Raw genomic sequence first — 72,089 nt, forward strand, 5'->3', positions numbered from 1 at the left:
AAATACTGAAGGTAATATGAAGTAAAATTTTATGCAATAAAGATTTTGAGATCAACAACTATTTTGATAACAAATTGGCCAAATATTCTTGGAATCCTTGGTAAAAGAAATCGCTTGAGGTCTAAATGATATATCCGGGGCTAGATTCTCCTCTCCTTTCCTCAAAGGAGAGACTCAGGCTTGACCCTTACCTGAACGGGTAATAAAAGATACTCCTCTCTTTCCTGAAGAGGAGGTGTTTGCAAAATGAGTTTTCGAATAGAAATAAAGTTTTTGTCAAAACTTTCTATCTCTAGGTTTCTCTTATGAAAATGTGGCCGATGACAAAGGTCGAGAAAGATATCATAGAGGAGCGAATCTGTGAACACCCCAAATTTTTCAAAAATCTTTTAAATATTCCCTTCTTGCCCCTAAATTCATTTTTTGAGCAAATGTGTCATTTTTAAATATTCCAGTTCATTTCTCAAGTTTTACTGAAATCAAATTCATTTTATATTTTTAAATTAATTTCGGATCTGGATCCATTGTCCAGATCCAAATCTAAATCTCCTTGTTTAAATTTTAAATTTAAATTATAGAAAATACCAAAAATAGTCTTTAAATAGCTCAGACAGTCCATTCAACATTCGTTTGGATCCATCACATGTATTTCTCAATTCGAGCTTTAAAAACTCAAACATTTTCTCAAAACTCGGGTCCGAACCCATTTTCTGAAGAAATTTCCTCAAAATAGCCTTGAAAACCTTCTTTTTGTAAATATTTCTCAAAAATACAAAAAAAATAGTTTAAATCCTTGTTTTGCCGTACATTTTAGGATTTTGTATTTCCCAAAATACAAAAAAATAAAAATACTCGAAAAAGAACCAAAAAAATCAAAAATAAATGAAGAAAATTGCAAAATAGTTTTTAGAAACCCGTTTTAGAGAAAACTTTTCAAAGAGGCCTTTTTTTTGGAAAATCTGATTCTCGGTGTTTAAAAAAATCGAGTTAGGGTTTTGAAAACCCTAACTCTCGCTTCTCTCTCCCTCAGCCCCCATCAGCTGCCTCTCTCTCGACCTCTCACCCTTGAACCTCCATGGCCGATGGCCCCTCTCCATAGCCTTCTGGAGGCACCCATGTGCCTCCAACCACTTCTCGAGGCCTCCAGCCACCCATCGCCAACAAACTTCTTTTCCAGCCTCTCATCCCCCAACCGAAATCCTCTCCTCCTCTTTAAAAGGGCATGCAGGACGCCCCATTCCGGACCGCTTCTTCACCCCAGCATCTTCTTCACCCGTTATCACCCCTCCACCTTCTTCTCTTTCACGGACCGCGCCTCGCTCCTGTACCCCTCTTCTATGTATATGGCCCCTTCTTCTCTGCTGGTTCTGAGAGGAATTTCACATCGGAACCCATCCTCCTTCACGATCTCAATAGAGGAAGGTAAGGAACTCTCCCTTTTTATGAGATGATCGTAAATTTCTTTGGTTTCTTTTTAGAGCTTCATAGCTTGAATTCTTCCATTCTTTCTTTTTATTGCCTGTTCATCTACAAATTTCCTCATCTACATTCTGATTTCTCATGCTTAGCTCTGTTTTGAATTCACTGTGGATTCTTTATTTTTGTTCAATACATTTTTTTTTCCTACCTGTGGTGACCGGCGATACCTCGCAATGGCATCGCCGATTCACTTAGATTTTTAAATAATAATTTTCGTCTAAGTTTACCTCATTTAATTTTGCTTTTTTTTTTGTTTTGTTTTTGTTTCCTTCTTTTTCAGTTTCAATTTCCCTTATGATTACCTGTTTCATCTTCGTGATTTCCGATTTCTTTACTTTCTTTCTCTGTTTAATTTTCATTATTCAAATTTCTCTGTCGAAGCATCCTTATAATGTCGGTTCACTTACAGTAGAACCGACTTATACAATGCAAGATTAATGGAATATTTGCATTCCCATATTTGATTTTTCCTTTTCTTTGATTTTTTTATCCCTTTGGTTGTGGTTTTATCTGTTTTCATCATCTTTTGATTTTTGCTTCCGGTTGGTATTATCAATCCTTTACGTCCCTCTCCCCTTTATGATTTATCTTTAATTTTTTTTTTTTTAGTGTTTCAATGAACACCCAACTGTTTTTCATATCCATATATCCTACATTCTTCTCGGAGACTTGTTTGTGGTGCTCACAAATTACCCACAGCTCGTCAGCATGAGGTTGGCTTAGAAAGGTCAACTACTGTTGTAAAGGAAGAAGGGAACTATGTGACCCAGTAGGGACCTCCTTGAATTCATATTCGATGATTTCTGAAGGAGAAGTGTCTAAACCTCATCTGGATTTCTCCTTTAGCCTCTAGAATCATTGCAAAACTTTACTTGTGGTTAAGAATAACAATTATTGATGCTCTTGTTTCTTGCATCTGAAGAAAAACAATATCGCTATTATGGAAATCCTCATGTCTTCTTAATGTATCTCGTTTGAGACCCAAAAGGTGGGTGAAATCCATACCAGGAAATCAATTCTGCTATATCGTGGCGTTAACTATAATAAAGACTGTCTGAGTACAAACACATGAGATTTTCCTTCACTCTACCAGGTAAGATTTTGTATTTGATTCCCCTTTTGAATGTCAGCAACATGTTCTCTCAGTGCTTATGCTCTCTGAAATCCTTTGCTCAAAGGTTACAGTAAAATATGAGTTGCTCTGTTCAAAGTTTAGATATATGCTTGGTATTAGTTTGCTGAGTAAACTCTTCTGTCTCTATGATTTATAGCTGTATGATTCAAGTACTCGTCATATTTATCATCTGGGGTGCTTTCATTAGTATGTATCTTGACCATATCAGGTGTTTCGTCCTCTTGCATCTTTTGAACTTTCCTGATTTCCCATTTCCCACCATCTGTGGATTTAATGTTTGGATGTGTTTACAGTTCAATCATGAGCAGCCTTTTTCCGCCCACTCGACTTTTCCAGGAAGGATACACCCTGACCTCTGCAAAGGTCACACACACGTGTATACTGGAGAAAGTAAAGCAATGATCACTTAGTTTGCCCTACTTGGAAATTCTCTCACAGCTGTGTTATATTTTTTTTTTTTTTGGAAAGAGGGGGGCGGGTTGGTTGAAATATTGCTAACAGCTTTGCTACTGTTCTCAGTTGAGTATCTAGATAGCTATCATGCTGACTATGAATCTTGGATCATGTCACTATGTATTTCGCAAATGGAATTTTGGGTTTTCGGTGCCTGGAGAAGCCTCTCACAAAGCCTTATTCCATTTTTATGCTGCTTTATGCTTGATGGTGACAATGCAAGTATTGTAGTATGACTGTTCTCCTCTAGCTATATTTGTTGCAGAAAAAGAGTGAGATTCGTTTGGTTTTGGCCTGAAGCTCTAAATAATAAGAAATCACCTGTCTGCTGCAATTAGCAGTAGTGTTACATTCCTTGTGTACCGCCTGTAATGTGTCTACTCTGTAGCATTTTATCATAAGCCTGACAAACACTTGCAGCATCTGGCCAGATTTATACTCACTGAATAACCACTTTCACTGGTATTTCTGCCCCAACACATTGCGTTTATGCGTTCCTTCTCTTCAACACTGATGCATGCCCTGCATAGCAATTTTTTTTTCTCTTCTTCTAAAAAGGATGATCTAGATCTCACAGAATGACTGAACTTGGATGTGAAGCTGATCTTCCTATTTCAAAATTATGATAAAAGGAAGGTGATCATCTATAACCTCTTGAAGGCCACCAGCGATCTTGATCAAATCAACATCATTGGACATGAAAGGTTTTGTTTGGGCCTTCATCATTTGGCAGCGAGCACCCGAAGAGCTTGACATTTCTTCACCACTTCCCAGCTAGAACAAACAGTGCAATCTAATATTCACAGGATGGAGGTGGCATTACCAGCCATCTGATCATCGGTCACCACTTCCCAGCCAGGTCTTTGCTGCCTCCTTCCACCTACATTACTGTTGCTGATAAGGCTGGAGCAACACATGTGGACACAGCTTGTGATCCAGAACTAGTGCAGTTTGCACAGAGCCTTACTTCTCTTCCAAACTGGGCAAAAGGATATTTTCAAAAGAAAGTGCCTCATTAGCCGACCTAAGCAAATCTCACCAATCGGCTCCAAAAAGTTGCTGCAAAGTCACTTTCAAGGGTTAAGTTGGCAATCAAGTTGTTATGATTGGGGGGGGGGGGGGGGGGGCAACCCACATATCTGTTTCAGGTATTGTTTTAAACTCATTCTCTGAATAATGTCTCTGTTAATACCCGCATATCAAGGTAAATCATGGCATTAGTGTGTTAAATAAATATACTTGTTATGTCAAGACATTCCATAGCATATCGATGGATGTTACACATTATGCCCATCTCACATTCATATCTTTTTATTTTTTTTTCTTGGTATCACTTGCTGTGCAACATATGTCACCATATCCACTCTCAATCCCTGTGCATTACAAATAGCACCTGTATATTCACAAAATGCACATTCCACCTGCTATGTCTACAATGGCCTTTGCATAATGTAAATACCAAATAGCATGTCTCCTATACATTTGAATATCATGATTAGCATCTCACTTATTACAGTAGCTTCACTCTATTTTGACATGTTCATATGATTTAGCTTATCACAGTATAACATATGCTTCATATTCTTTTATGTTTTATATTTTACTTATGTTTACTTGGAATTTTGCAGAAATCAGGTAGAGATATCATTAGTTTAGAATTCAAAATTATAATAGGTAGATATCAACGAAAAACTTTACATTTCCCAGCTTTTAGATAGAATGAATGAGCATTTAAATATCATAAATTATCTGTTTTCATATTTTTTTCTTTTATTTCTCAAAATCTCACATTGGTGAAACACGAATGGCACGTGACCATTTCGTAAGAGATAAATTAATACTAAGTTGATGATTTATATCAATGGTGTGATCATCGCAAAATTTTTCCTCTCTTGTGGTTTCTCTCTCTTCCTTCTCTTTCCCTTTTCTAACCTCTATTTTCCTCCTTTTTGAAGGGAGAAGAATAGAAGAAAGAAAAAGAGAAAAAGAGAGAAGAGGAACTATTTTGCGTGGTCTCACTTGACCTTAATTTGAAAAATATTTAGAAAATTACTCGCCTCCGTTTTGAAATATATTGCGGGAAAATGGAGAGACGGGATTCGCTCGTCGGTACGAGGTTCGACCGTTCCTGGCGCCTTTACCAGGGGTAATCGAACCAAGGATCGAATCTATGCCTTTTGCTTTGCCTAAATATAATCTAAGAGTCTATTCTAAAACCTAAATGCACAAAGAATCATGCTTGTGCAATGCAAGGATGTATGCTCTTTTTGAAAGATGTTTTGGAAATTTCCAAGTATTCTGAGATGAACTTGATAAGGGAGTGAAGAAATGATTTAATCTAACTTTAGAACTTGAGATAGATCAGAGGAGTTCTAAGTTTTTGAAGTAAATCAGGAATGGAAGAATAAATGAGAAAGAATGACTTGAAGCTTTGAAATGAAAGGAAATGAAGTTTCAAAGTAAAAAATGGACTTTGAATTTGAATTTGAATTTAGGAAAGGAAATGAATACTTGAGATGGAATTGAATTTGGATTTTTAAGTTTGGAATGGATCTGAGATAATCAAATGGTATTTAAGAATAGAAATGGATTTAGGGAGTTTGAGATTGGATTTGAAATCTAGAATTGGGAATGGAATTGGATCTAGAGATGGATTTAAAATCTGAAATCGGAGATCCGATATAAAATTGGGTTCTGGATCCTAAGATGGATTTGGATATGAAGTCTGAGATCCAAATGTAGAATTGGGCTCTGGATCCTAAGATGGATTTGGATCTGAAGTCTGAGATCCAAGGTGAAATTGGAGTCTAGATCCTAAAGGAGAATTGGATCTGAAGTCTGAGATCCAAAAGTGGAATTGGACTCTGGATCTTTAAAGAGGAATTGGATCTGAAGTCTGGGATCCAAGGTGAAATTGGAGCCTGGATCCTAAAGACAAATCGGATCTGAAGTCTGAGATCCAATATGAGTGTTGAATCCTGGATCCTAAAATGGATTTGGAGTTAAATTCAGAAGATGAATCAAGAACTTCCAAGTTTAAATTGAACTTTGAAAAATGAAATTTAGAATTTGAATATACAAACGAATTTCAAAGTCAAATTAGACCTTGAATTTTTTAATTTGAAATTTAGAAGATGAATCAAGAGTCTCAAAGCTAAAATTTGAACTTTGAGTTTGATTAGAGTTTTGAATATAAAATAAATTTGGAATTTCAAAGTCAATTTGAACTTTGAAATCTGATTTGAATTTGAATATAAAAATGACTTTGAAATCTCAAAGTTTAAATTGAACTTTGAGATTGAAAAATGAAGTTAAATTTGAAAATAAAAAGGATGAATTGGATTTTATAAGAATTGAAGATAGATTTGAGGAAGATATTTACATCACTTGGAGTTTTGAAAGAGGGATTTTTGAAGATATGATGCAGTTCTATCCTAAATGATGAATGAATTTGAATTTTTGAAATTTGGATTTTTAAAAGCTATTTCATTCTTTGGATGAATTGAAATAAGATTGAAGATATAATACATCCATGACTCTGGTCATTGGATGTATTATATAATAATCTATATTTAAATTCAGGTGAAGAATAAAACACATTTGGTGCTTTTATATGATTTAAAATGAAATTAACTCTCAATATACCCTGACTATGGCCATTGGTATATATTTTGAATTAATTTTAAGTTAAATTCTGATAAAAGAAGAAGATATTTAAGGAAAATATGCTGAATTTTTGAAAATGGATCCAGTGTGGATCCAGTGTTATTTCGTAAAAGATAAAAATACTAAATTTTGTCCACACCCTGACTATGGCCATTGATGTGGATCATCAACTTAGGATTAATTTACCTCTTACGAAATGGTGCACGTGCCATTCGTGTTTCACCAATGTGAGATTTAAAAAAAAAATAAAGGAAAAAGCATGAAACACAAGCAATTTATGATATTTACAATGTTCATTCATTCTATCTAGAACAGAAAATGTAAATTCTCATTTAAGATCTAACTATTACAACACATGAAATTTTTACAACTCCACATAGTGATATCCTTCACATATTCCCTGCAAAACACTTGATTAATAGAAGAAATAGAAAGAAATTACATATAAATGTCAAAAATATTCATTCATGATGGAAAGATGGGAAATGATATATATATATATATATATCTATACACATGCATATATATGTATATAGATATATATGTATGTATATATATAGAGTATATACAATAGCTTATGAGACATCAAAACTGGGTATTGATGATGTACAGGAAATAGGGTAGGAAGATGAGTGGGAAGTGCACAAGGCTGTTATGAATATGAATTAGGCATATATTATGAGGAAGGTCGGACGACATAGGGGCTATTGACTGCAGTAGGCAGGGAAAGTAGTTGGGGCACTGCTGCAACTATAGTGATAATGAAATCTCACCTCAATACAGTACATCAACCATTATGCTGGACATGAAATGGGTAATAAACTTGGAAATATATGTTGAGGGTAACAGATGGTGAGTGTGTGCTACGTGAGGATGTGTGCTGGGGGATTCAACACTTGTGACAGGGTACTGTTGAGACACCTACGACAAGTGGCATTAAGGGAATGGTGTAGTGTAAGGAGGTAACATAATGCCATGAGGTGGAAGCTGCTGCGTTTGCAGCAACTAGGTGAAGTTGGATGAAGAAAAACTGGGGCTGAGCTAGACAAATGCTGTGGCCAGCAGAGTCAATGTGTGGACATGTCGGGCTGTAACATACATCAACCAGGTGGGTGAGAGTTGGATATGCTATCAAGGTAGAGGGATGTGATTTACAGATGGAATATGGCATGCTGATAGGTGAATGATAGGTAAATGGAAAGTGTGAATGTGAAGATGGTGTTATAACAAGTGACAGTGTGATGAAACAGTGGTGAGATGTTGCAAAAAAAAAAGAAGAAAAAAATAAATCCTACAAGAATTATCAGTTTGATGTGAGTTGAGCAAATCATAATGGAAAAAGTCCATGGTCTTCAGACTTTTGAAAATGGGAATCTGGTTTCTTGAGCTGGAGAATTCTCTAGTGAAGAATCTTTTCACCCCAGTGAAGCCTGATAGTTTTGGACCCGGGTCATATGGATTAGAATTGAGCTTTAATTTACCAGAAGACATTGATGCCACGCCATTCATCCGGCTTCTCCCACTGATCCGTTGCCCACCATAAATGCCTATATATTTTTTTTAGCTCCTGTAATGCCACTCCAGACAGTTCTTCTAAACCAGTTTTGTCTCTTTTCACTCTTGCAACCCATTTTGTCATTCTAGAATAGAGCATTAGTGATTTTGAGAGATATCACAGAATATCTCATTTGAAATGTGTATAATCCTGGAGCTCTAGATGATTCATATTATTTCTGAGGCGATTCAATCGACATTTATTATGCCTCCAGTCTTGTTTTCAATAGATCTAGCAAGACCATGCTCAAAGGCATTGGCACATGACACTCCAGGAACTTCTTCATAACATACCCCTTTCTTTAGATGGAATAAGCAATCCATAGTTAAAAGAACGAAAGTATTGGATGACCAAGTAGCATGAAATGGAAGGTAAAAGTAATGTGCATGCTCACAATACAAGATGAAATGTAATGGAAATACAGTACGTGGATATACTCCTGTTATTGTAATGTATATATTAGCAACATCATAATGAAACATAACACATACATGAACTGCAGATATGCTTTCCTTGTTGGAACATATGAATTCACAATACCTTGCAGGCTTTGGTTTCTTGTTATTTCCTCAATGATTCTGGAATCAAAGCATATATTAGCACTAACCTTCCTTTCGCGATTCTCCACAGAGGGCAGGCAGGCCTCAACCATGGATGTGCATCTAGATACAGTTTCAAGCCGTGGGAGAGGTGCTTGTAGGGAAGGTGATAAAACTATACATGAATTTATCCAGAGATGAAGATCTGTATGGTGTAAATGACATATCAATTCTCTGATTGCAGAGGTTGATCTCAAAGGAATGAATCCCCTATATCACCGCTGACAGATTGCTCTTTAAGTTGATGGGAGAAGATCAGAACGAGATATAATAAGAGGGAAAAAAAGGGAAAAGGGGAAGAATGATGCGGGGTGGAAAATAGATCGTCGAATGGAATGGAGGAAGGAGAAGAATCATGAAAGAGGGGTGGTGTTGCTGAAGGAGGAAGGAGAAGGAGAGGCAGGAGATGGATTGAGAAGTTTGAAGAAGGTGCGGGGGTGAGGAAGCGATCCAGAATGGGGCGTTCTGCATGCCCTTTTAAGGAGGAGGAGAGGGTTTCGGTTGGGGGATGAGAGGCTGGAGAAGAAGTTTGTTGGCGATGGGTGGCTGGAGGCCTCGAGAAGTGGTTGGAGGCACATGGGTGCCTCCAGAAGGCTATGGAGAGGGGCCATCGGCCATGGAGGTTCAAGGGTGAGAGGTCGAGAGAGAGGCGGCTGATGGGGGCTGAGGGAGAGAGAAGCGAGAGTTAGGGTTTTCAAAAACCCTAACTCAAAATTTTTAAACATCGAGAATCCGATTTTCCAAAAAAAGGCCTCTTTGAAAAGTTTTCTCTAAAACGGGTTTCTAAAAACTATTTTGCAATTTTCTTCATTTATTTTTGATTTTTTTGGTTCTTTTCCGAGTATTTTTATTTTTTTGTATTTTGGGAAATACAAAATCCTAAAATGTACGGCAAAACAAGGATTTAAACTAAATTTTTTTTTATTTTTGAGAAATATTTACAAAAAGAAGGTTTTCAAGGCTATTTTGAGGAAATTTCTTCCGAAAAATGGGTTCGGACCCGAGTTTTGAGAAAATGTTTGAGTTTTTGAAGCTCGAATTGAGAAATACATGTGATGGATCCAAACGGATGTCGAATGGACTGTCCGAGCTATTTAAAGACTATTTTTGGTATTTTCTATAATTTAAATTTAAAATTTGAACAAGGAGATTTAGATTTGGATCTGGACAATGGATCCAGATCCGAAATCAATTTAAATATATAAAATGAATTTGATTTCAGTAAAACTTGAGAAATGAACTGGAATTTATATTTAAAAATGACACATTTGCTCAAAAAATGAATTTAGGGGCAAGAAGGGAATATTTAAAAGATTTTGAAAAATTTGGGGTGTTCACAGATGCCCCTCTTTGCTACTAAGCCGGTTGAAAGCCGAGCTTAGTGGCAAAGAAACACTCCAAATTTTGAAAAAATGCCCCAGTCAATAGATCTGAACTGGGTGTGGAAGAATTATGGCTTTTCAGGCTTAAAGCCTTGTCCTGAATGGCTTTGAGGGACGAAATCCTCGACAATGATATGACTGAATGATAGAGATGAAAAAATCGTGATGGGACTTTGGGTAAGGATCCCAGAATGATGAAAGATAAGAATTTGGATCAAGTCTCATGAATGAAGCGAGATCAGCTTTTCGGAATGACTCAGGCTTAGCCCTTAACCTGGACGGAACGAAGATATATCAAGATAACCTGAATGGGGAAAGGGATATATGAGGACCTTGATGGGACATTTATGAGAGAAGGCCTTATGAGATGAAGCTCAAGCAAGATCTTGTCCTGGATGGATATACAAAGCATGGATTCCTCGATGGGAAGAACCGTGATGGGACTTGGAAGGAAACACCTCGTCGAAACATGGGAGACTCGTTGAAACGAGATTCAGGTTTAACCAAAACCTGAAGAAGGAAGATACCTCGTGATATGAGGTTCAGGCTTAACCCTTAACCTGAAGGGGCCGACCATATGGAATCTTCGAGTGAAGAGACCATGATGGGACCTTCGGAATTTGGACGAACAAATCTGAAGGGGGTTGCGAAAGGAGAAAGGAAATGGGATTCCCTAAAGCTCGAAAAAGGGATGAACTTGGGCGTCTCATTGCTGAGACTGAATCGGCTTTTGAATTTAATGACCTCTCGCAGGGAGTACAGGTTTTGACCCTTAACCTGAGTGGGAAAAACCACACGGATTTCTCGAAGCCGTGATGGGACAGGAGAGATACTTCAACTGAATGGGGTAACTCTTCCGGAAAATGTGAGAAATGGAAAGTAAGGAGACGTGAGACAAAATGAAGGATGAATAAGGTAACAGGAGGTGAAATTTTTGATAGGGTGAAAGATGAATAAGGCGAGCTTTTTATCAAGAAGATGAATCTATTGACAAGGCAAAAGATGGAATAGGGCAAATCCTTTGGATAGGAGAAGGTGAAAGCGAAATATGAAGATGACAATAAAGATGGCAATCCTGTTAGCAAGGAGAAGGTAGAATATTAAGATATGAAGATGGCAATCCTTTTAGCAAGGAGAAGGCAAGAATGTGAGATATGAAGAAGGCAATGCTTTTAACAAGGAGAAGGTAACAGTGAAACATGAAGATGACAATCCTTTTGGTAAGGAGAAGGCAAGATGTAAAATATGAAGAAGGCAATCCTTTTAACAAGGAGAAGGCAAGATGTAAAATATGAAGAAGGCAATCCTTGTAACAAGGAGAAGGCAAAATGTAAGATATGAAGAAGGCAATCCTCTTGGTAAGGAGAAGAAAAAATGTAAGATATGAAGAAGGCAATCCTTTTGGCAAGGAGAAGGCAAGTCTCTTGACAAAGCGAAAGACGAGGAAGGTGATCATTTAGTCAAGGAGAAAGGCAAATCTTTTGACAATGCAAAAAGACAGGGAAGGCGATCCTTTTATCAAGGAGAAGGCGAGTCTTTCGACAAAGCGAAAGACGGAGAAGACAATCCTTTCATCAAAGAGAAGGTAAGTCTTTCGACAAAGCGAAAGACGGAGAAGGCAATCCTTTCATCAAGGAGAAGGCGAGTCTCTCGACAAAGCGAAAGACAGAGAAGGCAATCCTTTCATCAAGGAGAAGGCGAGTCTCTCGACAGAGCGAAAGACGGAGAAAGCAATCCTTTTATCAAGGAGAAGGCGAGTCTCTCGATAGAGCGAAAGACGGAGAAGGCAATCCTTTTATCAAGGAGAAGGCGAGTCTCTCGACAGAGCGAAAGACGGGGAAGGCAATCCTTTTATCAAGGAGAAGGCGAGTCTCTCGATAGAGCGAAAGACGGAGAAGGCAATCCTTTTATCAAGGAGAAGGTGAGTCTCTCGATAGAGCGAAAGACGGAGAAGGCAATCCTTTTATCAGCACGAGCACTGGGTTTCGAAAAGGTACCAGCACGAACACTGGGTTTTGGAAACAAAGTACCAACACGAGCACTGGGTTTTGAAAATAAAGTATCAGCACAAGCACTGGGTTGTGAAAACAAAGTACTAGTACAAGCACTGGGTTTTGAAAACAAAGTACCAGCATGAGCACTAGGTTGTGAAAACAAAGTACCAGCATGAGCACTGAGTTATGAAAACAAAGTACCAGCACAAGCACTGAGTTTTAAAAACAAAGTACCAGCACAAGCACTGGGTTTTGAAAACAAAGTACCAGCACAAGCACTGGGTTTTGAAAACAAAGTACCAACACAAATACTGGAGTTGGTGAAAGGACCGATGCGAGGTTAGATTTGGTAAAAGGGCAATTTGGAAATTGGATTTGGTCGGACCCGTGTAAAACTGGATTCGGCAGGAAGATTCAAATAAAAATTCAAATCTTCAAGGGAAAACTAGATGAATTGGATTTTGAAAGAAAATTCGAGTCGAAACTTGGATCTTCTAGACCAATTACTAAATTTGCAAGAAAATTCGAGTAGAAGTTTGAATCTTTAAGGGAAAGCTAGATGAATTGGATTTGGAAGAAAATTTGAATCGGAACTCTGATTTTCTAGACCAATTCTGGCATTTGAGTTGGATTTGAAAGAAAATTCAAGTCAAAACTCGAATTTTCTAAACCAATTCTTGAATTTAAAAGGAGGTTCGAGTAGAGACTCCAATTTTTAAAGGAAAACTAGATGAATTGGACTTAGAAGAAATTTTAAGTCAGAACTCAGATTTTCTAGACCAATTCTGGAATTTAAAAGAAGGAAAATTAGATAAATTGGATTTGGAAGAAAATTAGAGTCGAAACTCGAAGTTTCTAGACCAATTCTTGAATTTGAATGAATTGGATTTGAAAGAAAATTTGAATTGAAACTGGTATCTTCTAGACCAATTCTGGGAATCTGAAGAAAAACAAATTAGATCAATGTAAATTGGGTTTGGAAACATTGATTAGGAAGAGAAACAAAATCGGGTTTAAGAGTTTTAACCAATAAAACTGGATTTTAGAAAAGTATCAGCACGAGCACTGGATTTTGGAAAATCAGCACGAACGTTGGATTTTGAAAAATTACCAGCACGAACACGAAATTTTGAAAGATTACCAGCACGAAGACTGGATTTTGAAAGATTACCAGCATGAACACCGGATTTTAAAAAATTACCAGCACGAACACCGGATTTTGAAAAATTACCAACACGAACAGTAGATTTTGAAAAATTACCAGCACGAACACTGGATTTTAAAAAATTACCAGCACGAACACTGAATTTTGAAAAATTACCCGCTGGGGTGTTAGGATTTATCCCTTATCCTGAATAAATTTGATGCAAATGCAAAATAGATGTAAGCGAATGCCAACAAATGCAAATGAATGTGACTGCATGCAAGTGAGTGAAAATGAGTGCAAATAAGTGAATGGTAAAAGATTTTGTTTGATCCTGCCTGCATACAGGGTATTCCAAATAAAAGACAATGTTTCATAACAAAAGATGCCCCAGTGTAGTCTGGGGGAAAAAGATGTTCAGATAAAAGAATAATTAATCATTATTTGAAGGAAATATATTGAAGAATACAAAGGATAGAATAAAAATTCTCTAAGTGTAGAATTTCTTTGAATGTCGGGCATTGATAGGATTGGGTAATTATACCCCGTTCGCGTTAATTAGACGATATGAATTACATGGTAATGCTTCTTTGACCACGTAGGGCCCCTCCAAGTTTGGCGACCATTTGCCACATGGGCAGTGCTTAAGATGAGCCGTTGATCTAAGGACCAAATCATTAACTCAAAATCTTTTTTCGATGATCGACTTGGAATATTGCCTAGCTATCCTCTAACGATAAGACTGAGCATGCTCTGCTGCTTTGAGTCTTCTCTTATCGAGCAGATCAAGTTGTATCAATCTCTGCTGCTGATATCGGTCAAGTGGTAGTTCTAGTAATGATGCGAACTTAAGGGTGGGTTTCTGAACATGGAGAGGTAGTACCACATCGGTTCCGTAAACAAGCTCTGAAGGAGTTGCATTGGTCGAGGTCCGAATGGTGGTTTGATATGCCCATAGTGCATCATGGATTTTCTTGTGCCAATCACGACCTGTTTCAACGGTTCTTTCCAAGATGCGAATCAGAATTTTGTTCGTAGCTTCTGCCTGGCCATTCCCCTAGAGATAGTAAGGAGCTGAGAAATGATGATGAATTCTAAATTTTGAACAAAAGGTCTTCATTCCCTTATTCTTGAAATGAGTACCATTATCTGAGACAATATCGTGCGGTATGCCAAAACTACAAAGAATATTCTTGTGAATGAATGAGACCACATGTCGGCCTTCCACTGTACGCAAAGTGACAACCTCAACCCACTTGGTGAAGTACTCTATTGTGGCAAGGAAGTACTTATGACCATTAGAAGCAGGAGTAATTGGGCCTACAACATAGAAAGCCCACATAGAAAATGGCCATGGAGATACAACTGGTTGCAAATACATGACCGACACATGAATGGAAGGTGCGTGCATCTGACATTGAACGTATTTCTTCATGAAATGATAGCAGTCTTGCTGCATGGTTTTCCAATAATATCCTGCCCGAATGATCTGCTTAACAAGAGTTTGGTAACCGACGTGGCCACCACAAATGCCCTTGTGCGCTTCTCGAACAACCTCCTCAGCTTCTTTTTCGTCCAGGCATCTGAAATACTTGGCACTGAATCCTCAACGATAAAGTACGTTGGCAAAAATAAAATATCGGGCGGACATACGCTGAATTGCTTTCTGCTCCCTTTTTGACAATTCAGGTGGAAGCTCACTGGTCTCGATGAAATTTTTAATATCCTGATACCAAGGCTTCTTCTTCTGCTCAGCCTGGTTGATTTGCATAACTGGAATGAAGGCAGGCTGATCGAGTCTGCCAATTTTAAAAGAGCAACAATATTTGCCATTTCTGAAAGACATAATGAAGCCTAGGCTAGCTAAGCCGCCAGCTATTTGATTAAATTCTTTTTTGATATGAAAGAGCTGGAATTCATCGAAGCTATCGATGAGAACTAGAACAATTTTCTGACAAGGAAGTAGCTTCTGATCTTTTACTTGCCATTTGGATTTGACTTGGCTAACAACGAGTAGCGAATCACCGAAAGCATGCACCCTTTTGACATTGAAATCTTGCAGAATTCTCAGACCTTGTATTAAGGCTTCATACTCGGCCATGTTATGAGTGCATTGGAAATCAAGTTTGGGGAAGAAAGGGATCATCTCCTTCTCAGGTGTGATCAATAAGATCCCGATCCCTATGCCAGCCATGTTCTTGGAATCATCGAAGAATAGACTCCAAACAGGAGATTGCTGAACATTATGAATGCGCTCATCAGAGAAATCATCATCGACTTTCACATCTTTTGACAAAGGAAAATCGACTAGCTGGTCGGCGATGGCCTGGCCTTTAATTGACTTTTGAAAAACATACTCTAGGTCATATTGCATCAACAAAACTTTGCACTTGACGATCCGTCCACTGAAAAATGGTTGTTCAAGAATATACTTGAGAGGATTGAGCTTTGAGAGAACCTTGACTTCTGATGCTAACAAGTAATGCCTCAATTTTTGACACATCCAGACCAGTTCTAGGCATGTCTTCTCTATCTGAGAATACTTCTTTTCATAGTCAATGAAGGTCTTGCTCACATAATAGATGGCATGCTCCACCCGACTGCCTTCTTCATATTGCGCCAAGAATCCGCCACAAGCGGTTTGATTGATCGAGACATATAATAAAAGAGGTTTTCCCAATTCTGGCAGCTTTAGAATGGGAGGATTGAGGAGCTATTTCTTAATGCACTTGAACGACTGCTGACATTTTAATCCCTATTCGAATTTTACTCCTTTTTTGAGTAGATGATTGAAAGGTTCATACCTCATGGCCAAATTGGATATGAATCATTGGATTGACTACATGCGTCCATGAAGATTACACAGCTCTTTAAGATTGGTCAGAGGTGGCATATCGATGATGGCCTTTGACTTGGCGGAATCTACTTCTATTCCCTTTTTGCTGACCATAAAAACAAGTAGCTTGTCTGACTCTACTCTGAAAATACAATTTTGAGGATTGAGTCTCAACTTGAATAAAATGAGTCGCTTAAAGACTTGACTAAGAGCATTAATTTGGTCTTCTTCCTCCTTGGATTTGATCAGGATATCATTGACATACACATCCATAATCTTATGCATCTGATCATAGAAAATGATGGTCATTGCACATTGATAGGTTGCCCCAGCATTCTTGAGTCCAAATGGCATAATCGTGTAACAAAAAGTACCCCATGGCATGGTGAAGGATGTTTTGGATTGGTTACGAGCGACCAACTTGATCTGATTATATCTGGAATATCCATCCATAGAGGAGAACATGGCATGACCAGCCTGTGATCATCGCAAAATTTTTCCTCTTGGTTTCTCTCTCTTCTTTCTCTTTTCCTTTCTAACCTCTATTTCCCTTTTTGAAGGGAAAAATAAAAGACAAAAAAGAAGAGAGAAGAGAAAAGATAGAAAAGATAGAAGAATTCTTTTGCGAAGGTCTCACTTGACCTTGAATTATGAAAGGATTTTAAAAATTTACTCGCCTCCATTTTTGAAATATTTGCGGGAAAAATTGGGAGATGGGGCTCGCTCATCGGTACGAGGTTCGATCGTTCCTGGCACCTTTACCAGGTGTAATCGAACCAAGGATCGAATTTATGCCTTTTTGCTTTGCCTTAATATTGTCTAAGAATTTATTCTAAGTTTAGAATGTACAAAGAATCATGCTTGTGTAAATGCAAAAGATGGATGCTCTTTTGAGAAGAATTTAGAAATTTTATCCAAGTGATTTTAAAATTATGAAGAATATGATGAAGGAATGATTTTTGAAAGTTGAAGACAGACTTGAAGAATTTAGATTTTCTAACTTAAGATTTAGAATAGATCTTGAGTTTTGAAAATAATCAAAGATTGAGATAAACCTGAATTTGAAGAAGGGTGTTTAGAAAATAAGAATTGAAAAATTGAATATGAATTTCAAAAATGTAGTTTAGAATTGAAAGTCAAGATGGAATTTGAAAATAGAGTGGAATTCTAGATTTAAAGTTTGAAATCAGAATGGAAATTAGATGAGATTCTAAGAAATCTAGATGGGATCTGGAATTGGATTTTGAAATATGGAACTCAAAAAAAAGAAAACATGGATTTGGACTTAAAGTTTGAAATTTGAGATAGTATTTGAAATTTGGACTGGAAATTGGATTGGAAATCCATATGGAATTTAGAAATGGAATTGGACTTGAGAAATCCAAGAGGATTTTGAGAATGGAATTGAATTTGAAATCTGGTTTTCAAGATGGCATTGGATTTGGAGTTGGACTTGAGAAATCCAAATGGAAATTGAAAATGAGATTGGATTTGAGGAATCCAGATGGGATTTTAGAATTAGATTTTGGAGATCTTGGACCGATTCCTAAATTTGGAAAGAAGGATAGAGAATGAAACTTGAATTTCGAAATCAGGTGATGAACCTGGAAATTTCAAAGTTGAATTGAACTTTGAAATTAAATTAAATTTGAACTTGAATCTGGAAATAAATTTGGAATTTTCAAAGTTGAATTGAACTCTGAAATTTGATTTGAGTTGGAAATTGAATTTTGAATATAAAAAATGAATTTGAAATTTCAAAGTCAAATTGGACTTTGAAATTGAAGTTTGAATTTTTGAAATAAGATAGAATTTGAGAATATAAAGATGAATTTGAATTTATAAATAAGATTTGAGAAATGAAGGAGATATTTGAAGAATTATCTCAAAATCCCTTGGATTTTGAAATAATATGAAAAGAATTTTAAAAATATGATGTAATTCTATCCTAAATGATGAATGAATTAAAAGAATTTAAAATTTGGTTTTTGAAAAGCATGTTTCATTCTTTAAGCGAATTGAAATAAGATTGAATATATAATACATTTCTGACTATGGTCATAAAATGTATTATATAATAATCATATTTAAATTCAAGTGAAGAATAAAACACATTTTTGGTACCTTTATAGAGTTTAAAATGAAATTAACTCTCAATATATCCTGACTATGGCCATTGATATATATCGTGAGTTAATTTTAAGTTAAACTCTGATAAAGGAAGAAAATATTTAGAGAAATATGATGATTTTTTAAAGAGATTCAGTGTGGATCTAGTGTTATTCCATAAAAGATAAAAATCCTAAGCATTGTCCACATTTTGACTATGGCCATCAATGTGGATCATTTGCTTAGAATTAAATACCTTTTATTAGAATGGTGCATGTGCCATTTGTGTTTCACCATGGTGGGTTTTTGAAATAGAAGAGAAGAATGATATGAAAACAGACAATTCAAGATAAATGCATGCTCATACATTCTATTCTAATACTGAAAATATGAATTTTTCATTAATATATGATTATTACAACTTCGAATTGAAATTGAAAATGTTAAAATCTCTGATATAGGAGGGGAGATCAACATTCTTCATGTATTTCCTGCAAAATTAGTTAGAACGAAAACAAGAATACAAGAGATAATGGGGAATATCATGTCATAAGCCTACTTGCATATGGTTAAGCATAATGATGGGTATGTACATATATGCATGCACAGGATCACATTCTAATTACCTACTAGGTTGGAGATGGGTGTCAGAAGCGATAATTTCTGTAGAACTAAATGTCTAAGTAAGGTTATGCTACATGAGAGATATTTAGGGATGAAGTAGATGTGATTTGAAGCAATGTAGAAGATGAGGCTGGATATTATATTAGGCAGATATATGGATGAGTGTATAGCTGAAGTTTTGCTAAAAAGAAGGGGAGGTAGCTGGTGGCAGTAGGTAGTAGGCGGCTCAGTAAAGAAATAACAACAAGTGATGTGGCATATGCAGGGAAACAGTGCAGAGAAGTGAATGGTGGATGCTGAAGAAGGTATTATATATTAATGATGCAAAAAATCACATCATAAGCAATGAAGGAAGCAGGAGAATGTGCTGATGCAGGAGGGTAAGTGGAATGCTATAAGTGTAAGGGGAACTAGTGTGGTGAAAGGACAGTGGAGAGTATATACCTATAGCTTCCTTCCCTGGACTCATAAAAATTTCTGCTTGGCTGCTAAGCAGAATATTCATCAATTGTCATACTTCAATCAAACAGTCCCTCAAACTCTCCTCTATGTTTTATCTCACCCAAGCTGGAGCTCTCAAACCTCTCATCCCATACGATGCTTCCATAAGCAAGATTTCTTGGACTGTGGACAATATCCTATCAAGGCGAGTGATGACTTTATGTGCATGCCCATTCTGCAGGACTTCCTCGGAAGTCCAAACGAAGTTCTCTGTTAGACCCATAAACCCTTCTACTCTCGAGTAAATCAGCTTCAATAATGCATCATAAGTAGCATCCTGTGATATCTTGAAGAACAGTTCTAGCCATTAGAGAGACATAAACTTCTTCTGCTATATGTACCAACAGGCCACATGGTTGGGTAGCCTACTTAAATAAAAGATCACATGCCTGTTCTAAAACAATTAAACTTGCTGCAATTTGCATTGCCTGGGATACAATTAAGGTGTGAGGAACGGCCAACGAAGGAGTAGAAAGATGAGGAGCAACAGGTGCAACTGATGACATTAGATGTTGTGTATGAGTTGTAGCAAAAAAATGAAAGTGCGTAATGTGCTGATATTATGTTGAGAGTGCATACAAGTGCTGAGTGAGGTGGAGTGTGGCAGCAAAAAGATGAATGTGCATCAAGTGAGTGGCACAGTGTTGGTACCTGGGATGCAAGAAGCTAGAGTACTATCAGTGAAGATATACAGATATACAATTTTGACAGATATGGGTTGTAAAGGGGGTAGTGTAATGTAATGCTGTGAGTGATGAGATGAATTTGTGGGAACTATAACAGTATAAGTAGTGAGGGTATATGTGGCTGTGACAGGGAGTAAGTAGGTGTTGTTGTAACAGTGCATCTACAATCACTAGAATTCTCTGTAAAGTGCAGGTGATGTGCTTTAGGTGATAGGGTGTGAAAATGGCAACAGGTTGATGTGCAGTGGAAGTGAAGAGGAATGTGAAGACGATTGGTGAGTGTGGGTGTGAAGGGTATATTGGATGCAATTGCAGCAATAAGAGATGTATTGTAATGAAATGGTAATGAATATTATGCTGGGGCTGGAAGCTACAGTGCTAAAGTAACAGGTGAGACATAAAGAGTGTTGTGATTGTGAAAGTGTAGGTAGAAGAAACTAACTACCACGCATGTAAGGCAAGTCAATGATGCTAAGCAGGCTATCAAAATTGAGAATGAATATCAATCAAATGTGAGGCACACAATGGTATCTTACAAATTTATAGAAAATATATATATTGGACTCAATGTGCACACAAACCTGGCACCACGCCCCCATCACTGATCTACGTTACTTTATTTAAATGATACAAAGTGGACTAGATCCAAGGAACCCCACTCAAACTACGCCTGCAATTGATCATAGGCAATCTTATATTCATGATGATTTAAAATTATTACGGATGGAAGATTGGGGCATGTAGGTGAGTGTTGCAACATGAAATGAGGGTGTATCAACAATATGCAGAGAAGATGGCGCATATGCAATAGATGGGGGTGTGTGTGACATGTATGGAATGAGAAAAAGTGACTGTAGAGTGAGTGCAGATATAGGTTGCAAGACATAAACAAAGGGTGAATATGGTAAGGTGGATGGCTGGTAATGGGGAAAGAAGGTGGGAAGGTGTGTATAGAATGCAGCAGGGTACTACTAGTGATGTGAATAGGTTTTGTGAGGCTGGAGGCAGCAAGCAGGCTACAACAGTGGGTAGCACTGCTGTGAGTATTAAAAAAAAATGCAGCAAGGATATTGCTGTGTAGGGGAATGAATAGTGGGTTTTGTAGGTAGTTGCTGTACCTAAAAAAAAATGTATCTACACAACTATTCATTAGAGGATAAAATTACCCAGGATCATGATGAGTGGCAGAGGATCAACCAGTGGCGATTCCAGAAACAGTAACAGAGGTCAAAGGGCCTCGATGTGTTAAGCTTTTACAGATTGGGATTCATGTCAACAGGACCGTTTCATAACTGTCAATAGTTAACTCTCAACGAATCGAATCCACACGATATTACTAGTTGTAATTCATGCTCTCATTACAGAAATTCCAATGTATGCTCCAACAGATGGTGATAACAAAGAATATCATTCTAACAATGCAGAATCAGTAATTACCTACCTGCTTATGTCGTACTGTCGCACCAAAATATGATAAAACTAAAGCTAAAATGTAAGATCCAAAGCTACCACGGTCAGAAAACAAGAGACACCCAAATGATGGGAATTGCTATGGTGATAATGAGGATCTGTTTGAGGCTTCCTGTTCTGGGTCCTGGATTAGAGTTGCTTATCTCCTTGACTGATATCTTGATATGTGCGCAATAAATTTTACCATCACCTTCCAGGCTCCCTAACTTGCTGTGTTGGAAACATGAATCCAAATTGTCATTGTAGTTCTGCAAAAGCTGGAATGAGAGTGGCTTCCTCTCGGGGTAACACTGCTGCAGGGTCGGATCTCTTTACACGATAGGAAGAGAAGATTGGGAAAATGGGGAAAGAGGAAGGAAAGAAGAAATGTCGAGATGGAGGGGTGAAGAAGCGGTGTCGGGGAAGGACCTCTGTGGTTGGTTTTTATAAGCCGAGAAGAAGTATCGAGAGGAGCTTCTGCGGTTAACGGAAATCCGTTGAGAAAATTTCAAAAAGGATCCTTTTAGTTTTAATTTTTTTTCAAAAGATTGTTTATTTATAAAAAGGGGTAAGAAAATGGTTTTTTAGCTAAAGAGAGGTTTTAAAAATTGTCTTTTTCCAAGTATTTGAAAGAAAAACTCTGAAAGCATAAGGAAAACATGAGAATTTTTAAAAGATGAGGTATTTGAAGTATTTTTTCAAAAACTTTTATTTTAAGATATAAGAATTTTCAAAATGAGGTTTTTGAGAAAAGAATTTCAGAAATGGCTCTGGGTCCAGAAATTTTGATAAAATATTGGAATTTGGATTTCGAATTGAGTTCGGACCCTGAATTGAGAAAACCTCGAGAAAACATGAAGAAATTGATTTTTTTTTATTTTTTTGAGCAATAAGAGATCCGGGATCAGAATTGGATCTAGATATCCGATTTAGATCAAAAATTGGGTTAAAAATAAAAATTGAGTTTGGATTCCAGCGAATCCGAGAAATAAATGGAAATTTGATCAGAAATTGGACCAGTTTATTCAGAAGATGGAGCCAGGGGTGAAAAGGGAATTTTTGGATTTTTTAGGAAAATTTGGGGTGTTCACACAACCGTGCTGTTAATCAGGAGATTGATGTTGGGAAGCGGATAGTCATCCTTTGGAGTAGCTTTGTTGAGATCATGAAAGTCGATATAAATTCAAACTTTACAATTTTTCTTGAGAACTGCTACGATGTTTGCTAACCAATCCAAATAATCTATTGCTCGAATGAATCCGACTTTGAGTAAATCCTCAACTTCTTTAACTTGTTGCTCGATTCAAGGATCCATTTTCTCAACTTCTGCTTAACAGGTTTAACATCGGGTTTCAAAACATGGCGATGTTCAACCAATTTGGGGTCTAAACCTGGCATATCCTCGTAAGTCCATGCGAACACTTCTTGATATTGCTTGAGAAAATCGATGAGCCTTTCCTTCTCATCTGTGCTCAGACTAGTACCGATCTTGAGAATCTTCAGACTATCCTCTGAACCAATATTGACGTCTTCAGTTGGATCCTGAACTAGGGACGATGACTCATCTTGCTTTTGAATTGCTATAAATTCTGGCAATTCTTGAAAAGATGAATCAAATTCTGCGAGTTCTTTTGACTGCTTTGTCGTCTTACTGTCTTCTGTTCTTGCCTTGACCCGATAGATTTTTGCAGGCTTTGGCACGGTTGAAGGATTAACGACTAGTGTCCTTATCGATTGGGAAGACATTCTGAAATTTTTGGGAAAGGAGTAGTATTTTAGAAAAATGCGCTCATCATGAAACAAATTGCATGAAATGGAAAGGATAATAACAACGAATTTTAAAGACAAATTATAGAGAGAGAAGAGAAGGATGACATCCAGATAGACGAGAAAAATTGATAACTTTATTGAAGACTTAAATGAAATGATGACATTAACGAAAATGAACTGAAATGGGACATCGTCCCTACAGACTATAGAAATCCAAGAAATGAAAAAGAAAAAGAATGATGGCAGATGCTTCTAATGGATCCCTTTTACGAAGACAATATCCTTATAAGATCTCTTGCCCATGAACCCCAATCCTGCCCTGCGCGGATGATGGTCAGAGATTACTGGCTCTAACCGTCCATCTCCATTCTTGCCCAAGCCTTTGAAAGGCTGATAACCATGCTTCAGTAGGAGGTCAAATCCTTTCTTGGCTTTTATGAATTCTGGGAATAAAGGATGGTCTCTGAAAGTGTTGTAATCAAGATGACCTCCGATCTTGAAGAAATGTGGTCCCTACCATCAGACCATCGTGGTGGTATGCTTTGTCTCTAGCACTGCCCCTAGCTTTAGTATTTCGAGGCTTTTGTTAAGAATGACTTCTTCGCTTTCCCTGATGCTAGGGATATCAGCGGTATAGGTTAGCCTAGGAATCATAGGTTGTGACAGCCTCTCTTCTGAATCTTCTCTCAGAACAGTAGTGATCATACCGCCTTTGGACCACTTGATGCATTGATGTAGAGTGGATGGCACTGCATTTGCGTTGTGAATCCACGTTCGACCTAATAAAAGATTATACGTTGGTGGCACATCGACAACATGAAAGAGAACCGTGTGGATCGAGTAGTTGATGAAGATTTTCAGAAAAATCTTGCCTTTCGCGGTCTGTCCATGGTTGTCGAATCCATAGATGGTGATTGGATCTGACACATACTCTTCTTCTTTAATACTCAGAGCTTTGGCAGTCATCTCAGAGCAAATATTGAGGCTACTACCTCCATCGATGAGTATGTGGGGTACCGTCATTCCCCTGGTTTGAACCATAATATATAAAGCATTATTATGAAATGCGTGAGGTCTTGGCAGATCTTCATCCGAAAAAGTGATTGGAGCGTTGGTCATGGTCTGATTAACGATCTGGGCCATATCCTCTGGAGTTGTGCTTGGTTTCACTTTGATTTTTCGCAACAGGTCATCTAAGACCTACTGGTGCTTTGAAGAAGCATGTGCCAATTCGAGGATTGACACATTCGAGAGGGCAGTGACTGGTTTCTGGGTCGAATTAGTGTTTTCTTTGACTGTTTTGCTCTCATCTTTGGCAGTCTTAATGAAGCACTTAGAGAACCCTGGAATTCCTTTGGCCACCTGAGGGGATGCCTTAGCAGGTTCCTTCGAGACATTCAACTTACTGAAAGCTGCAATGAGGTCCATCCTTTGGGCACTGGATTGGGCCAGTTGTAGCACTAGAACCTAATGCTGAATATGAATATCCTCGTTGGGATATGGCTTAATATGATCCTGTGGCTAGAAAGGCAGATCAGAGACAACTACTGCAGAATGCTGAAGGAATGGCTGGTTTAGTATAGTCATCTTCTCTCATTTTCGATGCCTTCTACTAAGAGATTTTTGTCAATATAGTCTTGAATAATATTCTTAAGAACAAAGCAGTTCTTCGTGTAGTGCCCACTATCCGGTGGAACTTGCAGAATCTGTCTTTCATTTTTCCCATGACCACTGGTGGATCGACCACCCTTGGGAGTTTGATCATATCGCTGGTAAGCATATACTCAAGCACTGTCTCGAGTGATTGATCTAAGGGGGTAAACTTACGATTATAGCTCCACCCTTCGTGCTTTGATTTTTCTTGAGGTCTTGGCGCTTGCTCAAAAGTTTGTTGAGGTTGCTTATCATGTTGAGGGATCTACTTACCCTTTTGCTCATTCTTGCTGTGGTTTGAACCTCCTGAACCATAACTGTGACCTTTCGCATTGTCCTTGTGATGGTTCCTATTGTTATCGGTAGAGTAGGTAACATGGGTTTTCTTTTTTGATTCCTGTTGACTGTTATTCTTGGCAAAGGTGAAACCCTCGTAAACTCCATTTTTCATGCTCAACTCGAGCCATTCGGCTCGTTCCGTCAGTTCGATAAAAGTCTTTGATGGAGAGGTAGAAATCAGTCCCCTTAGGGGTTGTGAAAAGTTGCTCAGGATTAAAGACAATGCATGTCCTTCTGATATTGGATCCATCATTTTGTTACAAGCGGATCTCCATCTGTGAATAAAATCCCTTGCTTTCTCATTTTCTTTCTGCTTGAGACTATAGAGATGACTCAGAGTTGGAAGTACTTCGGTATTGAATAGGAAGCGTTCAATAAACAGATTGACCACTTTGTTGAATTCCTTTAGTTCAATGGGGTTAATATGTTCTGAATACCATTTTGCTGCGATAACTTCCAAGCTGCGGGGAAAACAAAGGAAAATGGCTCGATTGTCCCTTTTGAACTTAGAACACTCTGCAAAGAACATGGCAAGATGTGCCTTAGGATCGCCAGAATCGTCAAATTTGATAAATTTTCTAGGGAAATTGTCGAGACTGTCATCCTCATCTAGTCCATCATAAAAATATTCACTCATGAAGACCTTCTTGCCTTTGTCACGAGCTTGTAGGTCTTTGACCATCTTGACCACATCTCTGAGTTGCGGCTTATCAGGGTCATTAACAGACTAATCCTTGTACTTATAAGCTGACCCTTTCCTCTGAGTTGATTTTCGAAGGGCCTGCTGAATCTCGTATTCTTCATCGGTATCGCCTACTGATTTTGCTTTGTCAGAAGTGTCCTCGTGACGACTCTGCTTTTTAGAGATCTTTACATGCTTTTTCACTGTTCGACCCTTGACCTTTTTCTTATTGTGAGTTTTTCCCGAACTAGCTTCTGTTTGTTTAGACAACATTTTGTTCATCGTGCTCTGAAACAACGAATACATCTGAAGGTCAATGTCATCATTGGTCTGTTGGCTTCTGTTCTCGGTAGATCGTGGAGAGGTCATTTCTTGCTCAGAGGCTGACGAATAACTAATATGCTGGACGGGTGCAGTTTTTCTGTCGGACCTTGTCTGAACCATGTAAGATTGCAAGTGCTCTCTGCAGAATAAGATGGGCAATTAGTTTTGAAGAATAGTTTTGGGATAAAACAAATAGAGGGGAAAACATTTGATGAGGATTAGGTTGACAATTTGAAGGATATCTCATTACCAGGGATTGGGTCATCGCTGAAATTACGACAATTGCGTTGATATTCTTTGAAAAGAGATAAACAACTAAAATATGCCTTGTTACCTAGGCGAGGTTGTCAAACCATAATAGAATGAGAATTGTTGAAGGAGAATAATTTTATTAATAATAAGCTTGAGAAAGAGGGGGCAGACAAACAATTTACCACCACTCATGATAGTCAGAAGACACTTGGGGACCAGGAAAAACAGTGAGAGTTACAAAAGAATCCTAACTATGCTTGGCAGAATGGTATGTTTCGGACCACTAAGCCGACTTCGGATTGAATTCTGGCACAATGCCTGACAATAATCGAGCTTCAATGCGCTTTTGTCTCTGCGAGAACTGTCTGGCATATCGCTCTGGCTGATAATAAACTGAGAAGAAAGGTTCAAGTAACTTGAATCGCTTGCCATATGCATAAGTGTACCGATGGAGTAACTCCTGATGGTCGAAGTAATCCCATACAACTTCTTCTTTATGGAGGTTCTCAATCAAGAATCTATACCGAGAAGTGGGTAACGACTTCTTGCTGTTATATCTGAATGAGCTGGCTCGAGTTGGTACATGTCGAAGGAACCAGAACTGTAATGCGTAGATGCACCCCTCTACTAAGATAGAATCTTTAAGCATGAAACATGTCAATCTACGATATAAGAATATGAGCGTGGCCATGGCAATTGAGAGACGGTTAGTTTGTCGACTTCTCCATCTTCGTTGAAGCTGTATTATTCTGATATCCACGTAGTTCTGTCCGTCCTGGAAGAAGGCTAGCCCTACGGTGCATAAGACCATTGCGTGTTGAATCCTTTCTCGTGCTGCTCGGGATAAGGAGTCGACTTCTTCAAATGCTCCATATTGTTGCTACAGTTTAAACAAATCGACACATTGGCTTTCATATACCTCTATTAGCGGCCAAGACCTACGTCCAGTCATACGAGCTAAAGCATCTCGGGGTCGAATCCTTTGACGTTGATAAAAAACTTATCGGATCATTGGGAGGACCAGCTGGCTCAGGTAGACCCATAATATCTGAAAATTCGTCCAGTAGTAGAGTCATCTCTCCCCACAAGAACCAAAAGGTATAGGTACGACTCTGCTAATGCTTGAATCAAATAGACGTTGATAATTTGCTGTCACTCAGATGGTCTGGGAACATACGGAAGAAGTTATTGAGCTAAGAATATGTACCACCAGAGAATGAAAGGTCCAGTGTTCAGAGTTTGATGATCGAGAAGACTTTGCCACACCTCATAAGAGATATGACCCTAAAAAAAGACTGAATCAAGTTGATTGGATGCCATTAGGATAGACTGGAAAATAAAGAGAAAATCAGGACAAGACTTGAGGAAAACCACACGATTTTTTTGAAGCAATTGCAGGCAGGATCAAAACAAGGTTGGAACTTTCGAGATCTAGAGGGAAGGGAGGATGGAAATCACCTGGAGTTTTGAAGAAAATAGAGGTTTTGGGAAAATCGTCCAGAGTTTGAGAAAATCTTTGTAGAAATAAAGAGAATATGAGAAAATAAGTAGAAAATAAGGGTTTTTGAAAATCGTCCAGTATTTTTAGAAAATTTATGGAAAATAAAAAAAATAAAAGGAAAATAACCAAAGTACATTCAATCACCTCCTTTACAAACAAGTATGCATATACAACATTTCCTAAAGACTGACTCTAGATGCACAAGTTTTGAAATAGCTGTAGGACCCTAACCCTAACTCTAAAGGCTCAAATCATCAGTGTCCAATTATGCTATGCTGATATACTCAAGCCGAGGCTCGATGTACGTGGTATAAAAGAATTTCTCTGATTCTATGCTTATGTTTTCCAACATCCTTGAGTGTCTGCCGATATACTTTGGACTATGGCCTTTGGTACGTGTCAGGGGGGGGGGGGTAACCCAAATAGATGGCCCAGTTGTGAGACTTTGTTCCGAACTATAGTTCTAGAAAAAAGCCCAGCAACGTGAAGACCGGGTAAAAATATGTGGGGTTGTTTTGGAAATATGATCACATGCAAGAAAACAGAGGGCTCTAAGACCTAAAGAAGTAGAATTTTGAAAAACTTTAAGAAGCAAACATTGTTTTCAATTAGATCCTAGATTGAGGAGGATTGTATTTAACCTAAGTTTGAGTGGGCATGAATAAAGCCTCCTCAATCGGTCCTACCAAACCATGTCTAAGTCTATATGAAATCCATGTCAACTGGATTTGAGTCTAGGTTCCTAGGTTCACATGATATTATGAAATAAATGTTGACATTCATAGAACATGATTTTGACAAGTTGAATAGAGCAAAACAAAAGATTGATCAGACGATGACTTGTCCCATCACGGTTGCCAAACCTGTTATCATTGCAAAATTTTACTTTTGCAAGTCAAACTGACCTTTGAAAAAGATTTTGAAAATAACTCGCCTCTATTTTCAAATGCAGGATAATTCTAAAGAATGAGACTCGCCTGTCGGTACCAAGGATCAATCATGTGCTTTGCTTTGCTCAACTTGTCTAAATTGGTGTTTTATTTCCTAAATGCACAAAGAATCAAGCATGTGCTATGAATTTCAAAAAATGCAAATTGAAAACATGATGTATGCATCAAATGTTTGAGAATTCTTGGAAAAGGGAACACTTTGAAAATCGTGAATTGCATTTGGAAAACTTTTCTGAAGAAAAGGGAAATTGATTTATGAGGAATTTGATTTTTTAGAAAACTCAAGATAACTTAGAGAAAGTTAATTTCTTTGAATTTGAACTTTGGAATTGAGAATATAACTTGGGAAAATGGATTTTTGAGCTTTGAAAAGCATTTGGAAATCCTTTGAAAAACCAAGGGCTTTTTAGAAAATCAACTTTGAGGAAAATCTGGAGAAATTTTAGGAAAATCGATTTTTCTGAGATGAAATTGAGAAATAAATCGAAAGAAGGGGTGTGTGGCCCTGTGAAATACTTTCATGATGCAATCTAAGAATGAATGTAATTTTGAAGAAAATATTTTTTGAAGAACTTTTGAGAAAATTATTTGGAAAATGAAGTTTGTGTGCCTTATAGAACTTTAATGATGTAAATTCGCCTCATATCCCTGACTATGGCCACAAATATGGATTGAATATATCTCATTAGATTCTAAAAGGAGATTTTTTTTTATAAAAGATTGAATTATGTAATGGTTTTTAAAGATAGCCTAAGAGTATAGGTTGATTGTGGCTTAAAAGAAGATAAGTCTGGACTTTGTTCGTATTCTCACTATAGCCATAAATACGAACTCAATCGAGTTTATTAACTCCCTAGAAGCTAGTGCACATGCCATTCATGTAGACCATGGTAAATTTATATATGCATGAATCATCATTCATCACACATTGACATTATTATAAAATTAAAATATATGCACATGCAAACCCTAATCTAAATAGGAATTTACACTCTTATTCCAAATTTATTTATAATTTACATCACTTATTGAATTTAAATAAAGGAAAATAAAAGAAATACAGCCTTGAATGTCCCTACAAAACTATAAAACTTGTTAGTAAAAATATGTTGGCTTTTCTAGATTTATCCAGTAATATCTAAAAATTACTGGATTTATCCAGATATAAGCCTTTTCCCATGATTCCCTAAGATAAACATAATGAAATATAATGTAAAATTAAAGAAATAATAAATATAAATAACTTTGAAATTCAGAATTTGGGAAAATTGACAAAAATACCCCTGAAACCCGATTATGGCCTTGAAATAAGGGTTTTCAGAAAATATTTTGGTAAAAAATGAATTTATGGCTTAAAAAGATTCAAATCGAAACTAAATTGAATTTGAAGTGTCCTAGCATGATTATAAACATAAATACTTCCTAAAAACAAAAATGTTTATGAAAAAAATCAGAAATATCACAAAAAATCACAATTTTACCTGTGTTTCGCTTGATCGGGACTCTACGGGCACCCTGTTTTTGTAATTTGATCAAACCCAGCCTCAAACGAAATCCAAAATTAATAAAAATTCACACATGCACTTCTGATAACCCTAAAATTAAGATGGAATCAAAAAAATCTATTTTTGACATTATCTCAATACTAAAATTGCATAAAACCCTAAAATATTCAATTTTGCCCATGGGCACGTACCTATCACAATATTAGACACAAATCAGGGGTCAAATCACCATAAAAATTCATAAAAATTTATAGGAAAATACTAGACAGAAAAACAAAGATTTTGCTTTTACAGATTGTCAAAATCATCTCTGGTTAGGGTGATATTGTTTTAGCAATATACGATCAATTATAACGAATATAAAACATATTAAAACAAGTGCTTCTGATTTCGGGTACAGGAAAACATAACAAATCACATTCAAAAATTATAAAATTTTAGCAGTTAACATTATACATACATAAGAAGATTTTTTCTTTTATAGATCGTCAATCAGATCTCCGGTTAGGGAGATACAATCGACAAAAGTCTACTTAGGGTTTAAATGGGTTGTAACAAGTTCTGAGAAACTGATTCTACCTTATGACATAGGAAAAATAGTAAAAAAAACATAAAAATATAGAAAAATCATAGTAAATACTAGACATCAATATGAAATCGGATCTCGAATGACATAAATATCGCATGTGCAAGTTGCTCTTGAATCTCAATAGTGATTTCATGGCTTAGAAATCACGGTTCAACTTTCTATTTTTTTGACAAGGTTTCTGAACCCAAAACTATCTGATTTTTTTACAGGGAGTCACCGACAAATCCGTGAACTAACCCTAAAAAAATCATATTTTTTAATGAAGATTCACCCTTGAAATAATATGATCTTTACAGTTCTGGGATCGAAACACATGAATATTCAATAAAACACTAAAAACGATGATTTAAACATGAAAAATAATGAAAAAAACAATGAAATAGCACAACGAAATTGAGTTTGATGCTGGAATTAATAAAATAACCATTAACATGATACGAAAATAAAAAAAATCCAGGAAACACATGGTTGGATTTGATTTTCCCTTTGAAAAGAGAGATTTGACCCATTTAACGGGCAAATCTCCTCTTTTATTGGGCAAGAACATAAAAAACCCTATTCTAAACCATTCTAACGGATCAAAAATGAGAAATAAGCTATAAAACAACCTGATATCATATTCTCGATTTTACTTTAGGGTTCTTGGAGATGAACCATGCTTAAAACTCATAAACAAAGGGGCGCCCATGGTGGAATTAATGGCAAAAGCATAAAAAAACTTGAAATCCATGGTAAAACCTTACCTTGGATGGTTGCAGATGCAAGGGAGGAAGGAAGGCTAGCTGGGAAGAGAGAGAAAATCCAAGAATTAGCAAGGAAAGCAATAGGGGTCGACCCCCCCTTTGCTTATTTATATAGAAATTTTTCAAGTCTTAATCGAGAGGATTTCTAATTGTTTTAGAATTCTTCTTAAAAAAGAGATAGGTCCAAGGGAGAGGGGCAAATTTTTGGGAATTTCCTATTATGACCCTAGCCCTAACTAACCAAATGAACACCTAATTAACCTAAAAGAACTCCAAATGTGGCGCCACCTAGTGTGGGCCCACATTGGGTTTTTAAAACTCTAATTTAAAACTTTAAAAACCACTAGTTAAAAACCAAAATAAAAATGAATTTTTCAAAATCAATTTAGACTCTTCTAAACCCCTAACCTAACTAAAACACTGACTAACCCTAGTCTAACCTTGACTTCTTCAAATGTGGTGCCACCCTGAGTGGGCCCCATTTGATTTTTCAAAAACGATTTTAAAACTTGAAAATGAAAGATTTTTCAAAAGAGGTTTAAAAGTAGAATTGAAATTGAAAGTTTTGAAATGACACAGAGTCTCCACTAAATCAAAACTCCTCCATATATGGTGCCAACTGAGTGGGCCCCACATCAGAGTTTTGAAAAAGTTAGAATAAAGACTGAAAATAGTTTTAAAATGGGGTTAAAATCAACATATAGAATTTAGAGGTTTTGAAAATAGAGTTCTAAGCAGATTGAGACTCTGGACCAGAGTCCTGAACCAACTAAAACTCTGAGATTTAGGTTTTTAAAAGTCGAAGGAAGAGGTTTTTGAAGGATTTTTTTAGAACTGGTGAAAATAAGTTAGAAAATGCAGTCAGGATTAGAGTCCTAACTCAACCGAGACTCTGAAGTAGAGTCCTGAATCAACTTGAACTCTGAAAAATGAACTAATTTTTGAAAACAAATGGAGAAAATAGAAATAAAAGTAGAAACAAGATTCAGAATAGAGTCTTGATCAGATTAGGACTCTAAGACAGAGTCCTGATCGGATTGAAACTTTAGATTTTTGGCATTTTCTGAAAGACTGATAAATGAATTTTTGAAAATCTGTGAAAATAGCAACGAGCAGTGAAATCAAAACAGAGTTCTGATCCAACTAGGACTCTGGGGACAAAGTCCTAATTTGACTAGGACTTTTAAAATTTTGGATTTTCTGAGGAAGCAAATAAGAGGATTTTGAAAAATAGTTGAAAATAAGGTAGAAATTGAAGTCTGGTTCAGAGTCTTGATCTGACTAGGACTCTGAAGAAGAGTCCTAATTCGACTAGAACTCTGAAAATTTTTTATTTTCTAGAAAGTAAATGATGAGATCTTGAAAGGAACTTTTGAAAATAAGTATAAATGAAATAAGGAAATGAAATTAGGATAGAGTCCTGATTCGATTAGGACTCTGGATAGAGTCTTAGAATTTTGAAACTCTGTGATAAAAGTGTAACAATTTTGGTTTCTGAAGAGATAAATGAAGAGATTTTTGAAAGATTCTCTCAAAATTTAAATCGGGGTCAAAGTTCTGATCCAACTAGGACTCTTTGAATAGAGTCCTGATTCAACTAAAACTCTGAGTTTCTGAATTCTTTCAAAAGATTTCGAAAGATTTGGTTGAAAACAAGTAAAAATAACAACGAAAGATAGAGTCCTAATCCGACTGAAACTCTAAAAAAGAGTCCTAATCTGATTGAGACTCTAAATTTTTGAGCCAAAACCAAAGAGTTTGAATTTTTTTATCAAAATAGATAGAAATGACAGTAAAACATAGAACCCTGATCCGATTTGGACTCTGAAAAGAGTCCTAATTCGACTAGGACTTTGAAAAGAGTCCTAATTCAACTGGGACTGAGATTTTAGCTCTTTTGAAAGTCAGATGAGAAGGTTTTTGAAAACAAGTGAAGAACATGAGCAAAGGATGAAATCTGGATAGAGTCCTAGTCCGACTGAAACTCATAAAAAAGAGTTCTGATCCAGTTGAAACTCTAAAATTTTGGCTAAAACAAAAGGTTTTGAAAAGTTTTCTAAAAAACAGGTAAAAATGGTAGTAAAAGGCAAAGTCCTGATCTGACTGGGTCTCTGAAAAAAGAGTCTTGATCCAACTAGGTATTTGATATTTTGGCCAAAATGACAGAAATGGACAGGGGATATGACTATATATAATTTAAAATCAAAATAAGGTTTTGAAAAGGTTTAAAAAGACAACAAGGCAGAGTCCTGATCCAACTAGGATTCTGGAATTTTTGAGGACTTTGATAAATGAAAGAATCGAGAAGCGAAACCACCTAGATGGGTCTCATCTAAGGATTGAAATCAGTTAAAAATTGATTTTAAAACAAATTCAGATTGTTTTTCTGAAGAAAATAAGATTCTGGGGGTTAAGAAATAAAAAATGTCGATGCAAAACCCAGGTTTATAAAATTGATCTTGAAAGAAAAGTTTTAAAATTGAATCTGGATTGAAAATTTTAAAAACAAGAATGCTGGATCTCGACAATGAGATGCAATGACATGCAATGTGATGAAATGTCATGCAATAACATACAATGATGCGAGATGATACGAAATGAAATGCAAAAGACAAACCTTGGCTAAGGGATTTGAAGTCTCAGACCCTTGGTAGAGACAAAGAATTTAGATATTCTCATCTATGGATGAGAACTGATAATTGAAATTGAGCCAAAATGAGGATTGAATCTTGATTGTAGGATGGAGTACTAAATTTTTTTGTAAAATTTGGGCTATGAATCGCCCTGACTCAAATATCAACCAGTTGGTTCCCTGAAGACTACAGAGAGTGGGTCCCAGTGGCAGGAGGTAGGTGTTTATGAGTGGGGGTGAAAATTTGGGGTGTTTACAACCGTGGCCCAAAATTTACTTGCTTTTGCATAAACCACAAGTTGGATTTTTCAAAGACATGTTGAGTGTCGACATTGGCCCGTTGAGGCTTCACGCCACAGAGGATGCTCCTTTACAAAATAATGGTGTCTTTGTAATGAAGTATATTGAAGCAATATACTATGGATGAGCACCAGAATTCACCACTGTATGCTGTACACTTAAACATTATTGATTACTACATTTTTATATTGTTCTCATTTCTGGTTTGTTTTCTTTTCAGGATGATACCTGGATTCCGCAAAGAACTATGCGAGGAATTGAAGGATTTTCTAGTTAAGGATAATACAAAAACCCAGACTGCAAGATTACCTAGAAAGCTATGAAGGATGCGAGGCCCTCAGGAGTAAGAGAAAGTCATTTTAAACGTCTACCTGTTCTCAAGGATAACGTGAAGATGGTTAGGTTCTACTGCTGAGAGAGAAAGCAATTTTTGGTTCAACTTTCAATTTCCAAATTTTTGTTGTACAAACCTTTGTAACAAGATTTGTAAGACTGTGTACAAAATTCACATTGATCCATAAACCAAAATTACGAACCTGGCACACGTGTGTTGAACATACAAATCGCCACCTCAAGCGCCCAAATCGCAACAATATAAATTCCACAACAATTTAAGATATTATATCGATTTTTGTGAGATATTGTTTTGTTTGTTAATATCTATTTGTAATATATTATGCTGAATTACCGTATATAGATTTATAAGATATTATGTGTTTTCTAGTGTCGATTTGTGAGATATTGTTTGGTTGTTAATATCGATTTGTAATATATTATGTTGAATTGCCGTATATCGATTTGTAAGACTATGCTGAAATGCTGTATGCCGATTTGTAATATATTATGCTGAATTGTCGTATATCGATTTATAAGATTATATATGTTTTCTAGTGTCAATTTGTGAGACGTGATGTTTTTGTTAACATCGATTTAAGTGTAGCACACAAATGCCACTAAACAAATCGTTGTAATGATAGGCGTTCGAAAATAAAAATCAAACAAGCATTTAGCGTTATATAGCATAAAAATGCCACTGATTTGCTTTTACGAGATGTGTTCCTATCGTGATTTATATAATGATTGATAAAAGTATAAAACGATTTGCACAAACATTGATCGTGCAATTTTACCGCGATTTGTACACATGCACAATGCAATTTTTATTCAGATGTGGCCGACATAGATGGCATTGTGTAAATCGTTATACCATTGCGATTTACACAATGACATCTGTCTTTTAGATAATGAGCTTTGTCTAATTGAATAACATATACCATCATGATTTACACAATGACGTATTAAGGCTACGTGCTATCACGATTTGCTTTTATCGGCTATGTCTATGTCAACAATATTTCTTAATCGCTTTTACGGGCGATTGGGGTTTAGAGTTTAGGTTTAAGGGTTTTGGATTTTACTTCAACGATACAAATCACTAACCCCGTTTATGATTTTCATCGCTAATCCCTTTACAAGCCTTTGTGCACTGCATACATCGATAATACCTTTTATGATTTTCATTCATGTAGGGTGAGCATAACAACGATTTCTTAACAGTACATGTCTCTAATCGCTTATTGGATTTTCATTTACGAAGAGCGAACATTACAAGCCTTTGTACACCACACACATTGCTAATCCCTTTTACGATTTTCATTCACGTAGGGTGAGCATCACAATGATTTATAAACAGTACATGTCTCTAATTGCTTATTGAATTTTCATTTATGAAGGGCAAACATTACAAGCCTTTGTACACCACACACATTGCTAATCCCTTTTGCGATTTGCATTCACGTAGGGTAAGCATCACAACGATTTCTGAACAATACACGTCTCTAATCGCTTATTGAATTTTCACTGACGAAGAGTGAACATTAGAAGCCTTTGTACACTGCATACATCGCTAATCCCTTTTGCGATTTGTAAGATATTATGTGTTTTCAAGTATCGATTCGTGAAATATGGTTTTGTTTATTAATATCAATTTGTAGGCTATTATGTTGAATTTTTGTATATCGATTTGTAATATATTATGCTCAATTGTTGCATATCGATGTGTAAGATATTATATGTTTTCTAGTGTCAATTTTTATGATATTTGTAGTATGATTTCTATTGTAGAATTACAACAAAGAATTATAGAATTATAACAAGGAATTATTGATTTACAACAAAGAATTATAGAACTACAACAAAGAATTATAGAATGCTAAACATTATAACGATTTGTAAGATATGAAAGTAAAATGCTATAACTATTTTGAAGCTGAAGAATCCACACACGATTCTTGTGTTGCGTTGCTCGCTTTTGAATTGAACAGAGCCTGTCATGAAATGGAACAATATCAGACACTACATTAAGTTCAACAAGAAATGCTAACATCCTCCCAAAATTGTTATATACCAAAAGACTTGTCATACTCATGCTATCGTTCCACTCAAACAGGTCGGGTGGATTGTAGGTTCCAACATTGTAGTGCACGTCTGTATGGTATTGCTGCATATTGAAAATTACACAAGTAAGATATTGATAGGTTGCACGTAATACAATTTACATGGGAAGAAATATACTGTATTACATACTTGTTCATGCGAAGAGCTTGGTTGCTTAGGGATTGGTTGTTTCTTAGACATTTTCTTGCCAACCAATTCCAGTGCATCCTTTGTCCTCCGACAACTGCGATTAGAGGCAGGTTTTCTTTTGATACTCTTCGCTAGGTGAATATTTCCATCATAATCTATAACGTTTACTCCTGACTTATCGAAGATGATGTTTACGCTTCGGCACAACTTCTCACAAGGGTCAGGGGAAGCGTGATTTTCACCTACGTTGTTCGATCCTGTTTTCTTAGATTGGTCTTCACGAGCTGCAACATACTCATGGTAAATTAACTACACTTTTTTGAGTAATTTCCTTGACACGTTTCTCATACATACATAGGCTTCTTCGCTTTTCGATGCCAAATCTGCAACATGTATAAGTGACCTACATAGTTGTTGGTAATAGGAGGTTATCTGGCATTTCTCATAAACACTAGATGGACTGACATTATTTGTCTCTAGCAGTTCAATCTTTGTTTGTCTCATCCATCTTCACATTATATATGACTCAGGTATTTCTTGTATCTTCTCTTGATTAAGTGCCTTTAATGCATGACGACATAAAATATCTTTGAATTCAAACATTTTGTACGTACATTCAACTGTTTTGTTGTCAATATTGTATGTAACATGTGCTTCTTGCCTTTTTTGATACTCTTCGCCATCCCATACAACATGGTATTTGTGCACATTCCCATATTGCATATGTCCTTCTATGTTGCAATTCATGACCTGTATAACCTCCTTCTTAGTCCATTCAAATACAGTTAGTGTATACAGATATGCAGGTCACATCAATATTTTCATGCCCAAAGTTATAGGGCGGATGTTGAATCATTTCACATCTTGTTCAAGCTCATTCTGTCTAAGACCGTTTACAAATAATTCATATTGTTCCATGAAACGAAACATTGTTAAACATGAATACAATTATTTTTTCAGTGTGACATGCATAGATTCAGCTCTTTGTGTGCTTATCATACCTGCACAAAAGTATTATCTTTCATATGCCAATGTCCACTTCTCTTTGTTTGCATATAAATGTTGTAACCACACACAGTCTTCAAGGTCGTACATCTAAATCATTTGCTCCCAATTAGACATAAAGGTGACCTCATCTATGCTCTCAAGTACACACTGTCTAAACTTTTTATCAAACCCTGTCTTCTGATTAAAAATGTGTTCTATATTCTTTGCTGCATTTTGAAAGATATACCACAAACATAGGCGATGATGTGCATATGGCCATACATGAGACACTGCAGCTGCAATTGCATGATCACCATCTGTAAGCACAACTGCAGAGTGCTTCCCATTCATTGCTTGTGTAAATACTTTGAACAACCACTCAAAGGTTTCCTTGGTCTGGTCATACAAAAAAGCACTACCTAATATGCAACTCCGTGAGTGATGGTTCACTTTGACAAACTGCGCAAATGGCTATTGTTTCATATTAATCTCCACTGTCGTATAAAAAATAAGCACATCATTGAAGCATTCATAATCCACTCTTGACTTTGAATCTGCCCAAAACATATTCACAACATACCCATCTTCATCCAGTTGCATTGAACTAAAGAAACCAGGGTCAATGTTTGATTTTTTCTTTAGGTAATCAACCAAAGAACATATTCCTCCATTCTTCATGTTTTTTGACCTCTTCCTTCTCAAGTAGTTTCTTAGATCTATAGGTGTAAATGGTACATTCTCGTGACCACCATCTATATGCACGCAGAAATTGTATGTCTTCCTTGGTGTAATGCTGACGGTATCAGCTATTTCAACAATTACAACATGCGCTTCAGTTACTTTACGATGTGACCTTAACATAGGAGTCATAAATGAAGTGGCTAATTCATGGTTATGATCATTGATTAAAGTACGAACTACATATTTCTCATTCGAAAGTCTTCTTAACACCATTCTCGTTGGACAACCGCATCTTGAATCTGGCTTGCTCTTTGTTGGATTTCCACTTGATTTCTTCCAACCTTGCTTGGAACAAACATATGTCTTTCTCACCATGACACTTTGTGCATTTTTTGCCCAAGAATACCTTCTAACACTGAAGCCAAGTTTTAAGGCATAATCATTATAAAATTTGTATGTAGCTTCCTCATTATTAAACTGCATTCCCTCTACGAGAACAGAGTCAAGTGTACTACCATGTAGACTTGAGGTGTCTGCACCTTTGTCAAGTGCACTGTCATGATCGTCTACCTCATTATTGATTTCCATTTTGTCTGCTGAAATATTCAAGTCAAGAGTGAATCCAATGCCTGCACCCTTCTTATCATGTGCATTATTAGTGCACATATTCAATTCTTCAGGTGCGTTGATAGTACGGATGTTCGTTGCTCCATGACTTCCCAATGATTGAGATATGTCATCTTCACAGCAACTAGCTGATATGCTCAACACTGTCATGTGCAAAATATCAATTTGCGTTAGCTAGCGCATACGTTTACTACGATTTATTCAATATGCATATAACAACGACTACTGATTAGTTAAGCATAATATATTACAAATCGATAGTAACATGCAAAACAATATCTCACAAATCGATAATAGAAAATACATAATATCTTATAAATTGATATACGACAATTCAACATAATATATTATAAATCAATATTAATAAACAAAACAATATCTCACAAATTGACAATAGAAAACATATAATATCTTACAAATCGATATATGGTAATTCAGCATAATATATTACAAATCGATATTAACAAACAAAATAATATCTCATAAATCGACAATAGAAAACACATAATATCTTACAAATCGATATACTGCAATTCAGCATAATATATTACAAATCGATATTAACAAACAAAACAATATCTCACAAATCGCCACTATAAAACACATAATAACTTACAAATTGATATACGGTAATTCTGCATAATATTATAAATCGATATCAACAAACAAAACAGTATTTCACAAATCGAAACTAGAAAACACATAATATCTTACAAATCGATATACGACAATTCAACATAATATATTAGAAATGAAATAATATCTCACAAATCGATATACATGTTACTACAACAGCAATTTATGTAACATTGCATATACTGAGTGAATGAACAATACCAGATGGGGTAGAGGCCCTTGATCGCATACGTAACCAAGCATTCTTGTCAACAGGTTCCAACGTCTTACAAATGTCTTCAAGTTTTCAACTGTTGAAACGATAAAATCTACCTAGAATAACAAAACAATGCCTTAATGACACTCACGATGACATACGTTCTTCAACAATATCACGATGACATGGAAAGGTACTCACTACGCTTTAATGTCACTTGTTGGAATGTTTGTGCTTCATTTCTTTTTTCCATACTGCCTAACGAAAATGAAGAAGAAGAGAAGACTGTAAAAAGAGATGGCTGACAAATCCCCCTTTGATGCCCACCAATGATCGAACCAGTCGTTCGATTTATAGTTATCTCCACGAGGTAGGAACGAACCAGGAAAAGTTTTTTATCTAACACAGGGCAGGAACGAGAAGGCGACCATGTGTTGTAGCACAAGCTAAAAACAAAGGCGGAACGTGCAAATCTATATACGAGGAGCGGGAGGACATTTTTGTCCAACGCATATCTATCTTACAAAAGGACATTTCCGTCGAAAGCATATCTACCTTTTTTATATGTTATTTTATTATAAAGTCATCATGGGCAACATTGGCATATGAATTATCGCGGGTCCCAAGATATTCCTCCGTACACACAAGAATACGCGAATTTGTGTTTTAGGGAGAACACACAACACCCTTCTCATCGAGCTTTGTTTTCTCTTTTTTATAGGAACAAAATGACCAATGTGTCCTTGTTGCTTCCAAAAGGAGAAAAAGGAAAGCATCGAGATGTAAACGGTTCGGATTTGGATCGGATGTGGCCAATACAAAATTTGACTAATCAGATGGTTCAAATTTGAATAGTTAAAAGATCATACCATATTTTCTTTTTTAAAATGTAATGGGATTCAAATATTCATTAAGTTCAAATATTTTTCAAATTTGGTAGCAAAAAATGAAGATATGGATTCAATTATACATGATCATATATTTTGATCTGACCTAGATTCAATCTAGTGCATGAGTTCAGATTCAGATTCGCATGCCTACATGCATCTTATCAGATAGTGCTGTCGACGGTTATATCAGATTCATTATGAGCACTCAGATAAACCCAGATAAGATGTAATCTATGTCGCTTACGTCATGTTTGGTCGCATCTTTTATAATCACTCTCATGGCTTCAAGTGAGTCAAGAACATGAGATTTCAAGCAGCCATGATTTTTTAATCATTCTAATTCAAAATCACCTCAACGGTTGCCTTGGAAAGATTTGAAATCATTGTGATTCCAAGTTAGAGTGCGAGTTGAGGGGCTGAACGTACCCTATGACACATGGACACAAGGACGTATGATGCAGGTTTGAAAATTTTGGAAAATAGTACACCAAGGCAAACTTTTTTAATAAATAAAAAAACTAACTTTTTGGCATTTTAATGTTAAACAATGTAATTTTTATTAAAATAAAACCTCAAAACTTTTAAAAATATTAAAACATTGTCGATACGTGTTAATGTCTGTGTCCACATGACTGCCCGTGTCACCAAGGACATGCCACAAAAATGATATAGGATGTAGTTGGGTTCAAGTTACTGAAAGTTATTATGGCAAAAATGATATACTTTTCGAAATGCCCCCATAATTTTTGAAATATGCCCCATATCCAAAATCACAAATAGCCAACTTTGTTAAGAACTTTTTACCCTTTATATGTGTGAAGCCAAGTTGCTTTTTGGCTCTACATTCCGACAAAGTTGCAGTATCATCATTTTCATCAACTTGCCTGATTAGGTAAAAAAGGTGAGTTTCAAACAAACAATATATATATATATATATATATATATATATATATATATATATATATATATATATTATTTTATTTTACTTTGAACTTTTTTTGTAGATATGATCATTTAATAACCCTATGTGTATTTGTGTTTAGTTGTTGTTGTGGATGTTTTTTGTATATTTTATTTTATTTTATTTCATATTTTTCACCGAATTTACCGTTTCAGGTTTACTATATTTAAGGTTTTTTTGTTCATAGATATATATTTGTTTTTGTTGTAGATGATTTATGTTTGTTTGTTTATCTTTTAGTTAATATTTGTTATTTTTGTATTGATGTAATGGGGTTAGGGTTCATTGTACACAAACACTGAATAAATAATAGTAGGTTTTTAAAGTAGTTGAAACTTTTTGAGGAAAAAAATACTGGGTATCATATACTAGGCATTGTAGTGTCGAAGGTAAAAGAAAAGCTAGAGGAACAGAAAAGAAAGGCACAACAACTACGTGTACAAGTAATGCATTTTGACTGACGTTGATATGAAGCCCTTGACCGATCTGGTGGTTACGTGTTGATCTGACGGTTACGTGCCCTCACGAGACCTTACTCGTCCACTGGGGTAACCGAGGGGTTTAAAGGGCTTGTTACATGAATTAAATACAACTGTGATTCCTACGAAAGTGAGTTAGGTCATTTAGGATTTGCATTTTATTTTTATTTTTATTTGCATATTTGTTATTTCCTAGTTTTATAACATAGGTAGTTTAGTTTAGTTTGTTAAGGGACTAACAAACATTCAAGCATGAGAGTATTTGATGATGCATGAAATGCACATCATTCTTATTCAAAATTCATGCATTTTCACATGTTTTTATGGTTTATAACCCATGTATTGATGTATTTAGGTTTAAAGAGGTCTTGGTTCGAATTTCACTCAAATCAAAGTTAAAACAAGGAAAATATCGCATTTTTAGGGGTTTGGATCGAATTTTGAGGTAGATTGGATCTAGTTCCAACCCAAGAGCTCTAATTTGGATCTTGGACTGAAGCCAAACCCTAAATATTCATAAATCCATATACTCAAAGTATTTTTCAATTATATTTTCTGAAACCCCCTTTTTCTAACTCAATTAGGTACCTACTTGCAATTAACAACTATTTTAGCATTTAGTTGAAAGTGGCTTTAGTTTTAGGTATTTTTTTAGAATTAGGTTAAACTACTAATATAAATAGTTATTTTTTTTAGGATTACACGATTTTTGAGTTCTGAAAAAATCGCCCAACCTATTCTCCCTCTCTCCTTTTCTCTCCTCTACTCTCTCTCTCTCCTTTTTCTCTCACACGCCCCTCTATGCGTGTCTTCTCTTTTTCTTTTTTTTAGTGCTTGTGTTGGTTTTATTTCTTTGTTGTGCTGCTGTATTTCTTACAGGTGCTGCAGATTGAAGGGAAGTCTTCCTCTTTGGTGTGCCATCTACATCAACGAGGATCGGCCGTACTCTTCCCCCACGTGGCTCTCTTTCTTCTCCTTACCACCGATCTTCCTTTCGCAAATCGGCTTCCGGACGAGTGCAGCAGCTTGAGGGACGTTGCAGACCATCAAAGGAATGTGTGGGCATGCTTTTCGAGACTCATTAACCGCTCTTTCTCCCCCTTCAATCGTCGGACATCCCTTGAGGTGCGTCTTTCTTCCTCTTCTCTTTTAGTTAGATTGAGTCAGCCTAGTCGAGTTGTGTCGTTTGGTCCAGTCGTGGGTCAGCCCTTTTAGGGTGTCGTGTCAATCCCAACTTTAGTTGTTATCATCTAAAAAGTCTGTCAAGATCAAGTTCTTGCTTGAGCAAGAATCAATCTTGAATCCAATATTTGACCGATTGAATTCAATCTATCGATTTTCTTTCTTAAACATCAATCGGTTGAATAAGGGAGATCATGTACGTGGGTAGATTATGTTAAAATTTCTTTTGTTAATGACACTCAGAATTCTTAGTTTTACCTGGTTTGATCGTGATATGCGTTAGCTAGGTCTGCTCATCAGCTGGTTCGGATAGTATGGCATTATCACATCAGCCGGTTAGGGGTAGTCGATTAGGTTAGTATTAATTCAATAGGTCCTGATTTTAATTATATTAATTTTAGGTATGATTGTTAACAGTATGCTAATGGTGGGTTAATAACTAGAAAGTTAGGTATTAGGTGAGTAATATAATTAGAGTAAATATAATGAGTTGATTAGCTTAGTATAGATTGGTATTTTCCAAACCGTTTAATATATGAGGTAAGTCGTTTGATTATTTCATTTAGCCGTAAGTAGATTTACATATTTTAAAATTGTTAGGTTGATTATTAGTCTTCAAGTCTTAGTTGATTATTTCTTTATTATTTTAAATCCTTAGGTCAAATTTCTAATTTCGTTTCATTATATGCTTTTGGTAAGTATCAATTGGTGATTAGGTGTCTTTGTATAATTTTTAGTAGCTTTTGACTTTTCCTTAGAATTTGGAATTCAAGAATCGTGTACTACTAATCTAAGTAAGTAACTTGTATTTTTTTTAAGGCTGAACCTAGTTGCCATTTCTAATTCGTTGCAGTAGATTCTTAATTTGAATTTCTAGGCTAGTTTCCATATTTTAAGATGTGGTTTTAATTAAGGTCTAGTAATCATAGGCAAGTAAACATCGTGTGGTAGTTTTCTTTTGGTAAGTTAATTAATTGTTGTCCATGACTCTAAGCAACGTGTGGTATTGACTGTTATGGTAATTTTTAATTGGTGTTGCCTTGTTGATTAGAGTTGGTATTTTAGGAAGTCTATAATTGAGTTAGATGTTTTTCTTAATTGGTAGTCTAGCCTTTCTTTTCGTACTTTGTTAAATAATTTTAGTAACTTATATTTCATTATCAAGCATTTGTTGGTTGTACTTAGTTGTTCAATTAAATGTGATTTATTTATTGATTATTGATTTAGCCATAGTGGGGTCCACTAGGGGGGCGTGAGCAATTCAAATCCCAAATTCAAAAACCGCCCCTTGTGTCCTAATTAGGGTTAGTTAATTTCAATTAATTTAAATTAGCTTTAAATTAGTTTAAGTAAGTTAAGTAGTGTTAAATTTATGTTTCAAATTCAAGATCAGTTAAGTAGTTTATTCAATATTAAGTACATTAGGTTAGTATTTGTATTGTTTTGAATTAAATTTATTCTTTGTTTAGTGATAGTTAGTTAGAACATGTCTTAATTAAGTATTTAGTCGTGTAGCATCTCTTTATTGTTTAAGTGTTATTTCATTTTATTATTATAGTTAGGTGTCAATTTTATTTCAATTACATACCTTAGTGTTCATATTTTGTAGTGATTATTTCTTGCTTTAGATTAGTTAATTAGTTAGTTCATTTTATGTTATTGATTAATAGTTAGAAATGTTAGTGTATCATTAATACAGTTAATTTAGTTAATAACGTGCTTAGTTAAATTTCTGTAATTCCTTATTTTAGATTAAATCTAAATTAGTGATTTTTCTATTTTGTTTAACAGTAATTATGTTTTACTTAATTAGCTCTTTAGTTTTTATAATTTCAGTTAATTAATTAAGTCAAGCAAGTGAAAAATAGAATTTATGCAAAAACTCAAATTTTGGTAAGCTTCGGGTCGTTATTTCATGAATGTTTTTAACGCGTTTGGACATGAAAATTTTATACAGACTTAATCAGCATGTCTGCTATGTCTCTGTATAATTTCATAACAAAAATTTCTATTTGCTATCCAGGGCATTTTCGTCCATTAAAAAATCATTTTCTCTAGATTTCGGTGGAATTTTTAAACTCTATAAATTTGGTCTGATTTTTTAGTGTGTCTAAAATTTCACAACAATCAGACCCCGTTTACCTTTATAAAACCCCAATTTCCCAAAGTATGTCTCGATGTGTCCTGCTTGACTAGTAGTTAGGGTAATTTAGTAATTTGCATTAGAAATAAGTTTTTATTTTTATTTATGTTATTTTTCTGAGTATGAGTAGTAGATTAGAGTAGGTTATTTTGTTAGCCTTTAGTAAATTCATCAAGTTATTTAATTAGTTATTTAAATTCATGAATTACTTGCCTTATAGTCTAGTAAATCGATTAGTTGATTAATGTAGACTAATTGTAGTGTTAGCTTTACTTTATTTGCATTGTATTAATTGCTTTAGATTGCTTTAGTTAGTTAGATATTTAGTGTTAGTTAAGTTCATTGATTAATCTTTGCTTTAAGTGTTTATCTAAATTAGAAACTAACATTCTTTTGCAGGTTTACATGCATATGGAGGAGGGCGGGTAGTGAACGTTGATCCTTTGGTTTTTTCAGCTAACATCAGAGTTCCAAATTTTATATTAGGATTTTTATTTGTTATTTTCAAGTTTGTAGCATGGTAAATCTTTTATTTTGATTTATTAATAAAGTGAATATTTCAAGTGAATTGTTTGTTGCCTTATTCCATTTTCTGAGTTCGACCTGGTCTTACCACTAGTGTAAGCTGGTTTATTTTTATCATTTGGTATACAGTTTACACAAAAGTTTTATCGAAAAATCATTTTAAAAAGTGCTTTCATAAAAATTACACCACATTGCTTAATTGACTCTTATACATGTCTAACCACTAAGAGTGGTTTGTAAAGCAGCGCGACCTATGGTGAAGAGACATATAATATAACACAAGAATGTTGTGTCATACAAGTGTAGTGTATATGATGAGGTTGGCACAATAGAGGAAAGCACGAATAACAGTATGTTAGAGTATGCATGCTTTGCAAAATGTAGGATTTGTTAAAAGTTATTCAATAAATAGTTTTTTTGTATTTATCTAATATTTTTTAATGAATTGCTCAAATGACTTATGTCCTTTATGTATATGTTAGGTATGTCTTTTAAGTATAAAAGTAAAGAAAAACTTGGCAAAAAGGGAACCAAACCTCCATCCTCACCCACAAGCAAGCAACCAGTTATGGTGCCTAAGGTATAATCAATGTTCTGACTCATGTGTATATATTTGTCCTACTGTACATATATGTGTTTATATATGATTTCAATTTGTGATGAGAACATGTTAATGAGGAAGAATAATTTGTGCAGCAAATAAAAAATAGTTGAAATAGTGCATGTCCTTGACTTGGTATATGATTATTATAAGTATGATTACATATATTTATTAACTTAATTATTTTTCATGTCTATTAACTCAATTTGTATACATGTTCTTGACTTGATATATAATTGTTACATGTATGATTGTGATATATTTGTCCTATTGTACATGCAGTACTTAGGCAAAAATTGAGAATTGAACTTCATAGAGATACGTGTTTATATGTCATGTTCTATTTGTTATTTAGGATGTAAGCTATAGTTAGTTTTTTACTAATAACTCTTTTTTTATAAAGATATAAGAAAGTATAAGAGGTGTATGATCAAATTCTATAAATACATGAAGAATAAGGCTTTAGAATGTGTTAAAAAAGAAGGTTGACAGGGAGGCAAAGAACGAAAATGAATCGTAACAAAACATAGATGGTATGAAGGCCAATAAAAAGGTAAAAGTTGAGGAGACATCAGTCAGTGAGGTGTTGGCTGGTGAGGTCTCGATAGTTAAGCTTTGGACAATTATGAAGAGTTTAGTTTAAATAGTCAATATAATTTTGTATTAATTGTTAAACTTTAAGGTTGTAAATTATGAGTTTAAATTTTGGATGTTCTTTAAATATTCTATAACATACCTACAGTAGCTGTGAAAAAATGAGCTACATAAATCAACATGAGACCTATTGTAGGTCCATTTGTTTATGGAAGAATAAGTGTATTTATAAAGAATTTGCATCAATGACAAGAAAATAAAAATATATGCTATAAAATAAGGTTTATTTGAGCTAAATAGATGCCTACAAAGCTTGGAAAGAAAAGTATTATAAAAAATGTTCTATGCTTTGCAACAGTTGAAACAATCATCACTTACTGCTCCCATGTAGCACAGTAGAATGGAATTCCTGCTATCACCCAAAACCAGAAAGCATGCTTTCCACACATAGCAATACTCTAAAAAACCAGTGTCTCAATATAACGTCCTAATTTTGTATCAGAAAATTTTAAGGATTTTTTTTTAAAGCACAATGGAATCACATAAGTGAAAACCGAAACATCCTTAGGCGGGTTACAATAATGCAAACACACACATTGGGTTTAAAGCACTTAAATGAATTGACACAATTCAACTCTTAATTAAAATCAGAGTTCACACTACATATAAAATCCAACCCAAACAAAATACTCTAATGAAAGTTCTATTTCCCCAATAAATAAGAAAGATGATGATCCATCTGACACCGCCAAGTAACCTGCCATCACTCCAACTTATGCATTATCCGTAAAATATTAAAGTAGAGGTATCAATCTACAGCCTTAGTAGTTTACACCTAGGTGAGACCCACTTTGTTTTTCTAGAGACTTCACGAAGAGGATCACTAATTAATAAACTAACTAATTAATTAATTAAACTAATCTTAGAGGGTTCTAGAGAGGGTGGGATGTCCCTAATGGACCCCATGTTAGTTAGGTTAGAGTTTTATTTCAAAAGGACTCCTAAGAGTCTATAGGGAGTTTGAAGTCTTAAGAGAGACTTCTAGGTGGGACGTCCCACCTAGAAGGTTGTTGAGATAGAGTTCTATCTCATGTGGCATTTAGAGAGGCCCATAGGAGGGGACACCCTCCCCTATATGGTTCTTTTTAATATCTCGCTCTCTTAATTCCTCTACACTTCTTCTATCTTGTTTCATCTTCTTCTTCCTTCCTTCTTCTTTGAGCTTTTTCAACAACTATTAAAGTTATTTCATGGTTTGAAGATGAGAGACGAAGGTCATAGTTCATTTAATAACCTGAGTAAGGTAAATATATCAATCACGTAGACATAGATCTATCCAAACACATGAGATATGCATAGGGACGATTTTCAGATCTGAACCACTGAGGATCAGACCTAGAAAACCTTTTTAATATTGGTTTTTAATTTAGAAAACATGTTTTTGGTGAATCCATGTCACCACGGAATAAAAGAGAAAGACGGTTTTCAAAATGGGACTATTTTTTGTTTCTAATATGAAAAACGATTTGGGAAGGCTTGTCTTTTTTGTTATTTGTTAGATCTTATTTGTTGCTATCATTGCAAAATTTTACTTTTGCAAGTCAAACTGACCATTGAAAAATATTTTGAAAATAACTCACTTCCATTTTAAAATGCGAGAAAATTTTGAGGAATGAGACTCGCCTGTTGGTACAAGGTTCAACCGTTTTTTATGTCATAACCAGGGATAATCGAACCAAGGATCAACCTTATGATTTGTTTTTCTCAACTTGTCTAAATCAATGTTTTATTCCTAAATGCACAAAGAATCAGGCATCTAAATTTTTAATTGAAAACCTGATGTATGCTCCGAACATTGGAAAATACTTGGAAAAAGGCTGCTTTGAAAATCATGAATCACATTGAAAAAATACTTTTGAAGAAAAGAACACTTGGAAAATCGTGAATTTGGACTTAGAAAACTAATTGGAAAAGGAAAAACCTTGAAAATAGATTTTGAGGAAAAGTCAAGCAATTTTGAGAAAATTATTTTTTCTGAAATGGATTTGTAAAATAACCCAACAACGATGGGCGTGTGGCCCTATGAAATCTTTTCATGATGCCATCTAAACCTAAATGATGCATGAATGCCATTTGAGAAAATATTTTTTTGAAGAACTTAAAGAAAATCATTGACAAAAGGAATTTATGTGCCTTATAGAATTTAGATGAAATAAATTCCAATGAAGTTTATTAACTCCTTAGAAGCAAGTGCACGTGTCATTCGTGCAGACCATAGTGAATTTGAATATGCATGAATCATCATCTATCACATAATTAATATTATTGAAATAAACTATATACAATGCAACCCTAATCTAAGCAGAAAATTAAATTCTTATTCCATTATTTATAATTTACATCAATAATAAATTGAAAAAAGAAAAGATAAATAAAGAAAATTACAATATTGAATGTCCCTACAAAATTAGCAAACTTATTAGTGGACAAATGTCGGTTTTTCTGGATTTATCCAACAATATCTGGAATTGAGGGATTTATCCGGATATAAGTCATTTTCTATATTTTCCTAAAATAAACATATTAAAGAATGATGCAGAATTGAGTAAATAATAAAAACAAACAATTTTAAAATTTATAATTTAGAGAAAAATAACTAAAATACCCTTGAAATTGACATTTGTTGCAAAACAAGGTTAAAAATAGGGTTTCTAAAAAAAATGTAATTTGTTTAATCTGAGGATCAAACGGATTCAAAACGAAGTCAATTTGCTTGGAAGGCACCCTAATATGATTGTGAACATGATGAAACCCTAAAAAAATAATACTTTTCATAAAAAAATCAGAATATTAGAAAAATATTGATTTTTACTCGTGTTTCAGTCGAATCAGGACTCTGCAGGCATCCTATTTTCATGATTTAACTAAATAATGCATCAAATGAATTTTAAATTTTACAAAAATCGACATAAGCACTTTTAATAACCCTAAAATTAAAATACAATAAAAAAATATAATTTTTAAGATTATTTTGATATAAAAACTAAATAAAATATAAAAATATATGATTTTGCCCACGGGCACGTACCTGTCACAGTGTCAGACCTGAATTAGGCATCAAACTGTAATAAAAAACTGTAAAATTTCACATGAAAAAACTAGACATCTGGACAAAAATAATCTATTTTATAGATCGTAAAAAGCATCTTCGGTTAGGGAGATACGCTTCTGGCAAGTTGTACCAAATTTTGGTGAACGTATAACGAGGTAAAATAGACAGATCCGATTTTGGGTGCAGAGAAATATAGCAAAACAGAATCAAAATTTATAAAAAATTCTTAGAGGACAGTAAACATGAATGCACTCTTTTTTACAGATCGTCGATACGATCTTCAGTTAGGGAGAAATCATTTCGACAAATTGGTTTGATTCTAAATACAGATTGACAGTTGCAAAAATATAGATCCAATTCTTGAAAAAAATAAAATAACAATCCACCATAGAAATTTTTGAAACTTTTACAGAACAAACTAAAGATTCAAACGAAAATAACCCTTTTTACAGATCATCGATCGAATCTCGAATGATAGAGATATGACCTCAAAAAGGTACTCCTGAATTTCCATAGCGTTTTCCCGATTCAGAAAACCGGTTCCAACTTTGATTTTTAAAACCTGGGTTACAGACATCTAAAAATCCCAATTTTTTTATTGAAAACCGTAGACACATACATGATTTCACCATATAAAATTCAGATTTTTCTAACGAATATAAACTGGAAAAATAAATACATTAACAGATGGACAGAATCACAAATAAAGAATCTAAATCCCTAGAAGAAATAACATGGATAATTTATGCTAAAAATATAAAAAAAAATGTGTAAATAATACAATGAATTATGATTTAATGCTTGAACAACTAAAATAAACATGAACATGGTGAAATAAAAAAAAAGGAATCATGGTTAGAAATTTGATTTAGCCATTAAAAGAGGGATTCGACCTATAAAAAGGTTGAATCTCGATTCTTTTCAGGCATTTAACATAATAAACATATTTTCAATAAATCCAACGAATCAAAAATGTAAAAATAATCACGTATGATCAGTGGATCATCATCTTAGGTCGTGGAGTATGGATCTTGAACAAAAAAATAAAAAAACTCACACATAGAAAGCGGCAATAACTATTTTAATGAAAAAAATAAAAAAAATAATAAAAGAAAGGAAGAACTTACCTTGGGCAGCAATGGAAGAGGGGTTGGAACTTGGAAGAGAGAGAGAGCCACAAATTTGAGAGAGAGAGAGAGAGACAAATTTGAGAGAGAGAGAGGATGAGAGAACATGTGGAGGTCGACCCCCATAGCCTTTTTTATATAGATTTTTTTAGGGCTTAATTAAAGTCTTATTTCTTTGAAACTCTTCTTAATTAAACCAATTAAGGAAGAGGGGGGGGGTTCTAAGAGGAGTTTCAACCTAACTAAACCACTAATTAACCTAATTGAGTCCTAGTTAGCCTAAAACAATCTCAAATGTGGCGCCACCTAGTGTGGCCCATATTTGGTTTTTTTAAAACCTTAATTATAAGATTTAAAAACAAGATTTTAAAATGTCAAAATAAAGGTTAAGTTTTAAAAACAACTTTGAATTTTTCAAACTTTTAATGTGAATAGGATACTAACTAAACCCTAAACACTTTCAAATGTTGCGCCACCTACTGTGGGCTGCATTTGGTTTTTCAGAAAATGATTTTAAAACTTGAAAATAAAGGTATTAAAAATAAGGTTTTCAAAAGGGGTTTGAAACAAAAGATAAAAACCAGAGTTTTAAATCAACTAGAGTCCTAAATGAATTGAAAATCCTTCAAATGTGACACCAATTATGTGGGGCCCACATTTGGGTTTTGAAAAAGTTAAAATAAGGATTAAAAAGGGTTTTCAAAATAAGGTTAAAATCACTAGGTGGAAAATCAAAAGTTTAAACAGAGTCCTAGACTAACTCAAACTCTAGACTAGAGTCCTAATCCGACTGAAACTGTATGTTAGAATCCCAAAACTTCGAAATTTAGCTATTTGAAAGACAAATGAAGAGGTTTTTTAAAAGATTTTCTCAGAAATGAAGTCAGGATTAGAGTTCTAATCCAACTGAAACTTTGAAATAGAGTCTTAATCCCACTAAAACTCTAGAATTTTGGTTTCTCTGGAATTTTGGTTTCTTTGGAACAGAGTCCTAATTTGGCTAAAACTCTTTAACTTGGCAATGATTTAAACTTTTCCTAGAAAGACACGTCACATGCTCCTTCAACTTGAAGATGATCTGAGTCTTCTTTAGCCCTGGGGGTCTAACTCATCCATCAATCTTCAACTCGATGATGATTGAGGGATCCCTTTTGCAGATAATTAATTGTAGCTTGAATGCTTGAAGATATATATTGAAATTGAGTGAATTCTTTTTATAGCGCGGGATATTTTCACTGCCTTATTACCAGAAGAATGGTCTTTAAAAATGTGTCATAGCTATGATCGATATCAATTCACTTATGGCTTTTCAACATCATTGAATTTTCCTTGCTAGTAATATCAAGGATTTCTCTTCATCCTTTTGGTTGACCAACAGAAAAACTTGAATTTTCTTCTTTCCTCGCAAAAGTTTTGTCCTTTTGGAATGAATACTGAAGGTAATTCTTTGTGCAATAAAAGTTTTAGATCAACAACTATTTTTTATGATAAATTGGCAAAATATTCTTGAAATCCTTGGTGAAAAAGATCGCTTGACATCCGATTGACACGTCCTTTCCCCAAAGGAGAGACTCAGACTTGACCCTTACATGAACATGTAATAAAAAATACTCCTCTCTTCCCTGAAGAGGTGTTTGCAAAATAAACTTTCGAAGAGAAATTAAGCTTTCGTTAAAAGTTCCTAACTTTAGGCTTCTTTTATGAAAAGGTGGTCGATTAGATAAGGTCGATGAATTATCATCGAGTAACGAGTCTATCATACTCTCCCTAGAATAGGGTCCTTGATGACGGGATGGCCTAACAAAAATATTGGGGGCCATAAGGAAAATGAGCTTCCGTCGAAACTCTCCCTGGAAAAAGGGTTCTTTGTGTGATAATAAAGATTGTTTTGCAAACTATTCGTGAAGCACAAGTCCCTTCAAACTCTCCCTAGAAAGAGGTCCAGCAAACAAATAATAATTGCATGCGAAAGGAATGAGCTCTCTTGAACTCTCCTTGAAAAAAGGGTCCCTTGTAAGAAAAATTATTAATAACTGATTTTGGGCCAATTGAGAACGAGTTCAATACAAAGGTCGAATCTTGGACGACCATGATTGGCGGATGCAACCCGAAGGTTGGAAAATAACGACTTTGATAGAATTGATAACCCGAAGGTTTGCTTGATAAAAATTGGTGACCCGAAGGTCGATTTGATAAAATGGGTGACCCAAAGATCTGATTGATAAAACTTGATTGACAAAAATTGATTGACCCAAAGATCTGCAAATGATTGATTTTGATAAAATTGGTAACCCAAAGGCTTGCTTGATACAAATTGGCGACCCAAAGGTTTAAATGACAAAATTGATTGATCCAGAAGTCTGAAAATTGGCATTGAGCTTGAATCTTGATACAGAACCAGTATAAGGATTGAATTTGAAAGAGCGACCAGTACAATAATTGGATTTGGTAAAAGAACCAACGCAAAGCTGGATTTTGGTGAAAGGACCAATTTGAAAATTAGATTTGACAAGACCAGTGTAAAATTGGGTTTGGCAATAAATCTCGAGTCGGGACTCGAATCTTCGAAGGAAAACTGGACAAATTAGATTTGAAAGAAGATTCGAGTCGGAACTCGGATCTTCTAGACCAATTCTTGAATTTGAAAGAAGGTTCGAGTAGGAACTCGAATCTTCAAAGGAAAACTAGACGAATTGGATTTGGAAGAAAATTTGAGTCGGAACTCAGATTATTTAGAACAATTCTTGAATTTGAAGGAAAGAAAATTTGGGTCAGAACTCGAATCTTCAAAGGAAAACTAGACAAATTAGATTTGAAAGAAAATTCGAGTTGGAACTTGGATTTTCTATACCAATTCTTGAATTTGAAGGAAAGAAAATTCGAGTCAGAACTTGAATCTTTAAAGGAAAATTATACGAATTGGATTTAAAGGAAAGAAATATCAAGTCAAAACTCGAATCCCGAAGGAAAAACTAAACAATTAGAATTTAAAGGAAAGAAAATTCGAGTTAGAACTCAAATCCCGGAGGAAAAACTAAACCGAATTAGGAAGTTAGGAAACTCGAGACGGGGCTCAGATTATTGAAGAAAAACTGGACCAACTCCAAAGTTGGATTTGAAAAATGACTTGAAAGCTAAATTTTGAAAGCTCGATCAGTGCGAAGACTGAATTTTGGAATAGTTCGACCAGTGAAACCGGATTTAGGAAATTCGACCAGTGAAAACTGAATTTTAGAAAGTTCAACCAGTGGAAACCGTATTTAAGAAGTTCGACCAGTGAAAACCGGATTTAGGAAGTTCGACTAGTGAAACTGGATTTAGGAAGTTCGACCAGTAAAAACCGGATTTAGGAAGTTCGACCAGTAAAAACTGGATTTAGGAAGTTCGACCAGTGAAAACTAGATTTTAGAAAGTTCGACCAGTGAAAACCGGATTTAGAAAGTTTGACCAGTAAAAAACGGATTTAGGAAGTTCGACCAGTGAAACTGGATTTAGGAACTTCGACCAGTAAAAATTGGATTTAGGAAGTTCGACCAGTGAAACTGGATTTAGGAAGTTAAACCAGTAAAAACCGGATTTAGGAAGTTCGACCAGTGAAAACTGGGTTTTAGAAAGTTCGACCAGTGAAAACCGAATTTAGGAAGTTCGACCAGTAAAAACTGGATTTAGGAAGTTCGACCAGTAACAACTAGATTTAGAGAATAGGTTTAACCCGAAGGTTAATTTTTGACATGATCGACAAAAATGTTTTCGATAAAAGACTTGACCCGAAGGTCGAATTTGAAAAAGATTGGTGTTTAGAAAGCGTTTGATGATTTTCAATCTTTACCCTCACGATGACCTAAACAACTGTCGGGGTCTCAAGATTATCCCTTATCCTGAATGGGTATTGATTTGATGCAAATGCAAATAGATGCAAATAAATGCTAATGAATGCAAATAGATGGTGAAAGATTTTGTTTGATCCTGCCTGCATACATGACATTTTGAACTGAAGACAAGTTTTTAAAAAAATGTCCCAATGTAACTGAGAAGTACAATATTGGATGAAAGGATAAATAATTGACATTTGAAGAACGCTCTCTGAAGATAACAAGGGAAAGATTGACAATGTGCTTCCTAATTGATTCGGGAGGCACTCTGAAAGTGGTCACTCCTCGCAAGAAGACATTTTGCTTAGAAGGAAAAACACAAAAGATGGTGCCAAGCTATGAGAAAGATTGATAATTTTATTGATGAAAGAAATGGGGCTACATCGTCCCTACAAAATGAAAGAATGATGGAGTATTGGCCCTATCGCTCTTAGGGTGTTGATGAGCTGGCTGCTTTGTCCTCTTCTTTGCCTTCCACGAGGAGATTTTTACCGATATAGTCTTGAATAATATTCCTGAAAATGAAGCAGTACTCAGTATCATGCCCCATTGCCCGATGAAACTTGCAAAATTGATCTTTAAATCTTCCCCTAATGACAGGAGGATCATCGACTCTTGGGAGATTAATCATCTCCTTGGCCAGCATATATTCAAGGATTTCTTCACGCTGCTGATCTAAGGGAGTAAAGTCATGTTTAAAACTTCAGTTGTCGTGCTTTGACTTTTCTTGAGTTTTTGATTTATGATGAGAGTTTGGCCGGAAAGGCTCGTCATTCTGCTTGAAGGTATCACTCTTTTTGCTTTCCTTGTCGCTTCTAGCGGTATTCATGGTGACGGGTGCCTTTTTCTTGGTGTCTTGACAGCTCTTTGAGAGCGTGAGGCTCTCATATACACCATTCTTCATCCCCATTTTGAGCCATTCTTCTCGCTTTGTTAATTCAATGAAAGATCGCGATGGGGAGGTAGAAATGAGGCCTCTCAGAAGTTGAGAAAAATTGTTCAGAATAATTAATAATGCATGTTCTTTTGATATTGGACTCCTCATTTTGTTGCAGGTGGATCTCTACCTGTGAATGAAGTCACTGACCTTTTCATCTTCCTTCTGCTTGAGGTTGCAGAGGTGACTGAAGGTTGGTAAGGCTTCAGTATTAAATAAGAACCGTTCGATAAACAGGTTGATCACCTTATTGAACTCTCACAGCTCGATTGAATTAATATGCTTGGAGTACCACTTAGCTACGGTGCCTTCTAAGTTGCGTGAAAAATATCTGAATAAGGCGCGATTATCCCTTCTGAATCGGTTGTATTCCGCAAAGAACATGGCCAGGTGAGCTTTGGGATCGCCTGTCCCATCGAATTTGATAAATTTACGGGGGAGATCTTCTAGACTACCGTCCCCTTCAAAGCCATCATAGAAGTCATCACCAGCGTAGACTTTCTTTCCTTTGTCACAAGTCTGCAGATCCTTGACCATCCTGGTCATTTCCTTTAGTTGAAACTAGATCAGATCATTGACTGTTGGTTGTGGCCTTGATTGTTTGGTAGTCTCAAGCTCTGCCTTTTGCTTTTCATCTGAGGCTTCTTCCACAAAATTTGTCCCTTCAGACTCATTGTCCTGCTGAACCTCCCTCTAGGCGATTTTGATGTGTTTCCTGATAGTTTTGCTCTTAGTCTTCTTCCTGGATGACACCTTTTCTGAGCTAGCCTCAGCTTGCTATGATTGTATCCTGGTCATCATCTTCTGGAATAGATCATACATGGCAGGAGCAATGTCATCTTCACCCTCCAGACCTTGTCCTCTGGCTGAACTTTGGGAACTCATCTTTTCTTTGTTGCTGATATTGTTGATGCGCTGATATGGTGCAGTCTTCTTGCCTGATTTGGTCTGAACCATTTAACAATGCTGATACTTTTTGTAGGACAAAGAGGATGATTAGGATAAGGAAGAAAAAGGTTTTTTTGATGGCAACAATTTGAATGAAAAAGAAAAGAGGAAAGTCTGACGGGATCGGGTTGACGATTTAGAAATGATATCCCATTACCAGGGATTGGGTCATCGCTGGAATCACGACAATTGCGTTGTTACTCCGATGAAGGAAGTATGCAACTGAGGTAAACCTAAAAGGGAAGGTGGGTGAATAATTTCTCACTGAAGAAAAATAAGGTGAAAAGTTTTGAAAATGGATAACATGATTGAAATCTATGAGAAAAACACATGATTTTTGAAAGCTGGAGGCAGGATCAAAATAAGGCTGAAAGCTCGAGATCCAGAGGAACGAAAGGATAGAAATCGCCTCGAGTTTTGAGGAAAAATAGAGGATTTCTAAAAAATTGTCTAGGGTTTTGAGAAAATCTTTGTAAAAATAAAGGAAAATGTAAGAAAATACATGAAAAATAAGGGGTTTTTGCAAATCGTCCAGAAATTTTAGAAAAAATATTGGAAAAATATAAGAAAAAAAGGAAAATGACTAAGATACATTCAATCACATCATGCACAAGCAAGTATGCACATACAACATTCTCTAAAGGCTGACTCTAAATGCACAAATTTTGAAATAGTTGTAGGACCCTAATCCTAACGCTAAGGCTCAGATCATCTGTGTCCAATCATGCTATGTCGATATACTCGAGCCGAGGCTTGATGTACGTGGCATAAAAAGAATTTCTCTGATTCTAGGCTTATGTTTTTCAGCATCCTTGAGCGTCTGCCGATATACTTTGGACTATGGCCCTTGGTACATGGTAGGGGGGATCAACCCAAATAGGTGGCCCAGTTATGAGGCTTTGTCCCAAACTATGGTTTTAGAAGAAAACCCAGCAATGTGGTGGTCAGGTAAAAGTAGGTGGGGTTGTTTTTGAAATATGATCAACTTGCAAAAAAACCGAAGGCTCTAATGACTTAAAGAAGTAGAATTTTAAAAAAATTATAAGAAGCAAACATTGTTTTCAATCAGATCCTAGATTGAGGAGAATTGTATTTGACCTAAGTCTATGTAAGCATGAATAATGTCTCCTCAATCGGTCTAACCAAATCATGCCTAAGTCTATATGCAGTTCATGTCAGCTGGGCTTGATTCTAGGCTCCTAGGTTCATATGAAAATGGAGCTGGCATTGTAGAACACGATTTTGACAAGTTGAAGAGAACAAATCACAAGATTGATCAGGCGAAGACAGATCCCATCACAGTCGCCAAACCTGTTATCATTGCAAAATTTTACTTTTGCAAGTCAAATTGACCTTTGAAAAAGATTTTGAAAATAACTCGCCTCCGTTTTAAAATACAAGAAAATTCTGAGGAATGAGACTCGCCTGTCGGTACGAGGTTCAACCGTTTCTGGCGCCATAACCAAGGGTAATCAAACCAAGGATCAACCTTATGATTTGCTTTGCTCAACTTATCTAAATTGATGTTTTATTCCTAAATGCACAAAGAATCAGGCATGTGCTATGACTTAAGAAATTTTTGATTGAAAACCTAATGTATGCTTCGAACATTAGAAAATACTTGGAAAAAGGATGTTTTGGAAATCTTGAATCACATTGCAAAAATACTTTTGAAGAAAAGGACACTTGGAAAATTGTGAATTTGGACTTAGAAAATTATTTGAAAAAGAGAAAAACCTTAAAAATCGATTTTGAGAAAAAGTCAAGCAATTTTGAGAAAATCGATTTTTATGAAATGGATTTGTAAAATAACCCAACAGTGATGGGCGTGTGGCTCTATGAAATTTTTTTATGATGCCATCTAAACCTAAATGATGCATGAATCCCATTTGAGAAAATATTTTTTTGAAGAACTTGAAGAAAATCATTGATAAAAGAAATTTATGTGCTTTATAGAATTTAGATAAAATAAATTCTTTACATATCCCTGACAATGGCCATGAATATGTATTGAATATAATTCATTTGATTCTAAAAAGAAAAATACTTGAAAAAGTTTTAAAAATATGCCATAATTTCTGAAAATGCCTCAGAGTGTAGGCCATTTGTGGCTTAAAAGAAGATAAATCTGGATATTGTTTGTATTCTAATTATGACCACAAATACGAACTCAATCGAGTTTATTAACTCCTTAGAAGCGAGTTCACATGCCATTCGTGTAGACCATGGTGAATTTGAATATACATGAATCATCATCCATCACACAATTGATATTATTGAAATAAATTATATGCAATGCAAACCTAATCTAAGCAGGAAATTAAATTCTTATTCCATTATTTATAATTTACATCAATAATAAATTGAAAAGAGAAAAGATAAATAAATAAAATTACAATATTGAATGTCTCCGTAAAATTAGCAAACTTATTAGTGGACAAACATCGAATTTTCTGAATTTATCCAACAATATCTGGAATTGAGGGATTTATCCGGATATAAGCTTTTTTTCATGTTTCTCTGAAATAAACATAATAAAGGATGATATAAAATTGAGTAAATAATAAAAATAAACAACTTTGAAATTCAAAATTTAGAGAAAATAGCTAAAATACCCTTAAAATTGACATTTATTGCAAAACAGGGTTAAAAATAGGGTTTCTTAGAAAATATTTTTGTAATTTATTTAATCTGAGGATCAAACGGATTCAAAACAAAGTCAAATTGGGTGGAGGTCACCCTAATATGATTATGACCATTATCAAACCTTAAAAATATAATACTTTTCATAAAAAAATCAGAATATTAGAAAAATATTGATTTTTGCCCCTGTTTCAGTCGAATCAGGACTCCGCGGGCATCCTATTTTCATGATTTAACTAAATAATGCATCAAATGAATTTCAAAATTCACAAAAATTGACATGGGCACTTCTAATAACCCTAAAATTAAAATGCAATCAAAGAATATAATTTTTGGAATTATTTTGATATAAAAATTAACTAAAATTTAAAAATATATGATTTTGCCCGTGGGCACGTACCTGTCATAGTGTCAGACCCAAATTAGGCATCAAACAGTAATGACAAACTATAAAATTTCACATGAAGAAACTAAACATTTGGACAAAAATAATCCTTTTTACAGATCTAAAAAACATCTCCGGTTAAAGAGATACGTTTCTGACAAGTTGTACCCAATTCTGGCAAACATATAACGGGGTAAAACAGACATACTTAGTTTTGGGTGCAGGGAAATATAGCAAAGCAGAATCAAAATTTATGAAAAATTCACAAAGGACAGTAAACATGAAGACATACCTTTTTACAGATCGTTGATACGATCTTTGGTTAGGGAGAAATTGTTCCGGCAAGTTAGCTTTGATTCTAAATACCGATTGACTGTTGCAGAAATACAAATATGAATCTTGACAGAAATAAAATAGCAATCTACCATAGAAATTTATAAAAAATTTATAGAACAAACTTGAAATTCAAATAGAAACAACCTATTTTATGAATCATCGATCGAATCTCGGACGAGGGAGATATGACCTCGAAAAGGTACTCTTGAATTTTCATAGCATTTTCCCGACTCAGAAAACTGGTTCCGACTTTGATTTTTGAACCCAAGGTTACAAACATCTAAAAATCTTAATTTTTTTTAGAGTCCTAATCCAACTGAAACTCTGGAATAGAGTCCTAATCCAACTAAAACTCTAGAATTTTGGTTTGTTTTGAATTTTTTTTTTGAAAACAAGTAAGAGTAAAAAATAACAGATAGAGTCCTAAACTGACTGAAACTCTGGAATAGAGTCCTAATCCCACTAAAACTATAAAATTTTGATTTTTTTTTAAGAATTTTGAAAGATTTTCTTGAAAACTGGTGAAAATAGAAATGCAAGGTAGAGTCCTAATCTGACTGAAACTCCGAGATAAAGTCCTAGTCTGACTAAAACTCTAAAATTTTAGTTTCTTTTGCAAGATTTTTTTGAAAGCAGGTAAAAATAGAAATGAAAGGTAGAGTCCTAATCCGACTGAAACTCCAAGATAGAGTCCTAGTTCAACTAAAACTCTAAAATTTTGGTTAAAATTATAGAAATGGGATTTTGAAACCAAAATAGAATTTTGAAAATGTTTAAAAAGGTGAAAAGATAGAGTCTTAACCCGACTAGAACTCTAAAATAACTAAAATTTTGAGAAATCTAAATAAAAGAAGTGATCCAGAAGCGACACCGCCTAAATGAGTCCCATCCGAGAATTGAAAATTGAGTTTAAAACAAATCTAGATTATTTTTTTGAAGAAAATGTTTTTGAAATAAAAAATGCAAAAGCTCTGGGGTTGGCCAAATGGCAAAATGTCGATTTAAAACCCAGGTTTTTGAAATTGATTTTGAAAGAAAGGTTTAAAAGCGAATCTGGATTAGAGATTTTAAAAAATGAGTCCTAGATCTCTAGGATGACATGCATTGACATGAAATGCTATGAAATGGCATAAAATGAGATAAAATGATGCAAAATTATTACAAAATGTAAACCCTGGGTGAGGGATTTGAAGTCCCGAATCCCTGGTAGAGACAAAGAATTGAACATTCCTGTTTGGGGATGAAAATTAAGGATTGAACATCAGATCCGATATTGGATCCGATCCAAATGTGAATTGAGTCTCGAATATAACTAAATTTTTTAAGAAGGGAACTTATCCGAGCTCCGATTAGTGGTTGTACCAGCTGGGGGGATGACAAAATAAAGTTTCAGACAAAATGATCTGAGAAATGATTTTATCCCTGCAGAGCATGGAGTGACACTGGAAACAAGGTTTAAACTGGTCTTGACTAATTTACACTGACTCTTAGGGTTTCCGAACTCAAAGGAATTAAAAAAGCACTGACTTAAACAACCCCCTAGACTGAATGATTGAGAAATGGTACAATTCTCGAAGAAATGGTGAGAAATGACCACTAGAATAAAGTGGACATTGAGACTTCACTATGTTTGAGATGGAATGAAGATACTGAGACGAACTAATTTCAGAGCTCAAACACTAGCTCAACTGACTAAACTCAGCTCAATTACAGCTGGAATGAGCTAAAGTGGGCTAAAATGGGTTCCTAGACTGTCGAAAATGGATTTAAATTGAATTTAGGTCATTTTAACTCTTGGTGAGCTTAGGTTAGATTCAGCGGAATAGGGTCGACTAGAATTAACTGACTCAGAGACAATTGGCTACAATTCGAGCTAGACATGAGCTCATTTTTAAGGAAATGGACCAATTTTAGCCGAAATGGTCAGAAATGAATAGGTTCGCTCATCGTGAGCTCAGATGAGCTAGAAATGACATACATTCTAACTGTTCTGAACTTAAAAATGAGCTTGGTCGACTCTGACTCGCAGGGATCTAAGGTGACCTAGGGGTAAAATGATAATTTTCTTAATAAAAAAGGGGAGAAATGACATCTAAACTAGACCGGACCTAGGGCTAGACTCCTACAATGACCTACAGGGGTTGGCATCTGCGAGAGGGGGGTGTCCGAGAGTGGATGAGGAAAATTTGGGGTGTTTATAGTTGTGGCATGATTAAATGTTAATATTAGATTATATTGATAAAATACAAGTTTTAAATTTTTTGAAAATTTGATATATGCTTGAATCAATGTTGTTATATGAAAAAACATTTTTAAAGAAAGGTTTGGCAAAAATGTTTTAGGGTTTTCATGCTTTATGATAAAGAAAGGTTAATTTGATCATGCATGGTAGTTTAGTTCATGTTTAGTATGATTAATCAGCACATCATTGCATAAATAAACCATGATTTGATGTTGTTTAAGGTTTCTTATGATTCTTGAATAGATGAAATTTTACTTGAGATATTCTATAAAGGTATTGTGATTCTTGGATGATGGATGTTAATATTTTTATAAAGTTTAGCATAAATATGTTTAAATATGTATTGTATGATGCTGTAATTATGTTTAGAGCATTGAAAATCATGATTGAATGGATCAGAATATGATTCTTATTCTTGCTTAATGAATATTTTATGTGTTTGAAATCTTGGATATTCTGTCTTCATTTTTGTTCTGATCAGTCTTAGAACAAAATTGATATCTTTATGAAAATGAAGTCAATAAATAAAAAAAAATACTAGAGTTTTCTACACATTCGAGCTTGAATTTAGAATCTTGTTTTGTTATGTTTAAGTTAGTTTTGAGGCCAAAATATCCATTGCTACAGAACACAAGTTTTCTACCTTGTCAGTTGGATTATTCTGACTAGAGATTTTGAAAGTTATAAAACCCTAATCAAAATTGATCAAAATAAATTATGAAAAATATGAGTGAAATCTAACATGTATAAAAAGATCCTGTAAAAAGTTTTTTTTCAAAAGATTTCTCTATAAATCTTGGAAAATTCTCCAATCCGGGATGAATTTTTGTAGTTGACAAGATTTGTCTTGGATTTTTTCTAAATAGGGTTTAGTCTCAGTCTTTTTATGAATTTATTACAATTGTTTTTGTGGATCTATTTCTTGGACGGTGTTCCTAAGATGTCGGGGCAGTTCTAGTTAAATTTTAAGAGTAAAATTCGGTTTCTATGATTTTTATGTGATTTTTAAAATCGGGTTAAGAGGGATCCAAACTGCACAGTATGACATGTATTGGTGCCTTGTTGTGTTATACTTTGTATAAGATATTTATGTATGCTTAAATTGGAATTTGGTCTGATAAGCATATTAATTGAATGCATTCCATATTATTCTTTATTGATAATCATTCATATGACAAGTATATAAATGAACATTATACATCATAAGGCATAATCATTAGAAAATAATTGGTTACACATATTGTTTTGCTTATTAAAGCATGATCATGACTGCATGTGCGTGCCACCTTTATGTATGCATGTGGGCATATGATATGGTGAATGTATGATATTATCATGAATGTGGCTAAGGAGTAAGCTTGGGTTCTATGGAACCTATGGGTGCCTATAGTGCACTAAGGAAAGCAAAGATTGGATATCCATTTAACATCACAAGATTTTAAACCCGAAAAATTGAGTACATTTTTTTTCGTCAGCAAAAATATTTTTCAACATATTGGATCCAAAACCTTTGGCGAGTTACTGTAAATCAAATACACTAGCAATGGATTTTAATAAATGCGAAAACATCTTTTTATAAAATTCTCATTATAGCATATAGAAGTTCATAAAATAAAATAACAAAATGACAATAGTTCCAAAATCTTGTCTTCAGAGAAGGAAAAAGGAATGGTTCCCAAACTTCTCCACAGCTCCCCATCATCGCCTTAGTGGTTCTCCAATTCTTGTAATTGTGTAAGGGATTAAAACAACACCCCAGTAGGAATACAATGACAAAGCATATGTATACAATAGTGAGCATGCACGAAACATCAATTTCAAACATACGTTGAGGAAATCATAAACCACTGAAAACATTTTGATAGGTATGCATGATCAATGATGTTATGCATGACTTAACAGTGCAACAAAGCATATGTATGATACGAGTGTCTTAAATTTTTTTCATTTAGGTATTCTTTGTTAAATGATATATGCAATGCTTTTAGAAGGATGCACAATACACTCTTGTTCCTCTTGTTAACAGTCTTTGTGAGTACGACACAGATAGAATCCGAATTGGAGACAACCAAGGGGTATATTCAAGCAATTTGTGTCTTATTACCTTGGTTATGCATATCCTTTCTATCCCTGTGTGAGGGATGAAACTTATCAAGAGAGAAACCCCAACATCGTCAACCAGGTATACAGTCTTTCCTTCAGCTAAAGCCTTATTCACTACCACCTCACAACACTGGTGGTAGTTATCCCCTATCTTCATGGCTAGGAAAGCAACTGGTGGCGGTTCCAGCATAAGGGTCGATCTACGATCCAACTGGATCTAGACACGCGCGGAAGCTAACAACACGTTGACGAGTCCGAACAGGACTTTGAAAAATGGAAACTCGGGGCCCGAGCTCTCTGTTTTGACAGAGCAGGCCCAAACGAGAAAGTTGCACGATGTTTGGAGCTAAACTGCTTGATCCATGGACGGATGTCTGGACCAGTGAGGCTGGTCTTTGACTGACTGAACACAGTAGTTAGTTGGTTCGAGAGGAATTTTGAGCCCTCTGATGGAAAAGTTTCAGAAAACCTTGAACAGACGGTTCAATAATCAAATCAAGATCTTTCCAGAATGCCAAAGAACGAATTTTTTGGATTATTCTACTGGTCTCTACATATTTTTGAAACCTGGATATTCTTTGTTTTCACTGTTGTGAAATGAGGAGCAAGGTTTGGATCATGCAGTAGACCAATAATAAATTTTGGACATTCAAAACACCAAATCATGCAAAACTCAAAACAGAAACAAGATTTATCAATTATCAGCTAACCAGAACAGGTTTTAATTTCATGAACAAAGCACAGATTATCAGGATAATCAGCATAAACTAAAATCTATGTAGGAAAAGAAATAACAGGAGTTGAAATCATGATTTTCTGCAGACCGAGAAAGACAAATATTTTAGGCCAATGTCGGCGTTGATTCAACAACAATCATGAACATGAAAGTTGTAAAACTACATCTTAACTTTCTAATAAACCAAACACACAAATTTTTATGCAACAATCAAGCAGATATAAAGGAAATATGAAACACTTTCGAGAAGTGTTCTGCGCAGGATAGGACTCAGAGGGTTCTGTGCATCCGAAGCTTAACGGCAATTTTTGAGGACAAACTAGGATGAATCATGCAAAACCTTAAACTATAATAATGTCGGATTGGGTCTTAGCTTTCCAACAAGCTAGAGAAGTCCTGAATCAAACCAGAATCTAGGCTGGTACGGTCAAGTCACTGGGGTCGTGTCAGACAACCTGAGTGCAGAGCATCGTGTTTCTCAGCAGAAATAGAGTTTAAACAAACCACAATGTGCAGGAATCTAAAATGAGATTTGAAAGTAACCATTAACATAAAACATCAGAAATTTCATTCATGGATCATACACAAAAGTTCTTGCATGCCACAATAACCAGAAATAACAATGAAGAAAGCAAAAACAGTGAAACTCAAGTTTGGAACAAGTTTATCTATTTGCAGCCAAATGTAAGAGGTGCAGCTGACGAGCAGCAGCCACCACCACAGACTCTCAACTCAGCAGAAAGTCACAAGCTTCCTCAAATGCATCACCAACCACCAAATCAAACACCCTTCCTCAATGCCTTCTTCCTTAAATGGCCACTCTTCTTTACATCCTTTTGTTTTTCACAAAAAAAAAACTTACAGGAAAAATTTGTTAGACAGCCAACCAACGCCTAGTCAACCTCCATTAGGGTTCTTAAGCCCTCACGGAGGAGATGTCATGATGGGGGGTGGATGCTTCCAATGTTGTCGCCCCATTCCACCACTCACAATGCATGTAGAGGGGCTTCTCCAAAGCTGTCACCCACTTGACCAATGAATGTTTAAGGTTTGAATTTTGGCCATTATTCCCTTTCAATAGCCACAAGAATTTCAAAGTCAAACTGAACTTTAAGTGAAGTCCTTGGCTATCTACTTGAAATGGTGACATTTGGATCCAAGGTAGTTTGGATCTTGGGCAAAATCCAAATTTACTATAATGTGGATCCTGCTAAAAAAAATATGAAAAAATTATTTTAAAAAAAGAAAACTACCCTGTCAACCCCGTACACCCTTTAGTGCCATAAAACAATCCTACAGAACACTAGAACTATCCGGATCTGTAGAATCCGACACCTAAAAAAATAAAATAAAATAAGTAACATTTCTAATGTGATTCCACACTTATCAAAATGAAATTGAAAAAGCAAAATGCAACTATTGATGGGCACGAATTACTCTGAGAATCCAATTGGACCAGAAATGTCCTGAATAGGTTTGGATCGTCTCGGGTAATGATGCCCTGATCAGGTCTGGAGAGTTGGATTAGGATCCAACTCGTATGCAAGGCTCTGATCCGCTGGGTGTTCTGCATTAGCAACTCTCTGTACTTTACAGTATCCCACGAAGCCAGACGTACCGCTTACTCTCTCATTGTAAGCCACATAAGAATTAACATTCACATTCTAAATTAGTTAACTCTGATGACATGCGTACTTAACAAAGTTTCAGACTTTACAATGGCCTCCATTGGGCACAAGTACGTATGATTTTCTTTTAACTTTTCAGATAGTCATTGGCCACCACTTTAGGGCATACATATTACAAATTTCTTTTCAGAGGTTCTGGACAAATATGGCGTTTCTCATTGCCTTGTGAGTCAGTTTAGACATTTCACTAAAGTGTCTCAAGATCACATACTGACTTTCTTTGCATTTATTAATTAATACCATCCAGTTGGTTGTCAAACCATTCATATTATTTGAATACATAATTTTTTTTTACTGACAAAGCATATTCTTTCATAAAGCAAAATACTATTTCCACATATATTAAAAAATTTCATCAAAAAGCACGAAATAAAGCAAAATAAAGCTAATATGTCGTTTCGAGATCATTTAGACATACTAATGAGACTGTATCTCACCAAAACATAAATCAAGATTAAAAAAACATTTATAAACCGACACCATTTTCTAAACTCATCAAAACTTAAATCACAAACCAAAATCTATTTGGAAACCGACACCATTTTCTAAACTTATCAAAACCAAAATCCATTTATAAACCATCACCATTTTCTAAACTTATCAAAACCAAAATCCATTTATAAACTGGTTTCATTTTCTAAGCCAACAGACTTAAAACATATAGCAAAACCAATATTACTGTTTTTTTTTTATTAGAATATATTCACAACATGAATTAAACTTTGAATTCTCCCTTTTTTTTCTTCTCTTAAAAAAAAACCAACACAGCTTGTAGGTTCTAACTTGCCGAATTTTGTCAGAATTTTTTTTATATAAACAATTACTAAAATCACAAACTTTAAATCTTGACATATATATATATATATATATATATATATATATATATATATATATATATATATATATATATATAATTTAAAATACACGAACTTAACTCGCTGATTGCGAGCTAGCATTTGGAATCCAAATAAAATCTTACCAAAACTCAGATTTTCAGCTGCTTATCACGAATTGTGACAAATTTTTTTCCTGTTCTATATAAAGTCATTTAAAAAAAAATGAATATGCTAATAACAAGAAATCAGATGTTACACTTTCGCATTCACATAAATGTCCAGACCATATGTAATCTCCTTTCACTAGAACATTTAAGCACACACATAAACTGATTCTAAGTGTAGGCTTTTTCCCGAAAGAATGATACAACATAACATTCTCAAAGAATGTACACATTTAATCATTTAATTCCAGTCAATAATCTAAGCTGAAAATCACAACTTACCACATAATAAAAATCGGTAACCACTGAATATTTTGTATTAGTCACTGTTAAGGCAATTCAAATAAAATTCCAGACTTTCATGATATAAGAAAATTGACAAACACAATTTTCAATATAATATGGCCAATTAAAATGCAAGTTTTCAGAAATACACAATATGGCAAAACGATAATCATGACTAAAAAAATACAAATTTTCAGGAGTTGATACCATAAACAAAAGTTCGCTATGCACAATCTACAATCATACACATATACAAGGTCAGAGTACCTACCTCGAATAGCTCTTTCGTTCACATTTTACTATCGACTGCGAATTTAGCTACTTCCACCATTATTTAGCCGAGTACCGTTGTCACTTTCACCTCTATTCAACTACTAAAATCTAGAGAAAACACAGGAGAGTATGGAAGATTTGAGAGCCCCCTGAGTGCTTTATATAGCATAGGGGAGAGTGGAGGTTACACAACCAATGGTGTAACCATCCACGCATGGTTTAATGGGTGAAGAAGTGGGTGGGAGTTTAAAGAACTCCAACAGTCCCTTCTATTTTTTTTTTCAAATTTTCTTTTTCATATGCTCTTTGTAACTCCCCCCTTCCCATTTACGTGAACGGGGTGTTACTTCAGCCCACACTTATTGGCTCATGTAACCCCTACAACCCACCACTTATATTCACATTTTTTTTAACTCTTCTTCACTAATGTCACCTTCCCTGCCATTTACGTAAATAAGAGAGAGTGGTTTAGCCCACCTTTTCCACTTAATACCATTCTTACAAAAAAAAATGTGTTTTTCATCTTTACTAGTTTACTTATTAGTATATTTTTTTTTTCAAGTTTGGTCCACTTAAAGAGAATGCCCCCTCTTTAACATCTCACTCCTTTTTCTTTATTAGACATTATACACCTATATATATTCATAAGTGAATAATATGTATTGATTTCATACCTTATAAATTTTATATCATATATTCACTATATAAATAATTCATAAACTAAATCCTATACTTAATACTTCTCTCATTTTTTTATTGGATCTTATTAAAATTTGGATCCACGTTGGGTCCATTCTCATGTTCCTCAATCCATATACCTGCCAAAACCAATTTGGATTTTGGATCTTAAGGTCCAAATCCAATTTGGATCCTGTCGATATTTGAATCCAATTATCAAAATTTGACCCATATATATATATATATATATATATATATATATATATATATATATATATCCTTCATTGAAATTTTGGATATTGTCTATGAACTAGATCCAAGTACTGGATCCATTTCTCGTAACTAATGAATTTCAGATATTTTTGGTATTGGACTCAGATCCAAATCACAATAGTTCTGAATTCACGAAACTAAATTTTTAAATACATTACCCTTTTCACAAATTATTTTCAAAACACCTACAAATTTTCTCAAAAATTTGTAGGTCTTACAATCCATGCACATAATCACATAATTGCCTTGAGGAGTCCATGCTCAAGGTCACCTAGTGATCGAGTGTGAACTGCGTGTTGTTTGAATGGGTTAGAACAACGTTGTATTATGGAATCTCTTGGTATGAAGATTGGATAGTGAGCTAGTGTGTGTGTTGAGTGCACATGAAATTAATTGATGAGCTTAATAATTAAATAACACCCATGACCCATTCAAACCCAAGACTACTTTAGAGAGAGTGGTGGTACACACGACCGGTTGACTATTATTTTTAGAGAGTGCAACATCTTCTTTGGTCCCCAGTCTTCGTTCATAGAGAGCCGGACTACCTCCTGTCATAGGTGGTATGTCTCAAATCTCTGCAGAGTAGTAATCGATTCCATATGAACCACTTGGAGATTTTTTCAATCGGAGATCGCTCTATTGAAAACTCTGTGAGAGTTTGGAGATTCTTCTAATCAATGAGGCTAATAAAATATATAACATAAGAGCCACCTCATTGAATTGGTTGAATTAGAGTTAGGAATCTAAGGTTGTGCATTCAGAACAGAAAAAGAGAAATAAAAGACCAAGAATGAAATCATTGTATTATTTCAGTTTGTGCATGAATTGTTATTTCATTGGCATGATGCATTATAGCATATTTGTCCTAAAAATATGAATAAGAGCATGATTGATTGTGAAATTATAAATTATCTTATTGTGTTATGTTGTGTTGTATGATTTAGTTGTTTATCTGAAAATGTGACAATGCTTATTTCTGTGATTGGAATATATTTGTGTTCATGTGTTTTGGGGTAACCTACTGAGGTTGTGGACTTATGCCTCTGCTTTTAATATTTCAAGTAATGAGTAAGCTGAAGGGTGATGACGCGAGGCTCGGAGTGGTGCCAAGAGGGTCACACTTATTTAAAGCTATTAGGAGGACTTGTTATATTTTATTATCTGATTATTTAATTAAGTCCTATAAACTCTGATAATTTGTGAGACTAGTATTTAATTTATTCTAATGCAAACGATTATTTGATTCAGTTATTCTAGTCTTACATGTATGTATTGTAAACTTTAACTCGCCCAAGGCTTGAACCATGCTTAAAAAGAGTTTTCCTTATTTTCTTAAAAGTCATGAAAAGAAATTAAAAAAAAATCTTATAATTTTGGTTTAAAAAATTGAGGTGTTACACTGATCCTCATTGGTTCAGATCTGAAAATCGATCCTATGCATATCTCATGTATTTGGATAGACCTATGTCTACGCGATTGATGCACTTACCTTAATCGGGTTTTCAAAT

Source organism: Nuphar pumila, chromosome 17, assembly GCF_984573655.1.
Source record: "Nuphar pumila chromosome 17, dmNupPumi1.hap1.1, whole genome shotgun sequence".
Classification (NCBI taxonomy): Eukaryota; Viridiplantae; Streptophyta; class Magnoliopsida; order Nymphaeales; family Nymphaeaceae; genus Nuphar; species Nuphar pumila.